The 72,089-nt window shown below is 43.5% G+C and overlaps 1 protein-coding gene across 1 annotated transcript; it reads right to left on the bottom strand.

The window, feature by feature from the left end:
* Positions 1-13,889: 13,889 nt before the first annotated feature.
* On the bottom strand, positions 13,890-20,636 carry irx4a (iroquois homeobox 4a). The gene is made up of 5 exons (XM_064960351.1): positions 20,520-20,636; positions 19,714-19,965; positions 17,620-17,731; positions 15,826-16,137; positions 13,890-14,739 (listed from the first exon to the last, which is right to left on the bottom strand). Exons 1-5 carry the CDS (start codon positions 20,562-20,564, stop codon positions 14,075-14,077), a joined length of 1,386 nt encoding a protein of 461 aa, XP_064816423.1. The 5' UTR covers positions 20,565-20,636; the 3' UTR covers positions 13,890-14,074.
* Between the last annotated feature and the right edge of the window lie 51,453 nt (positions 20,637-72,089).

Here is a 72,089-nt window from a genome sequence, read left to right on the forward strand (position 1 = left end):
TCAGCTGATGTACAAAGAGCTATAGAAATACATTTGATTTGATTGAGAGGATTTTTAATGAATTTATTTGCAAATTATGGTGGAAAATAAGTAGTTGGTCAATAACAAAAGTTTATCTCAATGTTTATTATTTCTTACATTTGTTATTTCTTACATTAGTACCCCAGGTCATCTTAGGTTTCATTACATACAGTCGAGAAGAACTACTGTATATAAGATCAGTGTCAACTCACCATCAGTACGACCAAGAATATGTTTTCGCGACGCGGATCCTATGTTCTGCCTTACAAACAGGACAACGAAATGGATCGCATGCAGCCACCCAAAAACGACTCCGAAAAAGAGGGAAACGAGGCGGTCTTCTGGTCAGACTACGGAGACGGGCACATCGTGCCCCACTTCCTAGCATTCTCCTTGCCAATGTCCAGTCTCTTGACAACAAGGTTGATGAAATCCGAGCAAGGGTAGCATTCCAGAGGGACATCATAGACTGTAACGTTCTGTGCTTCACGGAAACATGGCTCACTGGAGAGACGCTATCCGAAGCGGTGCAGCCAACTGGTTTCTCCACGCATCGCGCCGACAGAAACAAACACCTTTCTGGTAAGAAGAGGGGTGGGGGTGTATGCCTTATGGCTAACGAGGCATGGTGCGATGAAAGAAACATACAGGAACTCAAATCCTTCTGTTCACCTGTTTTAGAATTCCTCACAATCAAATGTAGACTGCATTATCTACCAAGAGAATTCTCTTCGATTATACTCACAGCCGTATATATCCCCCCCAAGCAGACACATCGATGGCTCTGAACGAACTTTATTTAACTGTTTGCAAACTGGAAACCATTTATCCGGAGGCTGCATTCATTGTTGCTGGGGATTTTAACAAGGCTAATCTGAAAACAAGACTCCCTAAATTGCGCAACCAGGGGTGGAAAAACCTTGGATCACTCTAACTTCCGCGACGCATATAAGGCCCTGCCCCGCCCCCCTTTCGGAAAAGCTGACCACGACTCCATTTTGCTGATACCTGCCTACAGACAAAAACTAAAAAAAGAAGCTCTCACGCTGAGGTCTGTCCAACGCTGGTCCGACCAAGCTGACTCCACACTCCAAGACTGCTTCCATCACGTGGACTGGGACATGTTTCGTATTGCGTCAGATAACAACATTGACGAATACGCTGATTCGGTGTGCGAGTTCATTAGAACGTGCGTTGAAGATGTCGTTCCCATAGCAACGATTAAAACATTCCCTAACCAGAAACCGTGGATTGATGGCAGCATTCGCGTGAAACTGAAAGCGCGAACCACTGCTTTCAATCAGGGCAAAGTGTCTGGTAACATGACTGAATACAAACAGTGCAGCTATTCCCTCCGTAAGGCTATCAAACAAGCTAAGCGTCAGTACAGAGACAAAGTAGAATCTCAATTCAACGGCTCAGACACAAGAGGCATGTGGCAGGGTCTACAGTCAATCACGGACTACAGGAAGAAATCCAGCCCAGTCACGGACCAGGATGTCTTGCTCCCAGGCAGACTAAATAACTTTTTTGCCCGCTTTGAGGACAATACAGTGCCACTGACACGGCCTGCAACGGAAACATGCGGTCTCTCCTTCACTGCAGCCGAGGTGAGTAAAACATTTAAACGTGTTAACCCTCGCAAGGCTGCAGGCCCAGACGGCATCCCCAGCCGCGCCCTCAGAGCATGCGCAGACCAGCTGGCTGGTGTGTTAACGGACATATTCAATCAATCCCTATACCAGTCTGCTGTTCCCACATGCTTCAAGAGGGCCACCATTGTTCCTGTTCCCAAGAAAGCTAAGGTAACTGAGCTAAACGAATACCGCCCCATAGCACTCACTTCCGTCATCATGAAGTGCTTTGAGATATTTACTAGTCGAGGACCATATCACCTCCACCCTACCTGACACCCTAGACAAGTTTGCGGATGACACAACAGTGGTAGGCTTCATTACCAACAACGACGAGACGGCCTACAGGGAGGAGGTGAGGGCCCTCGGAGTGTGGTGTCAGGAAAATAACCTCACACTCAACGTCAACAAAACTAAGGAGATGATTGTGGACTTCAGGAAACAGCAGAGGGAACACCCCCCTATCCACATCGATGGAACAGTAGTGGAGAGAGTAGCAAGTTTTAAGTTCCTCGGCATACACATCACAGACAAGCTGAATTGGTCCACTCACACAGACAGCATCGTGAAGAAGGCGCAGCAGTGCCTCTTCAACCTCAGGAGGCTGAAGAAATTTGGCTTGTCACCAAAAGCACTCACAAACTTCTACAGATGCACAATCGAGAGCATCCTGGCGGGCTGTATCACCGCCTGGTACGGCAACTGCTCCGCCCTCAACCGTAAGGCTCTCCAGAGGTTAGTGAGGTCTGCACAATGCATCACCGGGGGCAAACTACCTGCCCTCCATGACACCTACACCACCCGATGTTACAGGAAGGCCATAAAGATCATCAAGGACATCAACCACCCGAGCCACTGCCTGTTCACCCCGCTATCATCCAGAAGGCGAGGTCAGTACAGGTGCATCAAAGCTGGGACCGAGAGACTGAAAAACAGCTTCTATCTCAAGGCCATAAGACTGTTAAACAGCAACCACTAACATTGAGTGGCTGCTGCCAACACACTGACTCTGACTCAACTCCAGCCACTTTAATAATGGGAATTGATGGGAAATTATGTAAATATATCACTAGCCACTTTAAACAATACTACCTTATATAATGTTACTTACCCTACATTATTCATCTCATATGCATACGTATATACTGTACTCTATATCATCGACTGCATCCTTATGTAATACGTGTATCACTAGCCACTTTAACTATGCCACTTTGTTTACATACTCATCTCATATGTATATACTGTATTCGATACCATCTACTGTATCTTGCCTATGCTGCTCTGTACCATCACTCATTCATATATCCTTATGTACATATTCTTTATCCCCTTACACTGTGTATAAGACAGTAGATTAGGAATTGTTAGTTAGATTACTTGTTGGTTATTACTGCATTGACGGAACTAGAAGCACAAGCATTTCGCTACACTCGCATTAACATCTGCTAACCATGTGTATGTGACAAATAAAATTTGATTTGATTTGTTATATACCCTTTGTTGGCAATGACAGAGGTCAAACGTTTTCTGTAAGTCTTCACAACGTTTTCACACACTTTTGCTGGTATTTTGGCCCATTCCTCCATGCAGATCTCCTCCAGAGCAGTGATGTTTTGGGGCTGTTGCTGGGCAACACGGACTTTCAACTCCCTGCAAAGATTTTCTATGGGGTTGAGATCTGGAGACTGGCTAGGACACTCCAGGACCTTGAAATGCTTCTTACGAAGCCACTCCTTAGATGCACGGGCGGTGTGTTTGGGATCATTGTCATGATGAAAGACCCAGCCACGTTTCAAACAAGCAAGATTTCTGGCTCTCACAGACCTGTAACTTCTTCTTTAACCTCTCTGCGCACAGAATCTGCTGGCGGGCTGAAATTCGCAACATACAGTGCTCGCTACATAAATAGTCATATTAAACATTCATGAAAATACAAGTGTCTCACATGTATCAAAAGCCTAGAATCTTGCTAATCCAACTGCGTTGTCAGATTTAAAAAAGGATTTACTGCGAAAGAATGCGATGTGATTATCTGAGCATAGAGCCACATATATATATATTTTTTAACCAGCACAGGGGTAACATAATCACAAACTGCATTAAAATAAATCGGTTACTTTTGACGATCTTCGTCTGTTTGCAATTCCAATGCTCATTGTTACACAATGAATGATCTTTTGTTTGATAAAATCTGTTTTTATAGCCTAACACGAAACATTTTGTGAACCGTTTGTGTAGTGAATTCCGTCTCATTCCATTTTCGACGACACATTCCAGGTAAATCACCCACACAGAACGTGACTTTTCCAGTCATGTTGGGTTTCACTGCAATCAACTGGTTTGTTTGTAACACAATCAAACCTGATGGGCCATTTCGCGGGACGTATTGACTGAAAGAAACCGATTTGTCTCCGATTGGGAGTCTTATCCGGTGTCCTGTGTGAATAAGTTATAAATCCTGATTTGATAGGGGACTGAGGGTCATCCAAATATTGAAGTTTTTTCAGTTTTTTGAAAAAATTTTTTTCACGTTTTTTTTTAATCAAAATTATTATTTTTTCCATTTATTTTTGTTCATTTACTCATCCCAGGAATATAGTATATTTTGCATATGATTAGTATGTTTCAAAATGTATAGAAACACTGAAGTTTCTGAAACTGGTTGTGATCATGTCTGTGACTATTTTAATAGAACTTGTCTGTTGCATCTGAAAATCCATGTTTGAAATCTGTTCATTTTAAAAATGATACAAAAAGAAAAAGTAAAGGAAGTTTTTTTATTGTTTATCAAAACCAAATTGTGTGTCATTCTTACATTCAATTCACATTTTGTAATGATTCCGTCTGTAGAAGGAGAAGTGGACCCAGTGTTGGTTATTCAGTTTAAATTAAATGAACTAGACATGGAATAACTAAACAATACAAAACAACAAAGGCACTTCCTGTCATCTGGTGACAAAAAAGACAGTTATGGAAGGAAAATCACTCCATGATTTGTTGACTTGCTGCTAAATTGTTCCCAATCAGAGACAATGACTAACACCTGCCTCTGATTCAATTTGATCGAAATTACAAACAAGACATCCAACATAGAATACCTCAGAAAGTTGGATTACAAAACATAGTTTGAAGTGTTTTGTCAAACTTCAGAGTGTTTTTTTCAAATGGTACCAATAATATATCAGAGTTTTTTTTCCTGGATCTATATCTGGTTCTGTGACTGAGCTACAGGCTGTTAGATTTGGATCTGACGGTCTTCATAAATTGACAAATTTTGGGTATACATGGACCATGATGTTTTGGGACATAACCAGCTGATATCTAACCCTTTAACCATCTCATATCTAACCCTATAAATTAACCACCTCATTTCTAACCCTTTAACAATCTCATATCTAACCCTATAAAGAAGCTTATCAAAGTAATGAATGTTTTATATTTTATTTCAGCTGATATCTAACCCTGTAACCATCTCATATCTAACCCTATAACCATTTATCAAACCCTATAACCAGTTGATATCGGGGTGCAACCATCATGCTATCAGATAACCATCTCATATCTAACCCTATAACAAGCTGATATCTAACCCTGTAAACATCTCATATCTAAACCATTAACAGTTGATATCTAACCCTATAACCAGTTGATATCAAACCCTATAACCAGTTGATATCTAACCCTATAACCAGTTTATATCTAACCCTATAACCAGTTTATATCTAACCCTATAACCAGTTGACATCTAACCCTATAACCATCTCATATCTAACCCTATAACCAGCTGATATCTAACCCTATAACCAGTGGATATCTAACCCTATAACCAGTGATATCTAACCCTGTAATCTCATATCTAACCCTATAACCATCTCGGAGGATCAAACCCTATAACCAGTTGATATCTAACATGCAACCTGGCATGATCTAACCCTATAACCATCTCATATCTAACCCATAACAACCTGATATCTTGCCCTGTAAACATCCAGTATCTCATTAACAGTTGTTCTGCCTAACCAGTTGATATCAAACCCTATAACAGTTGATATCTAACCCTATCTTGAGGTAACCCTATAACCAGTTTATATCTAACCCTATAACCAGTTGACATCTAACCCTATAACCATCTCATATCTAACCCTATAACCAGCTGATATCTAACCCTATAACCAGCTGATATCTAACCCTGTAACCATCTCATATCTAACCCTATAACCATCTCATATCAAACCCTATAACCAGTTGATATCTAACCATGCAACCATCTCATATCTAACCCTATAACCATCTCATATCTAACCCTATAACAAGCTGATATCTAACCCTGTAAACATCTCATATCTAAACCATTAACAGTTGATATCTAACCCTATAACCAGTTTTCAAACCCTATAACCAGTTGATATCTAACCCTGCATATATCTGCTGTTTGGGGTTTTAAGGTTGGGGCTAATATAACCATATATTTAATATAACCAGTTGATACTAAGGTTCATCCAAATAATTAAAGTTTATATTAACCCTATAACCAGTTTATATCTAATATAACCAGTTGATATCTAATTTTTAACCAGCTGATATCTTTGTAACCATCTCATATTTAACCCTATAACCAGTTGATATCTAACCCTGTAACCATTTCATATCTAACCCTATAACCAGTTTATTCTAACCCTATAACCAGTTTATATCTAACCCTATAACCAGTTGACATCTAACCCTATAACCATCTCATATCTAACCCTATAACCAGTTGATATCTAACCCATAACCATCTGATATCTTATAACCAGTTGATATTCTGTAAATTTCATATGTAACCCTATCAGTTTATATCTAACCCTATAACCAGTTTATATCTAACCCTATAACCAGTTGACATCTAACCCTATAACCATCTCATATTTATAAAGCTGATATAATGTAAACAAGATCTAAACCATTAAAGTTGATATCTAACCCTATTTTTCAAACCCTATAACCAGTTGATATCTAAATAACCAGTTTATATCTAATATAACCAGTTTATATCTAACCCTATAACCAGTTGACATCTAACCCTATACATCATCTCATATCTAACCCTATAACCAGTTGATATCTAACCCTGTTACCATTTCATAACTAACCCTATAACCAGTTTATATCTAACCCTATAACCATCTCATATCTAAATAGAAGTGGACATCTAACCCTGTAACCATCTCATATCTAATATCAGTTGTTCTTAAATTAAATGAACCCTATAACCAGTTGATATCTAACTATAACAATACTAAAACAACAGTTGAATCTAACCCTATAACCATCTATATCTAACCCTATAACCAGTTGATACTAAATAACCAGTTTATATCTAAGATAACCAGTTGAATCTAACCCTATAACCATCTCATATCTAACCCTATAACAGTGATATCTAACCCTGTAAACATCTCATTCTAAATCATTAACAGTTGATATCTAACACCTGCCAGTCTGATTCAAACCCTATAACCAGTTGATATCTAACCCTATAACCAGTTTATATCTAACCCTATAACCAGTTTATATCTAACCCTATAACCAGTTTATATCTAACCCATAACCAGTTGTAACCATTTATCTAACCCTATAACCAGTTGATATCTAACCCTATAACCATCTATATCTAATATAACCAGTTGATATCTGTAACTGAACCATTTCATATCTGTATAACCATTTATATCTAACCCTATAACCAGTTTATATCTAACCCTATAACCAGTTGACATCTAACCCTATAACCATCTTATCTAACCCTATAACCAGTTGATATCTAACCCTTTATCATTTCATAACTAACCCTATCAGTTTATATCTAACCCTATAACAGTTTATATCTAACCCTATAACCAGTTGATATCTAACCCTATAACAAGCTGATATCTAACCCTGTAAACATCTCATATCTAAACCATTAACAGTTGATATCTAACCCTATAACCAGTTGATATCTAACCCTATAACCAGTTGATATCTAACCCTATAACCATCTCATATCTAACCCTATAACCAGTTGATATCTAACCCTATAACCAGCTGATATCTAACCCTATAACCAGTTGATATCTAACCCTATAACCATCTCATATCTAACCCTATAACCAGTTGATATCTAACCCTGTAACCATTTCATATCTAACCCTATAACCAGTTTATATCTAACCCTGTAACTGGCTCATATCTAACCCTATAACCATCTCATATCTAACCCTATAACCATCTCATATCTAACCCTATAACAAGCTGATATCTAACCCTGTAAACATCTCATATCTAAACCATTAACAGTTGATATCTAACCCTATAACCAGTTGATATCAAACCCTATAACCAGTTGATATCTAACCCTATAACCAGCTGATATCTAACCCTGTAACCATCTCATATCTAACCCTATAACCAGTTGATATCTAACCCTGTAACCATTTCATATCTAACCCTATAACCAGTTTATATCTAACCCTATAACCAGTTTATATCTAACCCTATAACCAGTTGACATCTAACCCTATAACCATCTCATATCTAACCCTATAACCAGTTGATATCTAACCCTGTTACCATTTCATAACTAACCCTATAACCAGTTTATATCTAACCCTATAACCAGTTTATATCTAACCCTATAACCAGTTGATATCTAACCCTATAACCAGTTGATATCTAACCCTGTAACCAGCTGATATCTAACCTTGTAACCATCTCATATCTAATCCAGTAACCATCTCATATCTAAACCTATAACCAGTTGATATCTAACCCTATAACCATCTCATATCTAACCCTATAACCAGTTGATATCTAACCCTGTAACTGGCTCATATCTAACCCTATAACCATCTCATATCTAACCCTATAACTTTTGCTATCTAACCCTATAACCATCTCATATCTAACCCTATAACCATCTCATATCTAACCCTATAACCAGTTGATATCTAACCCTGTAACCATTTCATATCTAACCCTATAACCAGTTTATATATAACCCTATAACCAGTTGATATCTAACCCTATAACCATCTCATATCTAACCCTATAACCATCTCATATCTAACCCTATAACCATCTCATATCTAACCCTATAACCATCTCATATCTAACCCTATAACCAGTTGATATCTAACCCTATAACCACCTGATATCTAACCCTATAACCAGTTGATATCTAACCCTATAACCATTTCATATCTAACCCTATAACCATCTCATATCTAACCCTATAACCAGTTGATATCTAATCCTATAACCATCTCATATCTAACCCTATAACCAGTTGATATCTAATCCTATAACCATCTCATATCTAACCCTATAACCACCTGATATCTAACCCTATAACCATTTCATATCTAACCCTATAACCATCTCATATCTAACCCTATAACCAGTTGATATCTAATCCTATAACCATCTCATACCTAACCCTATAACCAGTTGATATCTAACCCTATAACCATCTCATATCTAACCCTATAACTTTTGCTATCTAACCCTATAACCATCTCATATATAACCCTATAACCTGTTGATGTCTCACCCTATAACCAGTTGATATCTAACCCTATAACCATCTCATATCTAACCCTATAACCATCTAATATCTAACCCTGTAACCATCTCATATCTAACCCTATAACCATCTCATATCTAACCCTATAACAAGCTGATATCTAACCCTGTAAACATCTCATATCTAAACCATTAACAGTTGATATCTAACCCTATAACCAGTTGATATCAAACCCTATAACCAGTTGATATCTAACCCTATAACCAGCTGATATCTAACCCTGTAACCATCTCATATCTAACCCTATAACCAGTTGATATCTAACCCTGTAACCATTTCATATCTAACCCTATAACCAGTTTATATCTAACCCTATAACCAGTTTATATCTAACCCTATAACCAGTTGACATCTAACCCTATAACCATCTCATATCTAACCCTATAACCAGTTGATATCTAACCCTGTTACCATTTCATAACTAACCCTATAACCAGTTTATATCTAACCCTATAACCAGTTGATATCTAACCCTATAACCAGTTGATATCTAACCCTGTAACCAGCTGATATCTAACCTTGTAACCATCTCATATCTAATCCAGTAACCATCTCATATCTAAACCTATAACCAGTTGATATCTAACCCTATAACCATCTCATATCTAACCCTATAACCAGTTGATATCTAACCCTATAACCAGTTGATATCTAACCCTGTAACTGGCTCATATCTAACCCTATAACCATCTCATATCTAACCCTATAACTTTTGCTATCTAACCCTATAACCATCTCATATATAACCCTATAACCTGTTGATGTCTCACCCTATAACCAGTTGATATCTAACCCTATAACCATCTCATATCTAACCCTATAACCATCTAATATCTAACCCTGTAACCATCTAATATCTAACCCTATAACCATCTCATATCTAACCCTATAACCATCTAATATCTAACCCTGTAACCATCTCATATCTAACCCTATAACCATCTAATATCTAACCCTGTAACCATCTCATACCTAACCCTATAACCAGTTGATATCTAACCCTATAACCATCTCATATCTAACCCTATAACCATCTCATATCTAACCCTATAACCAGTTGATGTCTAACCCTATAACCATCTCATATCTAACCCTATAAGCAGTTGATATCTAACCCTGTAACCATCTCATATCTAACCCTATAACCAGTTGATATCTAACCCTGTAACTGGCTCATATCTCTTTCCAGTTCACTCTGTAGCCATCTTCACATCTCTAAATAAGGAAATGATTGACCAACTCATGGAGGACAGTGGAAGTGGACTAAGTATTTGGGGGCTGTGATTCTATACCTTTGGGCCTTTGGAATGTGTTTATTGAGATTTCTGTGTGTTTGTTGGAGCAGTTGAAAAAAAGACCTATTTCAGGTGAACATACATTGAACAAAAAAGTCTCGCAGTCTTCCTTCCTCTTCATTACATTTTTTTCTCAAACCCCTTTTTGTACATTTAATACCTGAAAATCGAATTAATAGATTAAAATGTCAATTAAAGTAGCAATCAATCAATCAATCAATAAATCAATCAATGGGGTGGCAGTGTAGCCTAGTGGTTAGAGCGTTGAACTAGTAACCGGAAGGTTGCGAGTTCAAACCCCCGAGCTGACAAGGTACAAATCTGTCGTTCTGCCCCTGAACAGGCAGTTAACCCACTGTTCCCAGGCCTTCATTGAAAATAAGAATTTGTTCTTAACTGACTTGCCTGGTTAAATAAAGGTAAAAAAAATGAAATGTATTTTTACAACAGCCGATGTCACAAAGTGCTATACAGAAACCCACTCATTATTCCGAGTGTAATGATGTGTAAATATATTTATGACTGTAGTATTAATGTGATCTGTGTTCTCTGGGGAGACATTGTGTTGGCGCAAACACTTCTGGACAAAATGTCCTGAATCCTGAGAATATTTTTGAAACATTTTCATCATTTATACATCGTCCGAGCTGTTTTTATTTTTACTCTTCATACACATACAGCATATTATACAGCTATAAGAAACAGACTAGTCCGATTTGTTTCAGTTATAGACCACAGCGTCAGGGAATCAGTTGATCCTCAAATTAAGTGAATAAATCTCCTGGTCAGTAATTTATGTTGTCTACAAATTATCCTTGACATTGTGGTCTCAACTGCAGTTACACGATAGATAAGAAATAGATTATTTCAAACATCCACAATATAATAATTTCAAAAAGGACCGTTTGCTTACTTGTGTACCTCAGACGTTAGATAGACCTATGGTATATGTCTGCTCTTATTCGTCCCTAATCATTTCTACATTCGATGATGAGCTATTTTATTATAATGTCTGTCTGGAGGCACCTTGGGCTTACATCTTATTTAAGTTTTAAACCTCTAATAGGTAACGTTTAAGTGTCGTTTAACTGGGGCTGCTCTTCTCCTCCGTCTTATTTCCCAGTTAATGTGTTGTGTCAAAGTCTATTACCTCTGCTGGACGGCGACGTCCCTTAAGTTGAAAAAACCCTCTCGGAACCATCAGCAGAGGGCTGCAGGTCGATAAAGCTTTTAGATTTGGAGATGTTTTCTGGGAGCCCGTTTCCTGCGGCTAAGAGTTGTTAATGGAGCTGAAGGAATTATCTTATGACTCTGAGTCTGACAGTAGTTTATTTCCTGGGTCCTGCTCCCCTGTCGAAGCGGAATATGCTCCTGTCAAACCCGCTTAATGAAAAGCAACGCGTCGCTGATTACACTTTTATTTGGTCTCTATGTAGAAAGAAGGCAGCGCTGCTAATTTACCCTCCGCTCCTCTGTGTGTTTGAATTCGCTACGGATGAATGATTTGGTCTGCCTGTTAAAAAACACTTCTCTCTCTCGCTCTCTTTTTCTGCTGAAATAGAAAAGGGTAATCGCCCCTTTGGTGAAAAAGTTCAATAGAATTGTCCTCAATGTTATTCTCTTACAAATATGAATTGATCTTTCAGTTTATCGGTGACCAATTGTAAAATATGTAGTCTATTTTTGTATGTTTATATTTGACACAAATCTCGAAAGCATCTTGCTTCCCGTGTGCTCATTGAAAGGAAGACATACCTGTTTTAGTCCCTAAAATAAAAGGAACGACATGCTTGTTAAATGTTCCCACCAAGTCATATTGCCGTCTCTTGTATTTCAGTTGCTATTGAATTGTAAATGCCTGTTATGTTTCGGTATAAACGGAAGGTTGCAAGTTCAAACATCCGAGCTGACAAGGTACAAATCTGTCGTTCTGCCCTGAACAGGCAGTTAACCCACAGTTCCTAGGCCGTCATTGAAAATAAGAATTTGTTCTTAACTGACTTGCCTAGTAAAATTAAGGTAAAATAAAATGTCAAAAAATAACGTCAACTTCTCTATCCTCCTACAATGTCAATATGGTGCTGAAGGTAAAACTGGTCCGGCAGAACAAATAAAAACATCCAGACAGGATAAATACTTTGTCCAGCCGGCAGCTCTGTTTTACTTGTTCCAGGGAAGATCTCAATCGTTTGGCTTCACATTAAAACGCCTCATCTCTCTCAGAACAGCTTTCACACTGAGGAGCTCTCTTTCCCTCTCAGGCCCGCTGTCCCCCAGGAGCTCACACAGGCCATTACTGTCAAGTACCCTCCACTCTTTATTTTTGCCCTTTTATCTGGAACAACTAATTCAGGTTCCGTTGCCCTTTTCACTCCAAGACGTGTCTTCTGGTAAAGCCCTTCAGCAGGCGGCTGGAGAGCACTCAGAATTGAGGGGTTAGTGTCTGGATGAAAACTTGACTCCAGATGATCTCGGCTGTTGCCAATATTAGCGGCCACATGGAATAAGTGAGCCCTCTTCCAGTTGGATCAGAGATCAAAGATCAGGTTTAGATGTCTCCATCGTATTATCAGGAGGAGTGGAGATCGATAGTCTGACAGAGCTATGAAGGAATATATCCCAATTATAGGCTATTTATGGCGGAGTAATAAGCCACATCTCCCGCCAGCTGCTATTATTGTTGAAGGCTCTTTCTCTCTCTCTCTCTCTCTCTCTCTCTCTCTCTCTCTCATCCCCCTGTCACTGTGAGAGAGGAGACGTTGACTGACTCAAAAACTACATTTATGATTATAGATTTAACAGCTTTAAAAAACATAACGTTTTATGTACTGTCAGTCATTATTGGCTTGAATTCTGCGTGTTTGAAGAAATAGATCCTTGTGAATAGACCTATAAAGCAACACTTGCCAGAACGATATGGTAAACATTGTATTTCTCTACTTCGGACGATCTCTTAGCGGCGACAAAAGCAAATAGAAAGATAGGAAAAGCTAAAGACAAGGCGATGAAGACTCATATATAATTTTGTTATCGCAAATTCTTAAACGTTATAGGCTATAATTTCAGCACATTGGACAGCGACCAGCATTGACGCAATCTGAACACGATCTCATCAGAAACCGACGTTTTATTTGTGAACAAACTTGAAACATAATTCTTCAATTTTAGGAGAACTGGTTATTTGTGACTTTTTTCTTTCATCGGTGATACTCACAAACCATCGATTAATGACGGCTGTTTTTTTAAAGAATGTTTAATAGAAATGATTAACATCTGCATGCTATATGAAAAAGAATAGTGTAAAAAAACATATTTCTAATGTTAACTGTCAGTTATACATTTAGATACAGTAGATTTGTAGGCGGGCCTACGTGCTTTTTAACGAAATAGCAATAAGCTCAAACGAATCCTGTTTGGAAGTTTTACCAGTGAAATGCCAATATGATTACATAAATATATCCTTGCAACAACAACAAAGTAACCCCCACAGAATAATAAACTAAAGCAGGTTTGGTGTGTTAAGAGCAGAAGTGTTTGTTAACAGTTTTAGGGAAATTCATATTGTCCTTCGTGGAGTCTTGGTGCTGTAGAGACGGAAGTCCTTTGACGCTCCCAACAGAACGTTCCAGAATACCGGTCTCTAGTATCGAACCCTTGGTGGTCGTGGTCCACGAGACCGTGGTGTTGGTCAGGGCCTGGTTCAAAGTACTGTGTCTGAACAACGGGTCGTGGAAAACCCCATCCACCCAGTTTCTGAGAGTTGTAACGGGAGAGTCCTGCCGTCTGTCTAGAACCGTGATAGGGGAGGAGGCGGCCGGAGAGGCGGGCAGGCCCGGCTGAGGCTGACACCTCAACATACAGGACGGGTACTCCGGCTGGTTCAGAGACGTGGCCGTCTGGGCCAACGACCAAATCCGTGGTTTGCCGTCCAGTATCTGTTGTTGGTAGAAAGCTTTCCCCTGCCGGCTGTCGCAGCCCTCTGGTGAGGTTTTACTGTGCTGCTGCTCCCCGCCCAGGGACACGGGTATGCTGATCTTTAAAGATGTGTCCTTCAGATGGTCGTTCGAACAGTCAGTTGTCGTCATGTGAGTGTTCATGAGGTACTGGTGTTTGAGCTCGCACTCCGAGCTCTCTGATTCGATCATGTCGAAGTCATCCAGGTCACTCAGCGCGAGATCCTTATCTTTCTCTGGAAATTAACGGATATGAGACATCAGCGATAAGAGGGGAATCAAACTGTAATACAAAGTATCACTGTCAAATATCATTGAAGCATTCAGCATCACATCATTGAAACGAGCTTAGGCCTGGCAGATATGCCTATTCAAAGAAGTTGAGGTAGATGTCCATGCAGTTTCATAGCACTTTGCACTACAGCAGAATAAATGGGTCATAACATGGTAACATTGTGGTAACTAGATGTATGTGTATCTTGTGCATACAAGCTTTTCAGTTCACTTTTTAACGTATCTAAAAAACATCCTAAAGCAGCCCAAAGTGTTTTCATTTCCATTAGGCCATTAAGCCATTTCCATGATACATTTAGGGTCATACTTCCTCTGGTAAAGGTCTATTCCACTGTCAATGTGTTACATAAAGGGCAGCAGGTAGCCTAGTGGACAAGGAACCGAAAGGTTGCTGGGTCAAATCCCGAGCTGACAAGGTAAACATCTGTCGTTCCGCCCCTGAACAAGGCAGTTAACCCACTGTTCCTAGGCCATTATTATATATAATAATTTGTTCTTAACTGACTTGCCTAGTTAAAAATAAATGAAGAACCAGGACTATTCACCTGTTAGTGTTTTACATAAAGAACCAGGACTAGACACTGTTAATTTGTTACATAAAGAATCATCACTAGAACACTGTTAATTTGTTACAAGACGAACCAGGACTAGAACACTGTTAATTTGTTGTATAAAGAACCAAGACTAGAACACTGTTAATTTGTTGTATAAAGAACCAAGACTAGAACACTGTTATTTTTTTACATAAAGAACCAGGACTAGAACACTGTTAATTTGTTGTATAAAGAACCAGGAGTAGAACACCGTTATTTTTTTACATAAAGAACCAAGACTAGAACACTGTTAATTTGTTGTATAAAGAACCAGGAGTAGAACACCGTTATTTTTTTACATAAAGAAACAGGACTAGAACACTGTTAATTTGTTGTATAAAGAACCAGGAGTAGAACACTGTTATTTTTTTACATAAAGAACCAAGACTAGAACACTGTTAAATGGTTGTATAAAGAAACAGGACTGACCATCATCGTTGTTCTCACTGTTGATGTTCTCCTCCTGAGACGCCTCATCATCCTCATCATATCTCTTCTCATCAGAACACTTGTTCCTCGGAGGCCACGTCATCTTGTTCTCCTTCTTCAGCCTCCTCCTGGCGTTTGCAAACCAGGTGGACACCTGCGTCAGGGTCATCTTAGTAATGATGGCCAACATGATCTTCTCTCCCTTGGTGGGGTAGGGGTTCTTCCTGTGCTCCTGTAGCCAGGCCTTCAGTGTGCTGGTTGTCTCCCGGGTGGCGTTCTTCCTCCTGGTCCCTCCATCCATACAGCCATATCTAGTAGTGAAGATGAGTTACAACAATGTCTCTATGTAACAGTAGGCCTATATATCTATATATATAGGGTCCTGTAGCAGAAGAGAGGCAAGATAACAACTCCTTGTGTCCTGTCCATTAGAAATGCATAGTTTTGATTCATCTAGCAGTACACTGCAGCCCAACATACCCCCGGGGAATTTTTACAAAAGATAATGTCCCTATATGAGTGTGCTCAAGCCCTGTTAGGTGAGTAAACACAGGGCACCCATAGGCTAGCTGTCTCTCCATCCAGAAGACTGACTGTTAGGTGAGTAAACACAGGGCACCCATAGGCTAGCTGTCTCTCCATCCTGAAGACTGACTGTTAGGTGAGTAAACACAGGGCACCCATAGGCTAGATGTCTCTCCATCCTGAAGACTGACTGCTAGGTGAATAAACACAGGGCACCCATAGGCTAGATGTCTCTCCATCCTGAAGACTGACTGCTAGGTGAATAAACACAGAGCACCGCTAAGCTAGCTGTCTCTCCATCCAGAAGACTGACTGTTAGGTGAGTAAACACAGGGCACCGCTAAGCTAGCTGTCTCTCCATCCAGAAGACTGACTGTTAGGTGAGTAAACACAGGGCACCCATAGGCTAGCTCAGAAGACTGACTGCTAGATGGGTAAACACAGGGCACCGCTAAGCTAGCTGTCTCTCCATCCAGAAGACTGGGGCAAACAGACTGGAGAATTGTCTGATTGAGTGTAATGATGCAGCCCCAGGTGAAAGGGCCTAAAGCATTAGTGTAATATTCAGCACTTTGGGTCCTCCTGGAGGCTAAGCCCAGGGATATAACTATGTCCGACTTCTCTAGTGGAGTTCATGTAAGCCTATTATACACTTCAATAAGAACAGTTTCAAGTTTGGCAACTCATCAACTAATCCTATGAATTTGATCAGGCATGATATTCCCAGACCATTTGGAAGCCAGTACTCTAACAGACAGGGGGTTTTCTAATAGTTGTTAACTTAGAGGTAAGCTGACTTATGTCAGTGAACACACATATGAAGGATTGAGAAATGGGCTACCATTTGACAGAACATAATTATGTGTGTAATGTTGCTAACTCATATTGGCACTGAGCAGGATCACACAGATAGTACATTATATTACCATTATTATTATTATTATAGTAACCATACCTGGCATACTGGTACTGAGCAGGATTACACACATAGTAAATTATATTAACATTATTATTGTTAGGAATATTATTACAATCATCATTATTGTTTGTTTTATTATTAATAATAATAATAATTTGATGATGATTATTATCATTGTTATTATTATTATCATTATTGGTATTATTATGATTATTATGGTGAATCTTATGATTATTATGATTATTATGAATATTATTATGTTAACCATAGCTTTCATATTAGTACTGTGGAAGAGTAAGGTCATATAGGTAGTACACAATTCTTCTTCTTATTATTATTATTATAGTAACCATACCTGTCATACTGATAATGTCCCAGAGTGGGGTCAATGGGGTAGTACGCTGTAGCCTGGGTTATCCCTGCATGCGCGGGCGCTGTTGCATCTTTGGTATCGAATGTCCCCTGCAACAAGACAGACTATCAGTCAGGAAAATGTGACACTATTGACATTAATAGACTGTTATACTTAAATATATAATAACATGTATACTGTTTCTTAATAACATGTATAATGTTTCTTAATAACATGTATACTGTTACTTATTAACATGTATACTGTTTCTTAATAACATGTATACTGTTACTTATTAACATGCATACTGTTTCTTAATAACATGTATACTGTTTCTTAATAACATGTATACTGTTACTTATTAACATGTATACTGTGTGGCTCAGTCGGTAGAGCATGGCGCTTGCAACGCCAAGCGTCGTGGGTTCGATTCCCGCTGGGGCCACCCATATGCAAAAGTAGTGGCCCCAGCCGACTTGTAAGTCGCTTTGGACAAAAGCGTCTGCTAAATGGGATATATATTACTGTTACTTATTAACATGTATACTGTTTCTTAATAACATGTATACTGTTACTTATTAACATGTATACTGTTTCTTAATAACATGTATACTGTTACTTATTAACATGCATACTGTTTCTTAATAACATGTATACTGTTACTTATTAACATGTATACTGTTTCTTATTAACATGTATACTGTTTCTTATTAACATGTATACTGTTTCTTATTAACATGTATACTGTTTCTTATTAACATGTATACTGTTTCTTAATAACATGTATACTGTTACTTATTAACATGTATACTGTTTCTTAATAACATGTATACTGTTTCTTATTAACATGTATACTGTTTCTTATTAACATGTATACTGTTTCTTAATAACATGTATACTGTTACTTATTAACATGTATACTGTTTCTTAATAACATGTATACTGTTACTTATTAACATGCATACTGTTTCTTAATAACATGTATACTGTTACTTATTAACATGTATACTGTTTCTTAATAACAGGTATACTGTTTCTTAATAACAGGTATACTGTTTCTTAATTATTTCTGTTTTTTAATAATTTCACTCATAAAGTCTTGTGTTCCCATTTCAATACACACACACACACAAACACAATAACAGTAACTAAACATGTTGTTCAATAGCAAAGTCAAGTTATATCTGCGTTATTGTAGGCATTGTAACTAATGAATACAGGGAAACAATGACAGAGACATAATCGAGCACACTGTAGTATAAGTTGTAGTTAAAGAATTAAAGAAATCCATTCTTAACATAGGTGGCATATTGCAGATTACAGTACATATTTTCACATGACACTATCACTTGCCAAACTCAACTTTTTCATTAAAAGTTGCACTTGGCTATTCAGTCATAGCCTGCAGTTGTTTCACTGTGAAGACAGGTTTTGTGCATCAAGAACAGTCAGAAGGTGTGTGTAAAGCGGCGTCCTGTGACTTTAGACTGTGACTTTAGATTTACAGATACATCTCTGTGACTAGACTATAGGCTAGACTATAGGCTATATAGATACAGCTCTGTGACTATAGGCTATATAGATACAGCTCTGTGACTATAGGCTATATAGATAAAGCTCTGTGACTAGGCTATAGGCTATATAGAAACAGCTCTATGACTATATGCTATATAGATACAGCTCTGTGACTAGACTATAGGCGATGTAGATACAGCTCGATGACTATATGTTATATAGATACAGCTCTGTGACTAGACTATAGGCTATATAGATACAGCTCTGTGACTAGACTAAAGGCTATATAGATACAGCTCTGTGACTGTAGGCTATATAGATACAGCTCTGTGACTATAGGCTACATAGATACAGCTCTGTGACGAGACTATAGGCTATATAGATACAGCTCTGTGACTAGGCTAAAGGCTATATAGATACAGCTCTGTGACTGTAGGCTATATAGATACAGCTCTGTGACTATAGGATATATAGATACAGCTCTGTGACTGAGGCTACATGCTATAGATACAGCGTCACTGCCATGGAGAGATGAGTAGAATTATTATGATATCATACTATATTATAGTAACCATACCAGCGAGTAGAAAGCAGACGCGTCGGTTCCATAAGTAACGTAATTTCCATAGCCTTGACTCCCGGTGTACGGGTTCCCATACACCCCCAGAGCAGCTGCGGAGCTCAGCTCGTGTCTGGCGGTGGCCAACAACCGGCTCTCGTACACTGGGCAGTAGACCGGCGTCTGGGCGGAGGCTGTCACCCTGGAGTCAGCGATGCTTCTGCCGCTTGACTCGCAGCAAGTTGTCAACGAGTTGGTTGTCATGAGGAACTGAAATGCAAGAACATAACAACTTATTTACAACGTACAGTGGGTAATTTAAAAAAATAGAATACAGTGAATTAGTGGTATTAATGCTTAGGCTAATTGCAAAACAACCCTTATAATTAAAATATGTCAAATGTTTCCAGAATCCCCATATGCGTTTTCCCAAAAGACATGTTCTGGATGATTGCCAAAAAGACACCAGTTGTGTTAACTATCCAGCCCCCGACATAACAGCACCGCATGTCCACAAAACAGGTCGGCATGTGGGATATCAGATGAAAAACACACGTATCGAGGCTATTATCTGGTAGAAATCAGTTGACGATAGGTCGGACTGCGCCTGGTTCTGGTTACCCTCCTTACCTTTACCGTTCAAAGAGCAGGTATCATGAGCCATTTACGGTAACATAATACAATTCCGATACAGTGCATTAATATACAATGCTGTCTCCTTTCTTGTTGAAAGTGAATCACATGTTCAACATTTAATGAATATAAGAATCAATAGTGATGAAATCTGACCGAATATTCAGTTGATAAGCGAGAAGGTAACTTACTTGTGGTGCAGACGAGTAGGGATATCCGAATTGTGGATATGACATTGTAGAGAGGTCCCAATATCCGGAGATAAAGCGAGCCTGCAGGTCTCCTCGCTATAGTAACGTAGCCTTGCACTGTTTCAATGTACCATTTGATTGGTAAGCACAGGCAGTTGGCTGGAGGCTTATAGGGCGAACCACACTACCATGTTTAATTTGTTAAAATGCCCCCAAAACGCCTTTCCAAAATGCGCCCTCTCTTTTCCACGTGTCTTTTTAACTCGTATAATGTGCAAATGAATTTAGACAATGAAATATATTTGTCCAGACTGATGACTTTGATGTCAGAAATACATATTTTGCTTTATAAAAAAACACTAGTATAAAACACCTCAGCCTTGATGCAGGTTGTTTTAAACACCAGTGCCTCTGACGTCAGAAGAACCTTACTCAGTGTCTAGACTGTAACTTCAATATGCATTTCTGGGGATAAACATCGGACAAGTCATAGGGAGCGGGACAAAGACTTTGAGACTTTTAACTGGATTGAAATTCAATGGATCAATGAACCCATGATTTTAATATACCATTCCTTATCTCGATGTAGATCTCATAGGTGCAATTAAACATGTGAAGCAGGAGGAAGGTGTTTGATTGTAATTATAATTACTCCCGTTAGTAATTCTAGAGTCCATTAATGAACATATACACATGGAGACTATTTCAATGTGGATATAGTTCACAAAACAAACGCGGGAGATTTGTAGTATTTTACCAGCTTTGCCAATAATACACATTTACTGAACATTGACGTGATTGACGTATTCGATCTCATCATGGCCCCATCTTCACTTGGTTCCCTTGAGATTTGGTCATTATTTGTTTAACCCCAATTAACATTGATATCGATAAATGCCACTGCAATTAAGTGTAACTTCATCTTCATAAAACGTTTAAATCTCTGAAGAAAAAAATTATGTTGTATCACATTTTCAGAATTTCCCTCTCGTGTTATTCTCCTCTTGGCAAAATGACAGAGTCGGAGTTTGCTCTCGGTTAATTTCCCAGCCTAAAGCTGGAAGTCATTCCTCCAATAACTTTAATGTGTGGAGTGTCAGAGGGCTGGGGGTGTGATGTGGGTCTGGGTCTACTTTAAGGACGGGCTGGGTCTGCTCTGGGGCCGGGGTGGGTCTGGGTCTCAGCTGGGTGGGGCAGCGGGCAGAGACGGGTTCCACGGTGTGCTGACTTGCTTAGAGAAGCCTGGGTTCAGACATGTGAATAGCCCGGGGGTCACACTCAAATTAATGATGATGTTCTCCTCTGTTCCCAGCTGGAACGCCAAGCCCTGGGTGACAGCTCGAAGAGGGTGATGGATGGCTACCTCGACACCCGCCAACACAATATCATAGGCTACCCACAGCATAATTACCGGAAATCTACAGATGAAATAACCTGTGCTCAAATTAAGTTAAGACTGTATGAGGCAAGTTTCTTGTAGAGTTTATAAACAGAGTGTTCTGTCGATCAATTGAATTAGTGTGACACCTCAGACCAAAACAGTCACATTTAACATTTACCGGGAACATGAGCGCCAGGTCAGAGGACGAGACCGACCTGACAGGACTTTTCATTTGTATTAAACTGTAAATGACACCAGAAGCCACACTTAATTATCCAAACTTAATTATTCAAACTTAATTATTCAAACATAATTATTCAAACATAATTATTCAAACTTTTTGGGGGCGTTTAATAAAAAAACAAAGTCATTGTTGAAATTCATTGCAAAATATATTTTAATCTCAACGAAATCAATTGGATAAACAAGCCAAGGCTAAATACATTTTAAACAAAATATTGGGCTGTAGGTTGTTCTGGTTTTGGGGCAAATTTTACATCACTTGGTTTAGACAAGATGTTTCCTTTGATTTGAGAAACTGGTGGTATTTGGACACACACGCACACACACGATTGGGGGTTCTTTCAAGTTAATCTACATTTGCCCTCATTGATAGTTTTGTTTTCCATTTTTTTATTACGAATAATGACATCTAAAACTGACCTCATGTTTTTGATTTCATAACACATAATGTTTGCTTGGTTATTACAGTAAAATCTATTTAACCACTTTAGATCATCTAAAACTTGGGCTTTGCTGTACTCATGTGTTCCACAATGGAAAAGACAGGGACGTTTGATGGACGTGTGCAGTAAACTGTATTGTCCAGGCGGCCTCTCCGTATCCATTTTCATTATCCTGCTTGTGTTATCACGTCCCTATGAAATATTTAGATTACCCAGTGTATGCTTTTAGATCGAAATGAAGGCTGCTCGGAGGTTCATTCTGGTTTAGCGTTTCAAAAAGAGAGCGCTCTTCTGTGACAGACGGCGTCCATTTAATGTAGAGCGGTATATGATTGTTATGAAGTGCACTTTAATGTACAACAATATGGCAACAGGCCTACTGGATGTACTGTATGGGAGGTTGGTTGGCAGTAGTTCATTGGAGTTTAAATGTAAATGATAACAGATCATTATCTATCAGTCTTATCATAAAGTGAATAATGGCTTTAATCTTACTATATAAATGAAGACAGATGCACGTATCTTATTTAGACAGCATCATCACTCATGACTCGTATTAATCACCTGAACTGCACACTGGAATTAATGGATTAGCTTTTATACAGTTTGTCATATCTGTTTTACTTTGAAATAAAACCATGCTTATAAATAACACGTCAGAATATTTATCTGCATGTTTGCGATGTTTCTGAGGGGGAAAACGTTTATTTTTTGTCAACTTTGACTCAATGCTCTTATAAAGGTATGCATTTGAGTGGATAGGTCTGTATATCCCGAGAGAGTGGACCTATCGTTGCACTACTGTAATAATTGTTGAGTCTTGTTAAATGCATCGTTAACTTGAGTTTCCAGTTTCTATAACATTCAATTCATTAACCTGTCACTTCATAATTTCTCTGGTTGATTAATGACGCAGCCAGAACACTGGGAGAGCAGCGCAGTGCAGGATAACCTCGCATCAACATCACTTCCCACTACTGAGACTGACTGTGAAACAATTTACAAAATGTTCATCTCGCCATGACCGTGTCTGTATCATGGAATTATTATACATATTGAAAAAAAATATACCAAGATGCTCCTTTTATGAGGATAGATTGCAATTTACAGTAACATTCGTATATTCTTCGGACCAATAAAGGTTAAACATTTAATTGGATCTCAATATGTCAATTAAACCAGACAGGCCACCGGTGGTACAAGTCAGTATTCGTTAGCCATCCATGTTTTGAAGACATCGGGAGATGACGTGGAAAACCGGTAACTTGGGGCAACAGTTAGTGCTATTACTCTTAAAATGTGTTTGTGGACGCAATGGTGAATCTGTGTCACGCATCTGCTTCTGGTTCCAGCTGAAGGTCGCTTAACCCTAACCTTTTAACTATTGAGTTAATGCCTAACCTTAAGAATTCGGAGTTAATGCCTAAACGTATCATTGGAATGACACAGAGAAGTAACCATACACTTCGCAATTTGATGTTTAGAACAACTTCGACATTTTATTAACATCTAATTCTGAAGTGAGACTGAGAGCTTGTTGAATGAATCATACATTGAAATGCAATACATGTATTCAACACTTAATCATAAAGTATTTCACTTGTATTGGTCTTGTACATGCATACACGTTTGAACAAGGGTATGTTATGACTGCTTTGTGTAGAAACAACTGTAGGACTCCTATTCAGTCCTATTGAGTTTGGAGCTGTGCTGCCTGAAGTAGCTATAGGTGTTGAGGAACATCATACACATTCATTTAGCCAGGTTTAGTGGCTTGAGACCTAACCCTACTGTAAAGCTAAATGACGATTCTGAGATCTAACCCTACTGTAAAGCTAATTTACTATTCTGAGACCTAAGCCTAATGTAAAGCTAAATTACTATTCTGAGACCTAAGCCTACTGTAAAGCTAATTTACTATTCTGAGACCTAAGCCTAATGTAAAGCTAAATGACTATTCTGAGACCTAATCCTAATGTAAAGCTAAATGACTATTCTGAGACCTAATCCTAATGTAAAGATAAATGACTATTCTGAGACCTAAGCCTAATGTAAAGCTAAATGATTATTCTGAGACCTAATCCTAATGTAAAGCTAAATTACTATTCTGAGACCTAAGCCTAATGTAAAGCTAAATTACTATTCTGAGACCTAACCCTAATGTAAAGCTAAATGATTATTCTGAGACCTAATCCTAATGTAAAGATAAATGACTATTCTGAGACCTAAGCCTAATGTAAAGCTAAATGACTATTCTGAGACCTAATCCTAATGTAAAGCTAAATTACTATTCTGAGACCTAAGCCTAATGTAAAGCTAAATGACTATTCTGAGACCTAATCCTAATGTACAGCTAAATGACTATTCTGAGACCTAATCCTAATGTAAAGCTAAATGACTATTCTGAGACCTAATCCTAATGTAAAGCTAAATGACTATTCTGAGACCTAATCCTAATGTAAAGCTAAATGACTATTCTGAGACCTAATCCCAATGTAAGCTAAATGACTATTCTGAGACCTAACTCAAACATATGACTATTCTGAGACCTAATCCAGAGCTGAATGTTAGAGGACTAACCCTAGTGGAAGGTTTGTACTATTCTGACCTAACTAAGTGTTAGTATTCTGAGACCTAACCTAATGTAAAGCTAAATGACTAGCTGGTTCCTAAAGACTATTCTGGACCTAATCCTAATGTAGGGCTAAATGTCTATTCTGACCTGTCTCAGTGCTGACCTCTGTTGTCTCATGGTCTAAGGTCTATTCAGACCTAACAGAACAGAACAGGCTATCCAAGGTTAGAAATTCTGACCTTGTAATGGCTAAAACATTAGCCTAATCCTAATGAAGCTCTCTATGACCAAATGGAATAATTGATGGAATATTGATCTAAAAGCTAAATTATATTTTACCCTGTCACTAAATGCAGGTGTTAATGATGCAGTTTTGACCTAATAGAGCTAAAGTTTCTGATGGATTTCCTAAAGCTAAATGTATTCTCAATCTGTAGATACAGTATAGATAAATATACAATGTGCTAATGCATCAATGGAGATTCTTCAGAAGCTAAATATACCAATGGATCTTTCTCCTCTTCACACAGCCCAGCTAATTTACTATTCTGAGAGGCATGTTGTCTGATTAGGACCACTCAATGAGACCCCCCAGGCTTACTGGTAAACTGGTCCCAAGCCTCAGCCCCACAGGCCTAATGGTAATTTACTATTCTGAGACCCCAAGCCTCAGACCCCACAGGCTGACTGGTAAATTCTGGTCCCAACCCCTCAGCTAAATGACCCCCAGGCCTAATGGTAAACTGAGACCCCAAGCTAAATGACTATTCAGTCCTAACCTAATGACTGACTGGACCTAAACTGTCCTAAAGCCTCAGACCCCCCCAGGCCGACTGGTAAACTGGTCCCAAGCCTCAACCCCCCAGGCTGACTGGTAAAATGGTCCCAAGCCTAACCCAACCCCCCAGACTGACTGGTAAACTGTCCCCAAGCCTCAACCCCCCCAGGCTGACTGGTAAACTGGTCCCAAGCCTCAACCCCCCAGACTGACTGGTAAACTGTCCCCAAGCCTCAATCCCCCAGGCTGACTGGTAAAACTGGTCCCAAGCCTCAGCCTCACAGGCCGAATGGTGCAAAACGGTCCCCAAGCCTCAGCGAATGGTAAACGGTCCCCAAGGTCCCCTGAGGCTGACTGGTAAACTGGTCCCAAGCCTCAGAACAGAACCCCCAGGCCGAATGGTAAACTAGCCCCAAGCCTCAGCCCCTGATGGAATATTGACTAAACGTTAAACTGGTCCCAAGCCTCAGCCCCCCAGGCCGAATGGTAAAGTATAGCCCCAAGCCTCAGCCCCTGAGGCTGAATAAATATAAACTGCTCCCAAGCCTCAGACCACTCAATCCCCCGAGGCTGACTGGTAAACTGGTCCCAAGCCTCAGCCCCACAGGCCGAATGGTAAACGGTCCACAAGCCTCAGCCCCTGAGGCTGACTGGTAAACTGGTCCCCAAGCCTCAGCCCCGAGGCCCAAAGATAAACTGTCCCCAAGCCTCAGCCCCCCAGGCTGACTGGTAAACTGGGGTCAAGCCTCAGCCCCACAGGCCAAATGGTAAACTGGTCCCAAGCCTCAGCCCCTCAGGCTGACTGGTAAACTGGTCCCAAGCCTCAGCCCCCCAGGCTGACTGGTAAACTGGGGTCAAGCCTCAGCCCCACAGGCCAAATGGTAAACTGGTCCCAAGCCTCAGCCCCACAGGCCGAATGGTAAACGGTCCAAAAGCCTCAGCCCCCCAGGCCAAATGGTAAACTGTCCCCAAGCCTCAGCCCCCAGGCCAAATGGTAAACTGTCCCAGAGCCTCAGCCCCAGGGAAGAGGGGGGTTGAAGCCTAGTGAGGCTAGTGATGGGGGGTTGAATTAGTGAGAGCTAGTGAGGGGAAGAGGGGGAGTTGAATTAGTCCCAGAGCTTGTGAGGGAATGGGGGGTTGAATTAGTGAGAGCTAGTCAGGGGAAGCCTCAGGGGCTTGAATTAGTGAAAGCTAGTGAGGGAAGTAAGGGGGGTTGAATTAGCCTCAGCTTTGAGGGAAGAGGGGGGTTGAATTAGTGAGAGCTACTGAGGGAAGAGCCCCCAGGGGTTAAACTAGTGAGAGCTAGTGAGGGGAGATGGGGGGTTGAATTAGTGAGAGCTAGTGAGGGAAGATGGGGGGTTGAATTAAAGTGAGAGCTAGTGAGGGGAAGACTGGGGAGGTTGAATTTGTGAGAGCTGGTGAGGGAAAGGGGGTTTGAATTAGTGAGAGCTAGTGAGGGAAGAGGGGGGTTGAATTAGTGAGAGCTAGTGAGGGAAAGGGGGGTTTAATTAGTGAGAGCTAGTGAGGGAAGAGGGGGGTTGAATTAGTGAGAGCTAGTGAGGGGAAGAGGGGAGGTTGAATTAGTGAGAGCTGGTGAGGGAAGAGGGGGTTTGAATTAGTGAGAGCTAGTGAGGGAAGAGGGGGGTTGAATTAGTGAGAGCTAGTGAATGGGGAAGAGGGGGTTGAATTACTGAGAGCTAGTGAGGGTAGAGGGGGGTTGAATTAGTGAGAGCTAGTGGGGGAAGCCTCAGAGGGAGGTTGAATTAGTGAGAGCTGGTGAGGGAAGAGGCCGGGGGTTTGAATTAGTGAGAGCTAGTGAGGGAAGAGGGGGGTTGAATTAGTGAGAGCTAGTGAGGGAAGAGCCCCCAGGGGGTTGAATTAGTGAGAGCTAGTGAGGGAAGGGGGGTTGAATTAGTGAGAGCTAGTGAGGGGAGGGGGGTTGAATTAGTGAGAGCTAGTGAGGGGAGATGGGGGTTGAATTAGTGAGAGCTAGTGAGGGAAGAGGGGGGTTGAATTAGTGAGAGCTACTGAGGGAAGAGGGGGCTTGAAGTAGTGAGAGCTAGTGAGGGAAGAGGGGGGTTGAATTAGTGAGAGCTAGTGAGGGGAAGAGGGGGGTTGAATTAGTGAGAGCTACTGAGGGAAGAGGGGGCTTGAAGTAGTGAGAGCTAGTGAGGGAAGAGGGGGGTTGAATTAGTGAGAGCTAGTGAGGGGAAGAGGGGGGTTGAATTAGTGAGAGCTAGTGAGGGGAAGAGGGGGGTTGAATTAGTGAGACTAGTGAGGGGAAGAGGGGGGTTGAATTAGTGAGAGCTAGTGAGGGGAAGAGGGGAGGTTGAATTAGTGAGAGCTAGTGAGGGAAGAGGGGGTTTGAATTAGTGAGAGCTAGTGAGGGAAGAGGGGGGTTGAATTAGTGAGAGCTAGTGAGGGGAAGAGGGGGTTGAATTAGTGAGATCTAGTGAGGGGAAGAGGGGGGTTGAATTAGTGAGAGCTAGTGAGGGAAGAGGGGGGTTGAATTAGTGAGAGCTAGTGAGGGAAGAGGGGGGTTGAATTAGTGAGAGCTAGTGGGGGAAGATGGGGTGTTGAATTAGTGAGAGCTTTTGAGGGGAAGAGGGAGGTTGAATTAGTGAGAGCTAGTGAGGGGAAGAGGGGGGTTGAATTAGTGAGACTAGTGAGGGAAGAGGGGGGTTTAATTAGTGAGAGCTAGTGAGGGGAAGAGGGGGGTTGAATTAGTGAGAGCTAGTGAGGGGAAGAGGGGGGTTGAATTAGTGAGAGCTAGTGAGTGGAAGAGGGGGGTTGAATTAGTGAGACTAGTGAGGGGATGACGGGGGTTGAATTACTGAGACTATTGAGGGGAAGAGGGGGGTTGAATTAGTGAGAGCTAGTGAGGGGAAGAGGGGGGTTGAATTAGTGAGACTAGTGAGGGAAGAGGGGGGTTGAATTAGTGAGACTAGTGAGGGGAAGAGGGGGGTTGAATTAGTGAGAGCTAGTGAGGGGAAGAGGGGGGTTGAATTAGTGAGACTAGTGAGGGAAGAGGGGGGTTGAATTAGTGAGAGCTAATGAGGGAAGAGGGGGTTGAATTAGTGAGAGCTAGTGAGTGGAAGAGTGGGGGTTGAATTGGTGAGATTAGTGAGGGGAAGAGGGGGGATGGAATTAGTGAGACTAGTGAGGGGAAGAGGGGGGTTGAATTAGTGAGACTAGTGAGGGGAAGAGGGGGGTTGAATTAGTGAGAGCTAGTGAGGGGAAGAGGAGGGGGTTGAATTAGTGAGAGCTAGTGAGGGGAAGAGGGCGGGTTGAATTAGTGAGACTAGTGAGGGGAAGAGGGGGGGTTGAATTAGTGAGACTAGTGAGGTGGAAGAGGGGGGTTGAATTAGTGAGAGCTAGTGAGGGGAAGAGGGGGGTTGAATTAGTGAGACTAGTGAGGGGAAGAGGGGGGTTGAATTAGTGAGAGCTAGTGAGGGGAAGAGGGCGGGTTGAATTAGTGAGACTAGTGAGGGGAAGAGGGGGGTTGAATTAGTGAGACTAGTGAGGTGGAAGAGGGGGGTTGAATTAGTGAGAGCTAGTGAGGGGAAGAGGGGGGTTGAATTAGTGAGACTAGTGAGGGGAAGAGGGGGGTTGAATTAGTGAGAGCTAGTGAGGGGAAGAGGGGGGTTGCAGGTCTGTGTCTGGCCTGCGCTGAAAGCATCTATATCATCTTTTAATACAGGACCAGTAAAAGCCCAGTGTACAACTTTTGTGAAAAGTTTTAAACTAAATGTACTTGAGTCTTTACTCAACAACTTTAGTATCACATGTGCCGTGCTCTAACAACTGAGCCACATCATCACAAACCACTTGAAGTTTCAATGTACTCAGTTACTGTATTGGTCATTGTTGTTCTTCAAGGTGATGAAGTCAACAGCAGGGATCATCAATCGATCCAGCTGTGGGCCCATTGTTTCCTGAGCGTCTGGTTGGGTGTAATGAATACTCAGAGAGGAAAAAGGTGTAGATTCACGTGCATACAATCACGTGTCTCTCTGATATACGTGGGAATACTTGTGAACCAAATTCATAAATAAACATCACTTGGAGCTGTTTCCTGTTGTTTTTACAGCCTTTTATGTAACAACAATAAAATACCTAGAGACCAACCTATGTACAATACATCCATTTATTTTTACATTAGGTGGTTTGTAAGGATGGTAAATCAACACTGCACAAAAAGGGATTGTTTTTAAGTTATTTGATTAAGAGAAATATTTCATTTAATGAGGTAGTTTTGTGTCTTAGCCCATAATTTTGCACCTTTTGATGTACATGTTTGACACAGGGTTCTGGTATAATGCAGAGGAGAGGTAGGGAAGTAGGAACAATGTAGAGGAAAAGGGGTAGAGACGCAGGAATAATGTAGAAGAGTAGAGGTAGGGAGGCAGGTGTAGTATAATGTAGAGGAGTAGAGTTAGGGAAGCAGGTATAATGAGACTAGTACATTACATTACATTACATTTAAGTCATTTAGGGGCAGACGCTCTTATCCAGAGCGACTTACAAATTGGTGAATTCACCTTCTGACATCCAGTGGAACAGCCACTTTACAATAGTGCATCTAAGTCATTAAGGGGAAGGGGGGGGTTGAAGGATTACTGATCCTATCCTAGGTATTCCTTGAAGAGGTGGGGTTTCAGGTGTCTAGGAAGGTGGTGATTGACTCCGCTGTCCTGGCGTCGTGAGGGAGTTTGTTCCACCATTGGGGGGCCAGAGGGGTTGAACAGTTTGACTGGGCTGAGCGGGAACTGTACTTCCTCAGTGGTAGGGAGGCGAGCAGGCCAGAGGTGGATGAACGCAGTGCCCTTGCTGAGGTGTAGGGCCTGATCAGAGCCTGGAGGTACTGCGGTGCCGTTGAATCACAGCTCCGTAGGCAAGCACCATGGTCTGTGAGCGGATGCGGGGTTCAACTGGAAGCCAGTGGAGAGGCGGAGGGCGGGGTGACGTGAGAGAACTAGGGAAGGTTGAACACCAGACGGGCTGAATTAGTGAGTTCTGGATGAGTTGTAGGGGTTTAATGGCACAGGCAGGGGCCCAGCCAACAGCGGGTTGCAGTAATCCAGACGGGAGATGACAAGTGCCTGGATTAGGACCTAGCGCCGCTTCCTGTGTGAGGCAGGGTCGACTTAGTGGATGTTGAAGAGCATGAACCTACAGGACGGGCCACCGCCATGATGTTGGTTGAGAACGACAGGGTGTTGTCCAGGATCACGCCAAGGTTCTTAGCGCTCTGGGAGGAGGACACAATGGAGTTGTCAGACCGTGATGGCGAGATCATGGAACGGGCAGTCCTTCCCCGGGAGGAAGAGCAGCTCCGTCTTGCCGAGGGGTTCAGGTCTGTGGTGGTGATCCGTCATCCACACTGATATGTCTGCCAGACATGCAGAGATGCCAGTGCCACCTGGTCATCAAAAGTTTTAAAGGAGAAGATTAATTGTGTGTCGTCTGCATAGCAATGATAGGAGAGACCATGTGAGGTTATGACAGAGCCAAGTGACTTGGTGTATATCGAGAAAGGAGAGGGCCTAGAACAGAGCCCTGGGGGACACCAGTGGTCATTGTTGTTCTGGCAAGGAGACAGATTCTCGCCACGCCACCTGGTAGGAGCGACCTGTCAGGTTGGCCCAATCTGAGCGTGGCCGCGTGTAATGAGATGCCCAACTCGGAGAGGGTGGAGAGGAGGATCTGATGGTTCACAGTATCAAGGCAGCCGATAGGTCTAGAAGGATGAGAGCAGAGGATAAAGTAAACATTAGCAGTGCGGTGTTTTTACAGGAGGGAAGCAGGTATAATGTATAGGAGTAGAGGTAGGGAAGCAGGTATAATGTAGATTCATTTAGAGGTAGGGATTAGGTGTAGTATAATGTAGAGGAGTAGAGTTAGGGAAGCAGGTATAATGTAGAAAGAGTTAGGGAAGTTTATAATTATTTGATTAGAGGGAGGGAAGCAGGTATAATGTAATGAGGTAGAGTTAGGGAAGCAGGAATAATGTTGCAGATGGAAAAGAGACAGGGAAGCAGGTATAATGTAGAGGAGTAGAGGTAGGGAAGCAGGTATAATGTAGAGGAGTAGAGGTAGGGAAGCAGGTATAATGTAGAAGAGTAGAGGTAGGGAAGCAGGTATAATGTAGAGGAGTAGAGGTAGGGAGGCAGGTGTAGTATAATGTAGAGGAGTAGAGTTAGGGAAGCAGGTATAATGTAGAGGAGTAGAGGGAGGGAAGCAGGTATAATGTATAGGAGTAGAGGTAGGGAAGCAGGTATAATGTAGAGGAGTAGAGGTAGGGAGGCAGGTGTAGTATAATGTAGAGGAGTAGAGTTAGGGAAGCAGGTATAATGTAGAGGAGTAGAGGTAGGGAAGCAGGTATAATGTAGAGGAAAAGAGGGAGGGAAGCAGGTATAATGTATAGGAGTAGAGGTAGGGAAGCAGGTATAATGTATAGGAGTAGAGGTAGGGAAGCAGGTATAATGTAGAGGAGTAGAGGTAGGGAAGCAGGTATAATGTATAGGAAAAGAGGTAGGGAAGCTGGTATAATGTAAAGGAGTAGATGTAGGTAAGCAGGTATAATGTATAGGAGTAGAGGTAGGGAAGCAGGCATCATGTAGAGGAAAAATATATAGAAGTAGGGATAATATAGAGGGAAGGATATAGGAAAGCAGGCATTATGTAGAAGAAAATAGATAGGGAAGCAGGCATAATGTAGATATGAATATTTAGGGCAGTATGTGTAATGTAGTGGAGAGGTATGGAAGAGGCATAATTTAGAGGAGAATAGATAGTGAAGCAGGCCTAATGTTGAGGAGAAGAGGATGGAAGCATGCATTGTTAAGAGGAGAAGCGATAGGGAAGCAGGCATAATGTAGAGGTGAAGAGGTAGGGAAGCAGGTATAATGTAGAGGAGTAGAGGTAGGGAAGCAGGTATAATGTAGAGGAGTAGAGGTAGGGAAGCAGGTATAATGTATAGGAAAAGAGGTAGGGAAGCAGGTATAATGTATAGGAGTAGAGGTAGGGAAGCAGGTATAATGTAGAGGAGTAGAGGTAGGGAAGCAGGCATCATGTATAGGAGTAGAGGTAGGGAAGCAGGTATAATGTATAGGAAAAGAGATAGGGAAGCTGGTATAATGTAGAGGAGACGATATAGGGAAGCAGGCATCATGTAGAGGAGAAGAGGTAGGGAAGCAGGCATAATGTATAGGAAAAGAGGTAGGGAAGCAGGCATGATGTAACCTCTATTGACAGACTGTAAAGGGGAGATGGCCGGTTGGATAATTATATTCTGTTTATAACGGGGTACTGACTCATTCCCTGGCTGCTTTTAGCCAGAAATTACCAAATGAAGAGCTACAAAAAGAAACTACATGTTAATAGATTAACATTTTACATTTGTTATACTTTCAGGTCAAAATATTAAAATGCTTGGTTGTTCTCTGTCTCTGTGATTGAAGGAACTGGTGATTGGGTTTCCACATCATGCCTCCATCTCATCCCCAGGCCTATCCACTGTCATATTAACATGGCTCTGTCATTAAAGCAGACATTCTCCTGGTTTAGCGCTAAAATAAGATGCAGAATGAGACAATAAAGTGCATTTGTGTTCAGTAGGTGCATTATGAATAAATAATTGTAAGTGCCTGGGCTACATCTTCTGGATAATCACAAACTCACCCACTCACAGTGTATCTCCACATTATGGGGATGAATATGGAATCAGGACTTTATAATGCAGCTGATGGAAGGAGAAACATGCTGTCTGTCTGCAGCTCTATTTCTAGACAAAGGAAAGAGAGGGAGACAGAGACTTTGTGTTCAGTCAGAGAGGCAAGGTTTAAAGTTGGACTGTACTGTAGATAGGAAGGTTTTAGATCTGTCCTGTCCTGTCCTGTACTGTCCTGTACTGTAGATAGGAAGGTTTTAGATCTGTCCTGTCATGTCCTGTACTGTAGATAGGAATGTTTTAGGTCGATCCTGTCCCATACTGTACTGTAGATAGGATTGTTTTAGGTCGATCCTGTCCCATACTGTACTGTAGATAGGAATGTTTTAGGTCTATCCTGTCCTGTCCCGTACTGTACTGTAGATAGGAATGTTTTAGGTCGATCCTGTCCCATACTGTACTGTAGATAGGATTGTTTTAGGTCTATCCTGTCCCATACTGTACTGTAGATAGGAATGTTTTAGGTCTATCCTGTCCCGTACTGTACTGTAGATAGGAATGTTTTAGGTCGATCCTGTCCCATACTGTACTGTAGATAGGATTGTTTTAGGTCGATCCTGTCCCATACTGTACTGTAGATAGGATTGTTTTAGGTCGATCCTGTCCCATACTGTACTGTAGATAGGATTGTTTTAGGTCGATCCTGTCCCATACTGTACTGTAGATAGGAATGTTTTAGGTCTATCCTGTTCCGTACTGTACTGTAGATAGGAATGTTTTAGGTCTATCCTGTCTTGTACTGTACTGTAGATAGGAATGTTTTAGGTCTATCCTGTCTTGTACTGTACTGTAGATAGGAATGTTTTAGGTCTATCCTGCCCTGTCCTGTACTGTCCTGTACTGTAGATAGGAATGTTTTAGTTCTGTCCTGTTCAGTCCTGTCCTGCCCTGGACATTCCTGTACTGTCCTGTACTGTAGATAGGATTGTTTTAGGTCTATCCTGTCTTGTACTGTACTGTAGATAGGATTGTTTTAGGTCTATCCTGTCTTGTGCTGTACTGTAGATAGGATTGTTTTAGGTCTATCCTGTCCCGTACTGTACTGTAGATAGGAATGTTTTAGGTCTATCCTGTCTTGTACTGTACTGTAGATAGGAATGTTTTAGGTTCTATCCTGTCTTGTACTGTACTGTAGATAGGATTGTTTTAGGTCTATCCTGTCTTGTACTGTACTGTAGATAGGATTGTTTTAGGTCTATCCTGTCTTGTACTGTAATGTAGATAGGAATGTTTTAGGTCTATCCTGTCCCGTACTGTACTGTAGATAGGAATGTTTTAGGTCTATCCTGTCCTGTCCCGGACTGTACTGTAGATAGGAATGATTTAGTTCTGTCCTGTCTTATTTTGTCCTTTACTGTACTGTACTATACTGTAGATAGGAAGGTCTATCCTGTCCGGTCTTGGAAGGTTTGGGGCTGGGGATTACAGGCCCTGCATGGCACCCAGCTGGTCTGTGTATGTGGCTCTACTGCATGGCTGCTCATGGCTGGGGTTAGTTTTGATACATGGTGGATTTTATCTAACAAAACGACACTACATGTTATAGCTGGGACCCTTTGGATGACAAATCAGAGGAAGATTTTCAAAAATTTAGTGAATATTTAATCGCTATTTGTGAATTTATGAAACCTGTGCCGGTGGATCAATATTTTGATATGGGGCGCCGTCCTTCACTGTAATGGCTACTGTAAATCTGTCAGTGCAGTTAGACTGACAAGAATTTAAGCTTTCAACCGATATATGACACTTGTATGTACCTAAATGTTTAATATCCATAATGTTTTGATTATTTATTTTAATTGCGCGTCCTCCAGTTTCACCGGAAGTTGTCCCGCTAACGGGATGCCGAGCCTTAATTTTAAGTTAATGGCTTGTAAGTCAGCATTTCACGGTAAGCTCTACAGCTGTGGTATTCGGCGCATGTGACAATTCTTATTTAATTTGATTCTATAGTAATGTATTTTATTGTATATATGAACATGAGGTTTAATGTGTTTATTGCATTTTGATGTGAATTGCGGTGCTATACAGGGCTCATCTGGAAAAGAGCTTGGTCTCAGCATTGACTCCCTGTCTAAATAAATAGACCATGGTCTCAGCATTGACTCCCTGTCTAAATAAAGAGACCTTGGTCTCAGCATTGACTCCTGTCTAAATTGTAGCGCCCTGTCTAAATCTAAATCCACATTCATGGAAGAGACTCTCTCCATGCAGACACCATTGTAGATTGTGTTGTGGTTCTTGGTGGCCTTTTGTTTGTTTGCATTGGCACCTTTCAATACCCTGCATTATCACATTCATGCATGCAAAACACTCACTTACACTACTGATTATTGATTACACACACCATTGTATATTTTCCTTAGTTGCTTTAGTTAATAAATATATATTTTGTTACTCCTTATCTCCAAGTTGTCTCCCTTTGTTACGGGCTTTGAGCCGGTTCGTGACAAGTGGGGGCTCATCCGGGATCTGAACCCGGGACCTCTCGCACCCCAGCGAGAATCATACCCCTAGACAAGTGTGACACCCTCCCACTCTGTCTGCCGTATTCTGTCTTTGTTCTTGTTTCCTTATTAGGATGACGGTGGGCGGAGATGGGGAGGGTCGTCAGCTACATGGGAAACACCTGGGCCAGGTGTGTCCCAGGATAAATAGACCTCTTCCACATTCATGGAAGAGACTCTCTCCATGCAGACACCATTGTAGATTGTGTTGTGGTTCTTGGTGGCCTTTTGTTTGTTTGCATTGGCACCTTTCAATACCCTGCATTATCACATTCATGCATGCAAAACACTCACTTACACTACTGATTATTGATTACACACACCATTGTATATTTTCCTTAGTTGCTTTAGTTAATAAATATATATTTTGTTACTCCTTATCTCCACGTTGTCTCCCTTTGTTACGGGCTTTGAGCCGGTTCGTGACAAGTGGGGGCTCGTCCGGGATCTTTGAACTATTGGTTGGGAGACCGTGGAGATACGTGTTTGGTTTGCAGTGTTTGGTTTGCATATTGTGTTTGAGTTTGATAGGCCCAGTATTGGTTGCCTTTGTTGCTTGGTTTGTGTGCTGCGTTGGAGAGAGATAATGGTTAGTTTCAGGCCATGCCTAGCCTGAACTCTTGTTCTGCTTTCTGTTGGGAAGTCAGTCTGAGGAGGTGAGTAAATCGGCTAAATAAACCTTGGTCTGTACCTCGGTAGGAGATGTGTAGGGTAGTGGAACTTGCTACCTGGAGCTATAGCCTTTTACCCCTGATAGGCTTAGCGATGTGTTTCATTTTTGGACATGTTTGGCATGGTTAAATGTTTATTATTTTTGTGTGGTGTCTGTGGACTGAGCAGTTGTCTCGGGGCACATCCGTGGCTTGGTGGAATTTGCCAGCATGCTGGGGAGTTCTATTTCCTTGCCAGCGGGCTACAGTGCGTAAATACCCACCGCAAATCTGCACGAAGACTAGGGTTGAGTTATTGTAGGTTTGGGAAGCTCCATATCTCATCTCTCTTCTGTGGTGCTCAGGGTGATTGTCATTTCTCTGGTTGTGGTCTGATGTGCTCAGCAGAGGGGTTGAGCAAGATTATTTACTTTACTTATGACTATGGTGTCTCATTTACACAAGTTCATTCGCTTTCCATCAGAGGACCTGTTAGAATTATGTACTAAAGAACAGCTGTTGAAGATGGCTGAACACTACAAGGTTAAATGATTGAAATTAGTAAAATTCTGTTTCGTTGGAAGTGACTATGAATCGTTGGAAGTGACTATGAATCGTTGGAAGTGACTATGAATCATTGGAAGTGACTATGAATCGTTGGGAGTTGTAAAAATTAAGGACCCTGATGTTGTTTTCGTTGGAGTTTGTAGCTGTTGTGGTGTTTTGTGCCATGTTACTGAATGGTTACGTGACTGACCAGTGGTTGGGGTTGTCGTCTATCTTTCCTGTCTGTTCCCTCCTGGTCTTGTTTTCTTTCCTCTTAAATATTGCTTCCTATGCGCAAAGGTTGCTGAGGTCTGGGGAGGAGGTTGGTTGGTGCAGGAGGTGTGAATACATAACCCCTCGTCAATTTGGGACGCAGAGGCTGTGTCAATTTGGGACGCAGAGGCTGTGTCAATTTGGGACGCAGAGGCTGTGTCAATTTGGGACGCAGAGGCTGTGTCAATTTGGGACGCAGAGGCTGTGTCAATTTGGGACGCAGAGGCTGTGTCAATTTGGGACGGAGGCTGTCAATTTGGGACGCAGAGGCTGTGTCAATTTGGGACGCAGAGGCTGTGTCAATTTGGGACGCAGAGGCTGTGTCTATTTGGGACGCAGAGGCTGTGTCTATTTGGGACGCAGAGGCTGTGTCTATTTGGGACGCAGAGGCTGTCTATTTGGGACGCAGAGGCTGTGTCTATTTGGGACGCAGAGGCTGGTATGTTCCGGGGTCCTTGTTGTTCCCGGTTTTATGGGGGGGGAATGTGACGACCCTCCCACTCTGTCTGCCGTATTCTGTCTTTGTTCTTGTTTCCTTATTAGGATGACGGTGGGCGGAGATGGGGAGGGTCGTCAGCTACATGGGAAACACCTGGGCCAGGTGTGTCCCAGGATAAATCGACCTCTTCCACATTCATGGAAGAGACTCTCTCCATGCAGACACCATTGTAGATTGTGTTGTGGTTCTTGGTGGCCTTTTGTTTGTTTGCATTGGCACCTTTCAATACCCTGCATTATCACATTCATGCATGCAAAACACTCACTTACACTACTGATTATTGATTACACACACCATTGTATATTTTCCTTAGTTGCTTTAGTTAATAAATATATATTTTGTTACTCCTTATCTCCACGTTGTCTCCCTTTGTTACGGGCTTTGAGCCGGTTCGTGACAAAATACATAGACCTTGGTCTCAGCATTGACTCCCTGTCTAAATAAAGAGACCTTGGTCTCAGCATTGACTCCCTGTCTAAATAAATAGACCTTGGTCTCAGCATTGACTCCCTGTCTAAATAAAGAGACCTTGGTCTCAGCATTGACTCTCTGTCTAAATAAAGAGACCTTGGTCTCAGCATTGACTCTCTGTCTAAATAAAGAGACCTTGGTCTCAGCATTGACTCCCTGTCTAAATAAAGAGACCTTGGTCTCAGCATTGACTCTCTGTCTAAATAAAGAGACCTTGGTCTCAGCATTGACTCTCTGTCTAAATAAAGAGACCTTGGTCTCAGCATTGACTCCCTGTCTAAATAAATAGACCTTGGTCTCAGCATTGACTCCCTGTCTAAATAAAGAGACCTTGGTCTCAGCATTGACTTTCTGCCTAAATAAATAGATCTTGGTCTCAGCATTGACTCCCTGTCTAAATAAAGAGACCTTGGTCTCAGCATTGACTCTCTGTCTAAATAAAGAGACCTTGGTCTCAGCATTGACTCTCTGTCTAAATAAAGAGACCTTGGTCTCAGCATTGACTCCCTGTCTAAATAAAGAGACCTTGGTCTCAGCATTGACTCTCTGTCTAAATAAAGAGACCTTGGTCTCAGCATTGACTCTCTGTCTAAATAAAGAGACCTTGGCCTCAGCATTGACTCCCTGTCTAAATAAATACACCTTGGTCTCAGCATTGACTCTCTGTCTAAATAAATACACCTTGGTCTCAGCATTGACTCTCTGTCTAAATAAATACACCTTGGTCTCAGCATTGACTCCCTGTCTAAATAAATACACCTTGGTCTCAGCATTGACTCTCTGTCTAAATAAATACACCTTGGTCTCAGCATTGACTCTCTGTCTAAATAAATACACCTTGGTCTCAGCATTGACTCCCTGTCTAAATAAATAGACCTTGGTCTCAGCATTGACTCCCTGTCTAAATAAATACACCTTGGTCTCAGCATTGACTCTCTGTCTAAATAAAGAGACCTTGGTCTCAGCATTGACTCTCTGTCTAAATAAATACACCTTGGTCTCAGCATTGACTCTCTGTCTAAATAAATACACCTTGGTCTCAGCATTGACTCCCTGTCTAAATAAAGAGACCTTGGTCTCAGCATTGACTCTCTGTCTAAATAAAGAGACCTTGGTCTCAGCATTGACTCTCTGTCTAAATAAAGAGACCTTGGCCTCAGCATTGACTCCCTGTCTAAATAAATACACCTTGGTCTCAGCATTGACTCTCTGTCTAAATAAATACACCTTGGTCTCAGCATTGACTCTCTGTCTAAATAAATACACCTTGGTCTCAGCATTGACTCCCTGTCTAAATAAATACACCTTGGTCTCAGCATTGACTCTCTGTCTAAATAAATACACCTTGGTCTCAGCATTGACTCTCTGTCTAAATAAATACACCTTGGTCTCAGCATTGACTCCCTGTCTAAATAAATAGACCTTGGTCTCAGCATTGACTCCCTGTCTAAATAAATACACCTTGGTCTCAGCATTGACTCTCTGTCTAAATAAAGAGACCTTGGTCTCAGCATTGACTCTCTGTCTAAATAAATACACCTTGGTCTCAGCATTGACTCTCTGTCTAAATAAATACACCTTGGTCTCAGCATTGACTCCCTGTCTAAATAAATAGACCTTGGTCTCAGCATTGACTCTCTGTCTAAATAAAGAGACTCCAAACATTTGAACGGTAGAATATACATATACGCATACATACACACACACACACACACACACATATATATATATATTATGTGTGTGTGTATATATATATATACAGTATATCACAAAAGTGAGTACACCCCTCACATTTTTGGAAATATTTGAGTATATCTTTTCATGTGACAACACTGAAGAAATGACACTTTGCTACAATGTAAAGTAGTGAGTGTACAGCTTGTATAGCAGTGTAAATTTGCTGTCCCCTCAAAATAACTCAACACAGAGCCATTAATGTCTAAACCGCTGGCAACAAAAGTGAGTACACCCCTAAGTGAAAATGTCCAATTTGGGCCCAATTAGCCATTTTCCCTCCCCGGTGTCATGTGACTCGTTAGTGTTACAAGGTCTCAGGTGTGAATGGGGATCAGGTGTGTTAAATTTGGTGTCATCGCTCACACACTCCCTCATACTGACTGGTCACTGGAAGTTCAACATGGCACCTCATGGAGAGAGTAGCAAGTTTTAAGTTCCTTGGCATACACATTACAGACAAACTGAATTGGTCCACTCACACAGACAGCATCGTGAAGAAGGCGCAGCAGTGCCTCTTCAACCTGAAGAAATTCGGCTTGTCACCAAAAGCACTCACAAACTTCTACAGATGCACAATCGAGAGCATCCTGGCGGGCTGTATCACCGCCTGATACGGCAACTGCTCCGCCCACAACCGTAAGGCTCTCCAGAGGGTAGTGAGGTCTGCACAATGCATCACCGGGGGCAAACTACCTGCCCTCCAGGACACCTACACCACCCGATGTTACAGGAAGGCCATAAAGATCATCAAGGACAACAACCACCCGAGCCACTGCCTGTTCACCCCGCTATCATCCAGAAGGCGAGGTCAGTACAGGTGCATCAAAGCTGGGACCGAGAGACTGAAAAACAGCTTCTATCTCAAGGCCATCAGACTGTTAAACAGCCACCACTAACATTGAGTGGCTGCTGCCTACACACTGACACTGACTCAACTCCAGCCACTTTAATAATGGGAATTGATGGGAAATGATGTAAATATATCACTAGCCACTTTAAACAATGCTACCTTATATAATGTTACTTACCCTACATTATTCATCTCATATGCATACGTATATACTGTACTCTATATCATCGACTGCATCCTTATGTAATACATGTATCACTAGCCACTTTAACTATGCCACTTTGTTTACATACTCATCTCACATGTATATACTGTACTCGATACCATCTACTGTATCTTGCCTATGCTGCTCTGTACCATCACTCATTCATATATCCTTATGTACATATTCTTTATCCCCTTACACTGTGTATAAAACAGTAGATTAGGAATTGTTAGTTAGATTACTTGTTGGTTATTACTGCATTGTCGGAACTAGAAGCACAAGCATTTCGCTACACTCGCATTAACATCTGCTAACCATGTGTATGTGACAAATAAAATTTGATTTGATTTCATGGCAAAGAACTCTCTGAGGATCTGAAAAAAATAATTTTTGCTCTACATAAAGATGGCCTGGGCTATAAGAAGATTGCCAAGACCCTGAAACTGAGCTGCAGCCATACAGCGATTTAACTGGACAGGTTCCACTCAGAACAGGCCTCGCCATGGTCGACCAAAGAAGTTGAGTGCACGTGCTCAGAGTCATACCCATTTACATTTACATTTAAGTCATTTGGCAGACGCTCTTATCCAGAGCGACTTACAAATTGGTGAATTCACCTTATGACATCCAGTGGAACAGCCACTTTACAATAGTGCATCTAAATCATTTAAGGGGGGGTGAGAAGGATTACTTTATCCTATCCTAGGTATTCCTTAAAGAGGTGGGGTTTCAGGTGTCTCCGGAAGGTGGTGATTGACTCCGCTGTCCTGGCGTCGTGAGGGAGTTTGTTCCACCATTGGGGGACCAGAGCAGCGAACAGTTTTGACTGGGCTGAGCGGGAACTGTACTTCCTCAGTGGTAGGGAGGCGAGCAGGCCAGAGGTGGATGAACGCAGTGCCCTTGTTTGGGTGTAGGGCCTGATCAGAGCCTGGGGGTACTGCGGTGCCGTTCCCCTCACAGCTCCGTAGGCAAGCACCATGGTCTTGTAGCGGATGCGAGCTTCAACTGGAAGCCAGTGGAGAGAGCGGAGGAGCGGGGTGACGTGAGAGAACTTGGGAAGGTTGAACACCAGACGGGCTGCGGCGTTCTGGATGAGTTGTAGGGGTTTAATGGCACAGGCAGGGAGCCCAGCCAACAGCGAGTTGCAGTAATCCAGACGGGAGATGACAAGTGCCTGGATTAGGACCTGTGCCGCTTCCTGTGTGAGGCAGGGTCGTACTCTGCGGATGTTGTAGCGCATGAACCTACAGGAACGGGCCACCGCCTTGATGTTAGTTGATCATACCCAGAGGTTGTCTTTGGGAAATAGACGTATGAGTGCTGCCAGCATTGCTGCAGAGGTTGAAGGGTGGGGGTCAGCCTGTCCGTGCTCAGACCATACGCCGTACACTGCATCAAATTGGTCTGCATGGCTGTCGTCCGAGAAGGAAGCCTCTTCTAAAGATGATGCACAAGAAAGCCCGCAAACAGTTTGCTGAAGACAAGCAAACTAAGGACATGGATTACTGGAACCATGTCCTGTGGTCTGATGAGACCAAGATAAACTAATTTGGTTCAGATGGTGTCCAGCATGTGTGGCGGCAACCAGGTGAGGAGTACAAAGACAAGTGTGTCTTGCCTACAGTCAAGCATGGTGGTGGGAGTGTCATGGTCTGGGGCTGCATGAGTGCTGCCGGCACTGGGGAACTACAGTTCATTGAGGGAACCATGAATGCCAACATGTACTGTGACAAACTGAAGCAGAGCATGATCCCATCCCTTCGGAGACTGGGCCGCAGGGCAGTATTCCAACATGATAACGACCCCAAACACACATCCAAGACCACCACTGCCTTGCTAAAGAAGTTGAGGGTAAAGGTGATGGACTGGCCAAGCATGTCTCCAGACCTAAACCCTGTTGAGCATCTGTGGGGCATCTTCAAACAGAAGGTGGAGGAGTGCAAGGTCTCTAACATCCACCAGCTCCGTGATGTCGTCATGGAGGAGTGGAAGAGGACTCCAGTGGCAACCTGTGAAGCTCTGGTGAACTCCATGCCCAAGAGGGTTAAGGCAGTGCTGGAAAATGATGGTGGCCACACAAAATATTGACACTTTGGGCCCAATTTGGACATTTTCACTTAGGGGTGTACTCACTTTTGTTGCCAGCGGTTTAGACATTAATGGCTGTGTGTGGAGTTATTTTGAGGGGACAGCAAATTTACACTGTTATACAAGCTCACTCACTACTTTACATTGTAGCAAAGTGTAATTTCTTCAGTGTTGTCACATGAAAAGATAAACTTAAATATTTACAAAAATGTGAGGGGTGTACTCACTTTTGTGATATACTGTATATATATTTGTATATTTGTGTGTATGGATATATATATATATATATACCCATATATACCCATATATATATATATATATACCCATATATACCCATATATATATATATATATACCCATATATATATACCTATATATACCCATATATATATATATATACCCATATATATATACCTATATATATATACCCATATATATATATATCCATATGTACAGTTGAGGTCGGAAGTTTACATAAACCTTAACCAAATACATTTAAACTCCGTTTTTCACAATTCCTGACATTCAAATCATCGTAAAAATACCCTGTTTTAGGTCAGTTAGGATCACCACTTTTTAAAAAAAAAGGTGAAATGTCACAATAATAGTAGAGAGAATGATTTATTTCAGCTTTAATTTATTTCATCACATTCCCAGTGGGTCAGAAGTTTACATACACTCAATTAGTATTTTGTAGCATTGCTTTTAAATTGTTTAACTTGGGTCAAACGTTTCAGGTAGCTTTCCACAAGCTTCCCACAATAAGTTGGGTGAATTTTGGCCCATTCCTCCTAACAGAGCTGGTGTAACTGAGTCAGGTTTGCAGGCCTCCTTGCTCACACACACTTTTTCAGTTCTGCCCACAAATGTTCTATGGGATAGAGGTCAGGGCTTTGTGATGGCCTCTCCAATACCTTGACTTTGTTATCCTTAAGTCATTTTGCTACAAATTTGGAAGTATCCACATAATTTCCATCCACATAATTTCCAGCCTCATGATGGCATCTATTTTGTTGAAGTGCACCAGTCCCTCCTGCAGCAAAGCACCCCCACACCATGATGCTGCCACCCACGTGCTTCACGGTTGGGATGGTGTTCTTCGGCTTGCAAGCCTTCCCTTTTTCCCTTCAGCAAGCCTCCACCTTTTTCCTCCAAACATAGTGATGGTCATTATTGCCAAACAGTTATATTTTCGGTTCATCAGACCAGAGGACATTTCTCCAAAAAGTACGATCTTTGTCCGCTTGTGCAGTTGCAAACCGTAATCTGGCTTTTTTATGGCGGTTTTGGAGCAGTGGCTTCTTCCTTGCTGAGCGGCCTTTCAGGTTATGTTGACATAGGACTCGTTTTACTGTGGATATAGATACTTTTGTACCTGTTTCCTCCAGCATCTTCAAAAGGTCCTTTGCTGTTGTTCTGGGACTGATTTGCACACGTTCATCTCCAGGAGACAGAACACGTCTCCTTCCTGAGCGGTATGAGGGCTGTGTGGTCCCATGGTGTTTATACTTGCGTACGATTGTTTGTACAGATAAACATGGTACCTTCAGGTGTTTGGAAATTGCTCCCAAGGATGAACCAGACTTGTGGATGTCTACAATTATTTTTCTGAGGTCTTGGCTGATTTCTTTTGGTTTTCCTATGATGTCAAGCAAAGAGGCACTGAGTTTGAATGTAGACCTTGAATACATCCACTGGTACAACTCTAATTGACTCAAATTATGTAAATTAGCCTATCAGAAGCTTCTAAAGCCATGACATCATTTTATGGAATTTTCCAAGCTGTTTAAAGGCAAAGTCAACTTTGTGTATGCAAACTTCTGACCCACTGGAATTGTGATGCAGTGAAATATAAGTGAAATAATCTGTCTGTAAACAATTGTTAAAAAAATACTTTAGTCCTGCACAAAGTCCTCACCGACTGGCCACAACTATAGTCTGTTAACAAGAACTTTGTGGAGTGGTAGGAAAATGAGTTTTAATGACTCAAACCTAAGTGTATGTAAACTTCAGACTTCAACTGTACATACATATATATACACACACATCTTGTTTTAAAATATATTTTCCTTTATTACTTTCTAACCCTACCTCCCCTAATTGCAGTAAACTAGTGAACAACAACGCTTAGGCCTCTACTTCCATCTCATACATACTATATACATTTTATGGAAGCAGTCTATTTTACATGAGTTGTATTTTGTTTGTTTTTAATCCTTCCTCAACCTCTCCCATCTATTTCTGATGTCCATCTGGTTCTATTTTTGCCATATATTTTGAACCGTGCTATTTCACAAAGTTTTACAGACACAGTCTATTTAGCATTTGTTATCTTGTTATTAGTCCCACCCTTCAGCTTCATTCCACCCTCCCATCTATCTCTTAATACCATCCAGTCCCTTCAGCTTCCTTCCACCCCTCCCATCTATCTCTTAACACCATCCAGTCCCTTCAGCTTCATTCCACCCCTCCCATCTATCTCTTAATACCATCCAGTCCCTTCAGCTTCCTTCCACCCCTCCCATCTATCTCTTAACACCATCCAGTCCCTTCAGCTTCATTCCACCCCTCCCATCTATCTCTTAATACCATCCAGTCCCTTCAGCTTCCTTCCACCCCTCCCATCTATCTCTTAACACCATCCAGTCCCTTCAGCTTCATTCCACCCCTCCCATCTATCTCTTAACACCATCCAGTCCCTTCAGCTTCATTCCACCCCTCCCATCTATCTCTTAACACCATCCAGTCCCTTCAGCTTCATTCCACCCCTCCCATCTATCTCTTAACACCATCCAGTCCCTTCAGCTTCATTCCACCCTCCCATCTATCTCTTAATACCATCCAGTCCCTTCAGCTTCATTCAACCCCTCCCATCTATCTCTTAACACCATCCAGTCCCTTCAGCTTCATTCCACCCCTCCCATCTATCTCTTAACACCATCCAGTCCCTTCAGCTTCATTCCACCCCTCCCATCTATCTCTTAACACCATCCAGTCCCTTCAGCTTCATTCCACCCCTCCCATCTATCTCTTAACACCATCCAGTCCCTTCAGCTTCATTCCACCCCTCCCATCTATCTCTTAATACCATCCAGTCCCTTCAGCTTCATTCCACCCCTCCCATCTATCTCTTAATACCATCCATATTGGTTTTATATTTGCCATATATTCTTTCAACTGTGATGTTTCAGAAACAGCTGGGGTTCTGGGGTGGGACAAGGAGGGGACACTGCTGCCTGTGGGTCGGGGGTGAGACAGTGAGAGGACACTGCTGTCTGTGGGCCAGGGGTGGGACAGCGAGAGGACACTGCTGGGGGTCTGGGGTGGGACAAGGAGGAGACACTGCTGGGGGCCTGGAGTGAGACAGTGAGAGGACACTGCTGGGTGCCTGGAGTGGGACAGGGAGGGGACACTGCTGGGGGGGTGGGTGATGACGGTGGGACAGGCGAAACAGGAGTAGGGACACAGACACACAACCTGATTGGCAGGCCTCATTGTTATGCAGCAGGACAAGATGTCCTCTCTTTTTCTCTCTTCCCCCATCTCTCCCTCTCTCGTGTGTGTTAGGGAGCATTGCAATGACTCATTTCTTGACTGAGGAGGTTTTTTGTGATTATGTGTGATGGCCGGTTGACTGAGGAGGTTTATTGTGATTCTGTGTGACGATAGGTTGACTGAGGAGGTTTATTGTGATTCTGTGTGACGGTAGGTTGACTGAGGAGGTTTATTGTGATTATGTGTGATGGCCGGTTAACTGAGGAGGTTTATTGTGATTCTGTGTGACGGTAGGTTGTCTGAGGAGGTTTTTTGTGATTCTGTGTGACGATAGGTTGACTGAGGAGGTTTATTGTGATTCTGTGTGATGGCCGGTTGACTGAGGAGGTGTATTGTGATTCTGTGTGACTGTAGGTTGACTGAGGAGGTTTATTGTGATTATGTGTGATGGCCGGTTGACTGAGGAGGTTTATTGTGATTCTGTGTGATGGCCGGTTGACTGAGGAGGTTTTTTGTGATTCTGTGTGACGATAGGTTGACTGAGGAGGTTTATTGTGATTCTGTGTGATGGCCGGTTGACTGAGGAGGTTTATTGTGATTCTGTGTGATGGCCGGTTGACTGAGGAGGTTTATTGTGATTATGTGTGAAGATAGGTTGACTGAGGAGGTTTATAGTGATTCTGTGTGATGGCCGGTTGTCTGAGGAGGTTTATTGTGATTCTGTGTGACGATAGGCTGACTGAGGAGGTTTATTGTGATTCTGTGTGACGATAGGTTGACTGAGGAGGTTTATTGTGATTCTGTGTGACGGTAGGTTGACTGAGGAGGTTTATTGTGATTCTGTGTGACGGTAGGTTGACTGAGGAGGTTTATTGTGATTATGTGTGATGGCCGGTTAACTGAGGAGGTTTATTGTGATTCTGTGTGACGGTAGGTTGTCTGAGGAGGTTTTTTGTGATTCTGTGTGACGATAGGTTGACTGAGGAGGTTTATTGTGATTCTGTGTGATGGCCGGTTGACTGAGGAGGTGTATTGTGATTCTGTGTGACTGTAGGTTGACTGAGGAGGTTTATTGTGATTATGTGTGATGGCCGGTTGACTGAGGAGGTTTATTGTGATTCTGTGTGATGGCCGGTTGACTGAAGAGGTTTTTGTGATTCTGTGTGACGATAGGTTGACTGAGGAGGTTTATTGTGATTCTGTGTGATGGCCGGTTGACTGAGGAGGTGTATTGTGATTCTGTGTGACTGTAGGTTGACTGAGGAGGTTTATTGTGATTATGTGTGATGGCCGGTTGACTGAGGAGGTTTATTGTGATTCTGTGTGATGGCCGGTTGACTGAGGAGGTTTATTGTGATTCTGTGTGACGATAGGTTGACTGAGGAGGTTTATTGTGATTATGTGTGATGGCCGGTTGACTGAGGAGGTTTTTTGTGATTATGTGTGACGATAGGCTGACTGAGGAGGTTTATTGTGATTCTGTGTGACGATAGGTTGACTGAGGAGGTTTATTGTGATTCTGTGTGATGGTAGGTTGACTGAGGAGGTTTATTGTGATTATGTGTGATGGCCGGTTGACTGAGGAGGTTTATTGTGATTCTGTGTGACGATAGGTTGACTGAGGAGGTTTATTGTGATTATGTGTGATGGCCGGTTGACTGAGGAGGTTTATTGTGATTATGTGTGATGGCCGGTTGACTGAGGAGGTTTATTGTGATTCTGTGTGATGGCCGGTTGACTGAGGAGGTTTATTGTGATTCTGTGTGACGGTAGGTTGACTGAGGAGGTTTATTGTGATTATGTGTGATGGCCGGTTAACTGAGGAGGTTTATTGTGATTCTGTGTGACGGTAGGTTGACTGAGGAGGTTTATTGTGATTATTTGTGATGGCCGGTTGACTGAGGAGGTATATTGTGATTCTGTGTGATGGCCGGTTGACTGAGGAGGTTTATTGTGATTCTGTGTGACGATAGGTTGACTGAGGAGGTTTATTGTGATTATGTGTGACGATAGGCTGACTGAGGAGGTTTATTGTGATTCTGTGTGACGATAGGTTGACTGAGGAGGTTTATTGTGATTATGTGTGATGGCCGGTTGACTGAGGATGTTTATTGTGATTCTGTGTGATGGCCGGTTGACTGAGGAGGTTTATTGTGATTATGTGTGATGGCCGGTTGACTGAGGAGGTTTATTGTGATTCTGTGTGATGGCCGGTTGACTGAGGAGGTTTATTGTGATTATGTGTGATGGCCGGTTGACTGAGGAGGTTTATTGTGATTCTGTGTGACGATAGGTTGACTGAGGAGGTTTATTGTGATTATGTGTGATGGCCGGTTGACTGAGGAGGTTTATTGTGATTCTGTGTGATGGCCGGTTGACTGAGGAGGTTTATTGTGATTCTGTGTGACGGTAGGTTGACTGAGGAGGTTTATTGTGATTCTGTGTGACGGTAGGTTGACTGAGAAGGCCACTCTTTTAGTTCAGGGTTACTTTGAAAAGAAAGAGGAATGAGTGGAGCTATATTATGTTATTATATCATACTATAGAGAAGTAGAAGTTGTCCCCCTCTCCTCTCATCCTTATTTTCCACCTGACTGACCACATTAAGTTGTTTCTCAGGAGTGCTGATATACACATTATCATGCATTATTCTGAAACATTACCTGCCTGGCTTTCTCACAGTAATAACCACCGCCAAGACTCTATTCTAAAGCAAAATAATATTCACACCACAGAGGGAAAATACCTTGGTTTGACTTCATTATTCCTCTATAAATGTGCATATTGGGAGATGATTTTAGTGGGTTGTATTGTTCAGACTGTCTGTTCTTTAGATGTCAGAGAAAATTCTCAATGCAGGAGTGATCATGTCTATATGTGTTTTTCCTATGTATTCTCAGAATGTGTCATGGTGTGGTCTCAATCTGTCCATCTCTCAATGTAAAGACAGGGTGTTTACCATCTTATTGTCGAGACTCAATCTGTCCATCTCACAATGTAAAGACAGGGTGTTTACCAGACTATTGTCTAGACTCAATCTGTCCATCTCGCAATGTAAAGACAGGGTGTTTACCAGACTATTGTCTAGACTCAATCTGTCCATCTCTCAATGTAAAGACAGGGTGTTTACCAGACTATTGTCTAGACTCAATCTGTCCATCTCTCAATGTAAAGACAGGGTGTTTACCAGACAAGGGCAGGTAGTTTGCCCCCGGTGATGTGTTGTGCAGACCTCACTACCCTCTGGAGAGCCTTACGGTTGTGGGCGGAGCAGTTGCCGTACCAGGCGGTGATACTTTCCACTGGGATTCTCTGCCTCTAACCCTATTACAGGGGCTGAGTCCCTGGCTTACTGGGACTCTCTCATGACGTCCCTGGAAGGGGTGCGTCACCTGAGTGGGTTGATTCACTGATGTGGTCATCCTGTCTGGGTTGACGCCCCCCCTTGGGTTGTGCCATGGCGGAGATCTTTGCGGGCTATACTCAGCTTTGTCTCAGGATGGTAAGTTGGTGGTTGAAGATATCCCTCTGGTGGTGTGGGGGCTGTGCTTTGGCAAAGTGGGTGGGGTTATATACTTCCTGTTTGGCCCTGTCCGGGGGTGTCCTCGGATGGGGCCACAGTGTCTCCTAACCCCTCCTGTCTCAGCCTCCAGTATTTATGCTGCAGTAGTTTATGTGTCGGGGGGCTGGGGTCAGTTTGTTATATCTGGAGTACTTCTCCTGTCCAATTCGGTGTCCTGTGTGAATCTAAGTGTGCGTTCTCTAATTCTCTCCTTCTCTCTCTCGGAGGACCTGAGCCCTAGGACCATGCCCCAGGACTACCTGACATGATGACTCCTTGCTGTCCCCAGTCCACCTGGCCGTGCTGCTGCTCCAGTTTCAACTGTTCTGCCTTATTATTATTCGACCATGCTGGTCATTTATGAACATTTGAACATCTTGGCCATGTTCTGTTATAATCTCTACCCGGCACAGCCAGAAAAGGACTGGCCACCCCACATAGCCTGGTACCTCTCTAGGTTTCTTCCTAGGTTTTGGCCTTTCTAGGGAGTTTTTCCTATCCACCGTGCTTCTACACCTGCATTGCTTGCTGTTTGGGGTTTTAGGCTGGGTTTCTGTACAGCACTTTGAGATATCAGCTGATGTACGAAAGGCTATATAAATAAATTTGATTTGATACAGCCCGCCAGGATGCTCTCGATTGTGCATCTGTAGAAGTTTGTGAGTGCTTTTGGTGACAAGCCGAATTTCTTCAGCCTCCTGAGGTTGAAGAGGAGCTACTGCGCCTTCTTCACGATACTGTCTGTGTGGGTGGACCAATTCAGTTTGTCTGTGATGTGTACGCTGAGGAACTTAAAACTTACTACCCTCTCCACTACTGTTCCATTGATGTGGATAGGGGGTGTTCCCTCTGCTGTTTCCTGAAGTCCACAATCATCTCCTTAGTTTTGTTGATGTTGAGTGTGAGGTTATTTTCCTGACACCACACTCCGAGGGCCCTCACCTCCTCCCTGTAGGCCGCCTCGTTGTTGTTGGTAAACAAGCCTACCTCTGTTGTGTCGTCCGCAAACTTGATGATTGAGTTGGAGGCGTGCATGGCCATGCAGTCGTGGGTGAACAGGGAGTACAGGAGAGGGCTCAGAACGCACCCTTGTGGGGCCCCAGTGTTGAGGATCAGCGGGGTGGAGATGTTGTTGCCTACCCTCACCACCTGGGGGCGCCCCATCAGGAAGTCCAGTCCCCAGTTGCACAGGGCGGGGTCGAGACCCAGAGTCTCGAGCTTGATGACGAGCTTGGAGGGTACTATGGTGTTAAATGCCGAGCTGTAGTCGATGAACAGCATTCTCACATAGGTATTCCTCTTGTCCAGATGGGTTAGGGCAGTGTGCAGTGTGGTTGAGATTGCATCATCTGTGGACCTATTTGGGCGGTAAGCAAATTGGAGTGGGTCTAGGGTGTCAGGTAGGGTGGAGGTGATCTGGTCCTTGACTAGTCTCTCAAAGCACTTCATGATGACGGAAGTGAGTGCTACGGGGCGGTAGTCGTTTAGCTCAGTTACCTTAGCTTTCTTCGGAACAGGAACAATGGTGGCCCTCTTGAAGCATGTGGGAACAGCAGACTGGGATAGGGATTGATTGAATATGTCCGTAAACACACCAGCCAGCTGGTCTGCGCATGCTCTGAGGGCGCGGCTGGGGATGCCGTCTGGGCCTGCAGCCTTGCGAGGGTTAACATGTTTAAATGTTTTACTCACCTCGGCTGCAGTGAAGGAGAGGCCGCATGTTTTGTTTGCAGGCCGTGTCAGTGGCACTGTATTGTCCTCAAAGTGGGCAAAAAAGTTATTTAGTCTGCCTGGGAGCAAGACATCCTGGTCCGTGACGGGGCTGGTTTTCTTTTTGTAATCCGTGATTGACTGTAGACCCTGCCACATACCTCGTGTCTGAGCCGAATGAATTGAGATTCTACTTTGTCTCTATACTAACACTTAGCTTCTTTGATTGCCTTGCGGAGGGAATAGCTACACTTTTTGTATTCGGTCATGTTTCCGGTCACCTTGCCCTGATTAAAAGCAGTGGTTTGCGCTTTCAGTTTCACGTGAATGCTGTCATCAATCCACGGTTTCTGGGTTGGGAATGTTTTACTCGTTGCTATGGGAATGACATCTTCAACGCACGTTCTAATGAACTCGCACACCGAATCAGCGTATTCGTCAATGTTGTTGTCTGACGCAATACGAAACATATCCCAGTCCACGTGATGGAAGCAGTCATGGAGTGTGGAATCAGATTGGTCGGACCAGCGTTGGACAGACCTCAGCGTGGGAGCTTCTTGTTTTAGTTTCTGTCTGTAGGCAAGGATCAACAAAATGGAGTCGTGGTCAGCTTTTCCGAAAGGAGGGCGGGGCATGGCCTTATATGCGTCGCAGAAGTTAGAATAGCAATGATCCAAGGTTTTGCCAGCCCTGGTTGCGCAATCGATATGCTGATACAATTTAGGGAGTCTAGTTTTCAGATTAGCCTTGTTAAAATCCCCAGCTACAATGAATGCAGCCTCATGATGTATGGATTCCAGTTTGCAAAGAGTCAAATAAAGTTCGTACAGAGCCATCGATGTGTCTGCTTGGGGGGGGAATATATACGGCTGTGATTATAATCTAAGAGAATTCCCTTGGTAGATAATGCGGTCGACATTTGATTGTGAGGAATTCTCAATCAGGTGAACAGAAGGACTTGAGTTCCTGTATGTTTTTGTGACAACACCACGTCTCGTTAGCCATAAGGCATACGCCCCCGCCCCTCTTCTTACCAGAAAGATGTTTGTTTCTGTCGGCGCGATGCGTGGAGAAACCAGCTGGCTGCACCGACTCCGATAGCGTCTCTCCAGTGAGCCATGTTTCCGTGAAGCAAAGAACGTTAGTCTCTGATGTCCCTCTGGAATGCTACCCTTGCTCGGATTTCATCAACCTTGTTGTCAAGAGACTGGACATTGGCGAGAAGTATACTAGGGAGTTGTGCACGATGTGCCCGTCTCCGGAGTCTGACCAGAAGACCGCTTCGTTTCCCTCTTTTACGAAGTCGTTTTTTTGGGTCGCCGGCTCGGATCCATTCCGTTGTCCTGGGTGAAAGGCAGAACACAGGATCTGCTTCGCAAAAGTCATATTCTTGGTCGTACTGATGGTGAGTTGACGCTGCTCTTATATTCAGGAGTTCTTCTCGACTGTATGTAATGAAACCTAAGATGACCTGGGGTACTAATGTAAGAAATAACACGTAAAAAAACAAAAAACTGCATAGTTTCCTAGGAATGCGAAGCGGCCATCTCTGTCGGCGCCTCTGTCTTCACTATTATTCTACTATGTTGAAAATTATAAAACATTTAGAAAAACCCTTGAATGAGTAGGTGTGTCCAAACTTTTGACTGGTGCTGTATAGATAAATATATATATAATCAAATCAAATTGTATTGGTCACAATGCAAATAGTCCAGATAGTTTGCCCCCGGTGATGCGCTGTGCAGACCGCACCACCCTCTGGAGAGCCCTGCGGTTGCGGGCAATGCAGTTGCCATACCAGGTGGTGATACAGCCGACAGGATGCTCTCAATTGTGCATCTGTAAAAGTTTGTGGGTTTTAGGTGACAAGCTGAAATTCTTCAGTCTCCTGAGGTTGAAGAGACGCTGATGGGCCTTCTTCACCACACTGGGTGGGTGGGTGGACCAGCTGTTGGGCCTTCTTCACCACACTGGGTGTGTTGTTGGACCAGCTGTTGGGCCTTCTTCACATTTACATTTACATTTAAGTCATTTGGCAGACGCTCTTATCCAGAGCGACTTACAAATTGGTGAATTCACCTTATGACATCCAGTGGAACAGCCACTTTACAATAGTGCATCTAAATCATTTAAGGGGGGGGTGAGAAGGATTACTTTATCCTATCCTAGGTATTCCTTAAAGAGGTGGGGTTTCAGGTGTCTCCGGAAGGTGGTGATTGACTCCGCTGTCCTGGCGTCGTGAGGGAGTTTGTTCCACCATTGGGGGGCCAGAGCAGCGAACAGTTTTGACTGGGCTGAGCGGGAACTGTACTTCCTCAGTGGTAGGGAGGCGAGCAGGCCAGAGGTGGATGAACGCAGTGCCCTTGTTTGGGTGTAGGGCCTGATCAGAGCCTGGAGGTACTGCGGTGCCGTTCCCCTCACAGCTCCGTAGGCAAGCACCATGGTCTTGTAGCGGATGCGAGCTTCAACTGGAAGCCAGTGGAGAGAACGGAGGAGCGGGGTGACGTGAGAGAACTTGGGAAGGTTGAACACCAGACGGGCTGCGGCGTTCTGGATGAGTTGTAGGGGTTTAATGGCACAGGCAGGGAGCCCAGCCAACAGCGAGTTGCAGTAATCCAGACGGGAGATGACAAGTGCCTGGATTAGGACCTGCGCCGCTTCCTGTGTGAGGCAGGGTTGTACTCTGCGGATGTTGTAGAGCATGAACCTACAGGAACGGGCCACCGCCATGATGTTGGTTGAGAACGACAGGGTGTTGTCCAGGATCACGCCAAGGTTCTTAGCGCTCTGGGAGGAGGACACAATGGAGTTGTCAACCGTGATGGCGAGATCATGGAACGGGCAGTCCTTCCCCGGGAGGAAGAGCAGCTCCGTCTTGCCGAGGTTCAGCTTGAGGTGGTGATCCGTCATCCACACTGATATGTCTGCCAGACATGCAGAGATGCGATTCGCCACCTGGTCATCAGAAGGGGGAAAGGAGAAGATTAATTGTGTGTCGTCTGCATAGCAATGATAGGAGAGACCATGTGAGGTTATGACAGAGCCAAGTGACTTGGTGTATAGCGAGAATAGGAGAGGGCCTAGAACAGAGCCCTGGGGGACACCAGTGGTGAGAGCGCGTGGTCAGGAGACAGATTCTCGCCACGCCACCTGGTAGGAGCGACCTGTCAGGTAGGACGCAATCCAAGCGTGGGCCGCGCCGGAGATGCCCAACTCGGAGAGGGTGGAGAGGAGGATCTGATGGTTCACAGTATCGAAGGCAGCCGATAGGTCTAGAAGGATGAGAGCAGAGGAGAGAGAGTTAGCTTTAGCAGTGCGGAGCGCCTCCGTGATACAGAGAAGAGCAGTCTCAGTTGAATGACTAGTCTTGAAACCTGACTGATTTGGATCAAGAAGGTCATTCTGAGAGAGATAGCGGGAGAGCTGGCCAAGGACGGCACGTTCAAGAGTTTTGGAGAGAAAAGAAAGAAGGGATACTGGTCTGTAGTTGTTGACAGGGTAGGGCAGTGTGAGCAGAACCAGCGGTGTCGTTTGACTTAGCAAACGAGGATCGGATGTCGTCGACCTTCTTTTCAAAATGGTTGACGAAGTCATCTGCAGAGAGGGAGGAGGGGGGGGGAGGGGGAGGAGGATTCAGGAGGGAGGAGAAGGTGGCAAAGAGCTTCCTAGGGTTAGAGGCAGATGCTTGGAATTTAGAGTGGTAGAAAGTGGCTTTAGCAGCAGAGACAGAGGAGGAAAATGTAGAGAGGAGGGAGTGAAAGGATGCCAGGTCCGCAGGGAGGCGAGTTTTCCTCCATTTCCGCTCGGCTGCCCGGAGCTCTGTTCTGTGAGCTCGCAATGAGTCATCGAGCCACGGAGCGGGAGGGGAGGACCGAGCCGGCCTGGAGGATAGGGGACATAGAGAGTCAAAGGATGCAGAAAGGGAAGAGAGGAGGGTTGAGGAGGCAGAATCAGGAGATAGGTTGGAGAAGGTATGAGCAGAGGGAAGAGATGATAGGATGGAAGAGGAGAGAGTAGCGGGGGAGAGAGAGCGAAGGTTGGGACGGCGCGATACCATCCGAGTAGGGGCAGTGTGGGAAGTGTTGGATGAGAGCGAGAGGGAAAAGGATACAAGGTAGTGGTCGGAGACTTGGAGGGAGTTGCAATGAGGTTAGTGGAAGAACAGCATCTAGTAAAGATGAGGTCGAGCGTATTGCCTGCCTTGTGAGTAGGGGGGAAGGTGAGAGGGTGAGGTCAAAAGAGGAGAGGAGTGGAAAGAAGGAGGCAGAGAGGAATGAGTCAAAGGTAGACGTGGGGAGGTTAAAGTCGCCCAGGACTGTGAGAGGTGAGCCGTCCTCAGGAAAGGAGCTTATCAAGGCATCAAGCTCATTGATGAACTCTCCGAGGGAACCTGGAGGGCGATAAATGATAAGGATGTTAAGCTTGAAAGGGCTGGTAACTGTGACAGCATGGAATTCAAAGGAGGCGATAGACAGATGGGTAAGGGGAGAAAGAGAGAATGACCACTTGGGAGAGATGAGGATCCCGGTGCCACCACCCCGCTGACCAGAAGCTCTCGGGTGTGCGAGAACACGTGGGCGGACGAAGAGAGAGCAGTAGGAGTAGCAGTGTTATCTGTGGTGATCCATGTTTCCGTCAGTGCCAAGAAGTCGAGGGACTGGAGGGAGGCATAGGCTGAGATGAACTCTGCCTTGTTGGCCGCAGATCGGCAGTTCCAGAGGCTACCGGAGACCTGGAACTCCACGTGGGTCGTGCGCGCTGGGACCACCAGATTAGGTGGCCGCGGCCACGCGGTGTGGAGCGTTTGTATGGTCTGTGCAGAGAGGAGAGAACAGGGATAGATAGACACATAGTTGACAGGCTACAGAAGAGGCTACGCTAATGCAAAGGAGATTGGAATGACAAGTGGACTACACGTCTCGAATGTTCAGAAAGTTAAGCTTACGTAGCAAGAATCTTATTGACTAAAATGATTGAAATGATACAGTACTGCTGGAGTAGGCTAGCTGGCAGTGGCTGCGATGTTGACACTACACTAATCAAGTCGTTCCGTCGAGTGTAATAGTTTCTACAGTGCTGCTATTTGGGGCTAGCTAGCTAGCTAGCAGTGTTGATTGCGTTACGTTACGTTAAAAGAACGACAATAGCTGGCTAGCTAACCTAGAAACTCACTCTAGACTACACAATTGTCTTAGATACAAAGACGGCTATGTAGCTAGCTAGCTACGATCAAACAAATCAAACAGTTGTACTGTAATAGTTTCTACAGTGCTGCTATTCGGGGCTAGCTGGCTAGCTAGCAGTGTTGATTTGCGTTACGTTACGTTAAAAGAATGACAATAGCTGGCTAGCTAACCTAGAAAATCGCTCTAGACTACACAATTGTCTTAGACGTTAGCTAGTTGCTTAGCTAGTGCCGCTGCTAGCTGCTGGGCAGATAGCAGTGTAGATTACGTTAGGGACGACGAAATACGATAATTACGCAATTATCTTTGATACAAAGACGGCTATGTAGCTAGCTAAGAAGAAATTGCTAAGATTAGACAAATCAAACCGTTGTACTATAATGAAATGTAATGAAAATGTAATGAAAGGTTATACTACCTGCGGACCGAAGTGTAGATGCGACCGCTCGCTCCAACCCGGAACCGGACTCAAAAGAAGCTCGTCAAAGGTAAGGCATGATTATATTATATTTTATTTCTGCGTTTTGTGTGGTGCCTGCAGGGTTGAAATATGCTACGCTCTCTTTGTTTACTGTTTTGCTATCATCAGATAATAGCTTCTTATGCTTTTGACGAAAAGCCTTTTTGAAATCTAACATATTGGCTGGATTCACAACAAGTGTAGCTTTAATTTGGTATCTTCCATGTGTGATTTAATGAGAGTTTTTATAGTATTTTATTTGAATTTGGCGCTCTGAATTTTTTTGGGGGGGCCAAGTGAGCACTGTGTGATCATCAAATCAAATGAAAATCAAATTTATTTATATAGCCCTTCGTACATCAGTTGCTATCTCAAAGTGCTGTACAGAAACTCAGCCTAAAACCCCAAACAGCAAGCAATGCAGGTGTAGAAGCACGGTGACTAGGAAAAACTCCCTAGAAAGGCCAGAACCTAGGAAGCAACCTAGAGAGGAACCAGACTACGAGGGGTGGCCAGTCCTCTTCTGGCTGTGCCGGGTGGAGATTATAACAGAACATGGCCAAGATGTTAACATTTTCATAAATTACCAGCATGGTCAAATAATAGGTCTGGGACAGGTAGCACATCAAGTGAATAGGTCAGGGTTCCATAGCTGCAGGCAGAACAGTTGAAACTGGAGCAGCAGCACGGCCAGTTGGACTGGGGACAGCAAGGAGTCATCATGTCAGGTAGTCCTGAGGTATGGTTCTAGGGTTCAGATCCTCCGAGAGAGAGAAAGAAACAGAGAATTAGAGAGAGCATACTTAAATTCACACAGGACACCAAATAAGACAGGAGAAGTACTCCAGATATAACAAACTGACCCTAGCCCCTCGATACATGAAAAACTGCAGCATAAATACTGGAGGCTGAGACAGAAGTATGGCCCCTGATGATACCCCGGACAGGACCAAACAGGAAGGATATAACCCCACCCACCCACTTTGCCAAAGCACAGCCCCCACACCACTACAGTGATATCTTCAACCACCAATTTACCATCCTGAGACAAGGCCGAGCATAGCTCACAAAGATCTCCGCCCCGGCACAACCCAAGGGGGGGCGCCAACCCAGACAGGAAGATCACATCAATGAATCAACCCACTCAAGTGATGCACCCCTCCTAGGGCTGGCATGAAAGAGCACCAGTAAGCCAGTGACTCAACCCCAGTAATAGGGTTAGAGGCAGAGAATCCCAGTGGAAAGAGGGGAACCGGCCAGGCAGAGACAGCAAGGGTGGTTCGTTGCTCCAGAGCGTTTCCGTTCACCTTCACACTCCTGGGCCAGACTACACTCAATCATATGACCCACTGAAGACATGAGTCTTCAGTAAAGACAGGTTGAGTTTGCGTCTTCATGGGTAGGCAAGACCATACTAAAAACGGAGCTCTATAGGAGAAAGCCCTGCCTCCACTAGAAATTCTAGGGAGAGTAGCATGATCAGAGGAGCAAGCCCATATAATACTGGAGTAAAAATATGAAATATTTTGAACAATTTTGGGGTTCTAGTCAGGATTCTAGCAGCCATATTTAGCACTAACTGAAATGTATTTAGTGCTTTATCCGGGTAGCCGGAAAGTAGAGCATTGCAGTAGTCTAACCTAGAAGTAACAAAAGCATGGATACATTTTTCTGCATCATTTTTGGACAGAAAGTTTCTGATTTTTGCAATGTTATGTAGATGGAAAAAAGCTGTCCTTGAAACAGTCTTGATATGTTCGTCAAAAGAGAGATCAGGGAGTAACCACAAATTAGAATATTATCTGCTATGACTACAAGGTCCGATAGGAATTCAGGGAACTCAATGAGGAACGCTGTATATGGCCCAGGAGATCTGTAAACAGTAGCTATAAAAAGTGATTGAGAAGGCAGCATCGATTTCATGACTAGAAGCTCAAAAGACGAAATATGGTATATGGTCACGAGTGGTCACTAGCATCCCGGAGTCGCCTCTTCACTGTTGACGTTGAGACTGGTGTTTCTAAGTGACCTCAAACTTTTGAACGGTAGTGTGTATAAATATACAGTACAAGTCAAAAGTTTGGACACACCTATACATTCCAGTGTTTTTCATTATTTTTTACTGTTTTCTACATTGTAGAATAATAATGAAGACATCAAAATGATGAAATAACACATGGAATCACGTGGTAACCAGAAAAGAGTTAAACGAATCAAAATGTATTTTATATTTGAGATTTTTCAAAGTAGCCACCCTTTGCCTTGATAACAGCTTTGCACACACTTGGCATTCTCTCAACCAGCTTCATGAGGTAGTCACCTGGAATGCTTTCAATTAACAGTTGTGCCTTGTTAATTTGTGGAATGTATTTCCTTCTTAATACATTTGAGCCAATCAGTTTTGTTGTGATAAGGTAGGGGTGGAGTACAGAAGAAAACCCGATTTGTTAAAAGACCAAGTCCATATGGAAAGAACAGCTCAAATAAGCAGAGAGAAATGACAGTCCATCATTTCTTTAAGACAAGAATGTCAGTCAATCCGGAAAATGTCAAACTTTCCAGCCCAAGTAAATGCTTCGCAGTGTTCAAGTAACAGACACATCTCAACATCAACTGTTAAGAGCAGACTGTGTGATTCAGGCCTTAATGGTCGAATTGCTGCAGGGAAACCACTACTAAAGGACACCAATAAGAAGAAGAGACTTATTGGGGCAAGAAACATGAGCAATGGACATTAAACCAGTGGAAATCTTTCCTTTGGTCTGACAAATTCAAATTTGAGAATTTTGGTACCAACCGCTGCGTCTTTGTGAGATGCAGTGTAGGTGAATGGATGATCTCCGCATGTGTGGTTCCCACCATGAAGCATGAAGGAGGAGATGTGATGGTGCTTTGCTGGTGACACTGTCAGTGAATTATTTAGAATTCAAGGCACACTTAGCCATGCTGGTTATCACAGCATTCTGCAGCGATACGCCATCCCATCCGGTTTGTGCTTAGTGGGACTATCATTGGTTTTTCAGCAGGACAATGACCCAACACCCCTCCAGGCTGAGTAAAGGGCTATTTGACCAAGAAGGAAAGTGATGTGGTGCTGCATCAGATGACCTGGCCTCCACAATCCCCTGATCTCAACCCAACTAGAGGGTTTGGGATGAGTTGGACTGCAGAGTGAATGAAAAGCAGCCAACAAGTGCTTAACATATGTGGGAACTACTTGAAGACTGTTGGAAAAGCATTACTCATGATGCTGGTTGAGAGAATGCCAAGAGTGTTTTGCGTTGTAACTGTTCACCGGACGTGCTACCTTGTTTTCGACAATCTCTCTCTCTCTCTCTACTGCACCTGCTGTCTCAACTTCTTAATGATCGGCTATGAAAAGACAACTGACATTTACTCCTGAGGTACTGACCTGTTGCACCCTCTACAACCACTGTGATTATTATTATTTGACCCTGCTGCTCATCTATGAATATTTGAACATCTTGAAGAACAATCTGGCCTTAAATGACCATGTACTCTTATAATCTCCACCCAGCACAGCCAGAAGAGGATTGGCCACCCCTCAGAGCCTGGTTCCTCTCTAGGTTTCTGCCTATGAAGTTTTCCTAGCCACCGTGCTTCTACATCTGCATTGCTTGCTATTTGGGGTTTTAGGCTGGGTTGCTGTGTAGCATTTTGTGGCATCTGCTCATGTAGAAAGAGCTTTATAAATAAATGTGATTAATTGATTGAGTGTGCAAAACTGTCATCAAGGCAAAAGGTGGGTACTTTGAAAAATCTAAAATATATTTTGATATGTTTAACACTTTTTTGGTTACTACTTGATTCTATATGTGGTACTTCATAGATTTGATGTCTTCACTATTATTCTACAATGGAGAAAATCTAAAATAATTAAGAAAAACCCTTGAATGAGTAGGTGTCCAAACATTTGACTGGAGTTGTGATACAGTGAATTATAAGTGAAATAATCTGTCAGTAAACAATTGTTGGAAAAATGACTTGTGTTATGCACAAAGTAGATGTCCTAACCGACTTGCCAAAACTATAGTTTGTTAACAAGAAATTTGTGGAGTGGTTGAAAAACAAGTTTTAATGACTCCAACCTAAGTGTATGTAAACTTCTGTCTCCAACTGTATATAATAGGCGTTGTCTGAGGAAAGCCCATAAAATTGTCAGAGACTCCAGTCACGCAACTTCTAGACTGTTTTCTCTGCTACTGCACGGCCAGCGGTACCGAAGCGCCAAGTCTAGGACCAAAAGGCTCATCAACAGTTTCTAACCCCAACCCATTAGCCTGCTGAACAATTCATAAAAATCGCCACCGCAACCATCTTACCATGCAGCATATATAATATCTTACCATGCAGCATATATCATATCTTACCATGCAGCATATATCATATCTTACCATGCAGCATATATCATATCTTACCATGCAGCATATATCATATCTTACCATGCAGCATATATCATATCTTACCATGCAGCATATATCATATCTTACCATGCAGCATATATCATATCTTACCATGCAGCATATATAATATTTTACCATGCAGCATATATAATATTTTACCATGCAGCATATATAATATACCATGCAGCATATATATCTTACCATGCAGCATATATCACATCTTACCATGCAGCATATATCACATCTTACCATGCAGCATATATATCTTACCATGCAGCATATATCACATCTTACCATGCAGCATATATCACATCTTACCATGCAGCATATATCACATCTTACCATGCAGCATATATCACATCTTACCATGCAGCATATAACATATCTTACCATGCAGCATATATAATATCTTACCATGCAGCAAATGTCATATCTTACCATGCAGCATGCAGCATATATAATATCTTACCATGTAGCATATATCATATCTTACCATGCAGCATATATCATATCTTACCATGCAGCATATATCATATCTTACCACTGTCTTTTCCAATACATATTCAGAGGTTGTCCGAGGTTGACTGCTCCCCTCGACACATTTTGACACCGTTTTCCCTGTGAAAAACACACACTTGGCACGCACGCACACACACACACACACACACACACATGCATAGTCAGCCTCAGGCTGGTAAATGATTTCCTTATCTTTGTCCATTCATTAGGTAGAGCAGTTTCTATGGAGCAGGTAACACATGTATTTGGCAAACATGATAAAAGTGAATTCTGGTATCTTGACAAGTTCTGAAACATAATCCTCCCTAGGACTCCGGAGCATGTCTGAGTGGCACACAGAGACAAGTTGTCCTGGTCACGTTGCTCTCTCTGTTGCCTTCATGGAACAGTCTGGAATATACTGTATAGTTTATGTCATCTGTCAAATAGGCTAGTTTCTACACCTTGAATCTCAATTAGGGACATTTAGAATGATAATCAACTGGAACATGGCTCTATCGGTATTGATTAACGGTTAAAGTGAATTGAATACAGCCATATCGCTGTGTTAGTGCATTGACTGGTCTTAGGGTCTGAGGGCTATGGCAACCAACTGCTGCAGTACAGGGAGGAAGGAAAGAAGGACAGAAAGAAGGAAGGAGAGGAGGGTTTGTGATAAATACTGATGGAGGTTAAATCCTCTGAGCTTTACACCTTTATACCTTTCAGTCCTGAAGAAAAAGCTTTCAACACACTGCCTGCCCTAAAACCATGAATAGAAATGCATGTCCTTGGGCCTCCCGAGTGGGGCAGCAGTCTAAGGCACTGCATCGCAGTGTTGCGGCGTCACTACAGCCTGGGGTTCGATCCCAGGCTGTGTCATTACCAGCCGTGACCAGGAGTACCATAGGGCGGTGCACAATTGGCCCAGCGTCGTCCGGTTTAGAGGAGGGCCTGGCTGTGGGGGGATTTACTTGGCTCATCACGCTGGGGGCGGCTGGACCCCTGAAGGTTGCGGTTGGCTTCCAGGTTAATTGGGTGGGTGTTAATCTCTACAGGATTGATGGGTCCCCTGTGGGATGTTTGAGCTAACATAGGCTAATGAGGTTGTAAGTAACAAGAACAGTTCCCAGGACATAGACATATCTGATATTGGTAGAAAGCTTAAATTCTTGTTAATCTAACTGCACTTTCCAATGTACAGTAGCTATTACAGTGAAAGAAAACCATGCTATTGTTTGAGGAGAGTGCAGAGTTATGAACATGATAATTTATTAATAAACCAATTAGGCACATTTGGGCAGTCTTGATACAACAGTTTGAACATAAATACAATGGTTCATTAGATCAGTCTAAAACGTTGCACATACAGAGTGATGCCATCTAGTGGCCAAAATCTAAATTGTGGCTAGGCTGGAATAATACATTATGGCCTTTCTCTTACGTTTCAAAGAAGATCTTACAAACTACATGGTTTTTATATGTATTATCTTTTACCAGATCTAATGTGTTATATTCTCCTACATTCATTTCACATTTCCACAAACTTCAAAGTTTTGTTTCAAATGATATCAAGAATATGCATATCCTTGCTTTAGGTCCTGAGCAACAGGCTGGGTATGTCATTTTAGGCAATAAAAAAAAAAGGGATCCAATCCATTTTAAGAAGCGAGGTTTGGCAGGTCATGTTTCAGAGGACGCATGACTTGACCTTCACCGCCCGTTGGTGAGTTGTAGCGATGAGACAAGCTCGTAATCAAGAAATTGGGGAGAAAAAAGAGGGTCAAAAAAATGTATGTCTTTACTTTCTCAACATCCACCCACTACACCCACATCTACTCCAGTCTGCCTCCACCCCATCTCTATCCCAGCCCCACCAACCTCTATCCCAGCCCACCCACCTCTATCCCAGCCCCACCCCATCTCTATCCCAGCCCCACCCCATCTCTATCCCAGCCCCACCCACCTCTATCCCAGCCCCACCAACCTCTATCCCAGCCCCACCCACCTCTATCCCAGCCCCACCCCATCTCTATCCCAGCCCCACCCCACCTCTATCCCAGCCCCACCAACCCTATCCCATCTATCCCATCCCCACCCCATCTCTATCCCAGCCCCACCCCATCTCTATCCCAGCCCCATCAACCTCTATCCCAGCCCCATCACCTCTATCCCAGCCCCATCAACCTCTATCCCAGCCCCACCCCATCTCTATCCCAGCCCCACCAACCTCTATCCCAGCCCCACCCCATCTCTATCCCAGCCCCACCCCATCTCTATCCCAGCCCCACCCCATCTCTATCCCAGCCCCACCCCATCTCTATCCCAGCCCCACCCCATCTCTATCCCAGCCCCATCCCCACCCCGCCCCATCAACCTCTATCCCAGCCCCACCAATCTCTATCCCAGCCCCACCAACCTCTATCCCAGCCCCAGCAAACTCTATCCCAGCCCCATCAACCTCTATCCCAGCCCCAACCCATCTCTAACCCAGCCCCATCAACCTCTATCCCAGCCCCACCCCATCTCTATCCAAGCTCCACCAAATCCCAGCCCCAGCCCCATCAACCTCTATCCCAGCCCCATCAACCTCTATCCCAGCCCCATCAACCTCTATCCCAGCCCCATCCATCTCTATCCCAGCCCCACCCCATCTCTATCCCAGCCCACAGCCCCATCAACCTCTATCCCAGCCCCACCCCATCTCTATCCCAGCCCCACCCAACCTCTATCCCAGCCCCATCAACCTCTATCCCAGCCCCATCAACCTCTATCCCAGCCCCACCCCATCTCCATCCCAGCCCCACCAACCTCTATCCCAGCCCCACCCATCTCTATCCCAGCCCCACCCAATCTCTATCCCAGCCCCACCCCATCTCTATCCCAGCCCCACCCATCCCAGCCCCACCCCATCTCTATCCCAGTCCCAGCCCCCAACCTCTATCCCAGCCCCATCAACCTCTATCCCAGCCCCACCAACCTCTATCCCAGCCCCACCAACCTCTATCCCAGCCCCACCAACCTCTATCCCAGCCCCATCCATCTCTATCCCAGCCCCACCCCATCTCTATCCCAGCCCCACCCAATCTCTATCCCAGCCCCATCAACCTCTATCCCAGCCCCCAACACCAGCTCCACCCCACCTCTACCCACCCCACAACTACCACAGTCCAACTCAACCAACCTCTACCCCAGTACCACTCCACCATCTCTATCCCAGCCCCACCAACCTCTATCCCAGCCCCACCAACATCTATCCCAGACCCACCAACCTCTATCCCAGCCCCACCAACCTATCCCAGCCCCACCAACCTCTATCCCAGCCCCACCAACCTCTATCCCAGCCCCACCAACCTCTATCCCAGCCCCACCAACCTCTATCCCAGCCCCACCAATCTCTATCCCAGCCCCATCAACCTCCATCCCAGCCCCAGCACCACCCCATCTCTATCCCACCCCACCAACTACCCCAGTCCAACTCACCAACCTCTATCCCAGACCCACCCCATCTCTATCCCAGCTCCACCAACCTCTATCCCAGACCCACCAACCTCCACCCACCATCAACCCCAGTCCCACTCCACCAACCTCTACCCCAGTCCACCTCTACCAGCCCCATCAACCCCTATCCCAGCCCCACCCACATCTCTATTCCAGCCCCACCAATCTCTATCCCAGCCCCACCAACCCCAGTCCCAGCCCCATCAACCTCTATCCCAGTCCCATCTCTAACCCAGCCCCACCAACCTCTATCCCAGCCCCCCCCATCTCTATCCAAGCCCCAGTCCCTATCCCAGCCCCACCAACCTCCATCCCAGCCCCACCAACCTCTATCCCAGCCCCACCAACTTCTATCCCAGCCCCATCAATCTCTACCCCAGTACCACTCCACCATCTCTATCCCAGCCCCACCAACCTCTATCAGCCCCACCAACCTCTATCCCAGACCCACCAACCTCTATCCCAGCCCCATCAACCTCTAACCCAGCCCCATCAACCTCTATCCCAGTACCCCTCCCCATCTCTATCCCAGCCCCTCCACCTCTATCCCAGCCCCCCAATCTCTATCCCAGACCCATTAACATCATGTGTCCCAGCCCCATCAACCTCTATCCCAGCCCCATCAACCTCTATCCCAGCCCCAGAACCTCTATCCCAGCCCCACCCAATCTCTATCCCAGGCCCCACCCCATCTGAATCAAAGCCCCACCCCATCTCATCCCAGCCCCACTCCATCTTAGCCCAGCCCCACCCCATCTCTATCCCAGCCCCACTCCCATCTCTGTCCCAGCCCCATCCCTCTATCTGTCATCTTTTTCTTTCCCAGCCCCTCTGTCTCCCTATCCCAGCCCCACCAACCTCTTTCCCAGCCCCTGCAAACTCTATCCCAGCCCCATCAACCTCTATCCCAGCCCCAACCCATCTCTAACCCAGCCCATCAACCTGTATCCCAGCCCCACCCCATCTCTATCCAAGCTCCACCAAACTCTACCCCAGCCCCATCATTTGATCCCAGCCCCATCAACCTCTATCCCAGCCCCATCAACCTCTATCCCAGCCCCATCAACCTCTATCCCAGCCCCACCCCATCTGTTTCCCAGCCCCACCAACCTCTATGGACAGCCCCATCAACCTCTATCCCAGCCCCACCCCATCTCTATCCCAGCCCCATCTCTATCCCAGCCCCATCTCTATCCCAGCCCCACCAACCTCTATCCCAAACACCCCATCTCTCCCAGCCCCAGGAATCTCTATCCCAGCCCCACCCCATCCCATCCCAGCCCCACCCCATCTCTATCCCAGCCCCACCCCATCTCTATCCCAGCCCCAGATATGAATAGCCCCATTCCATTCTATCCCAGCCCCAGCCCACCTATATCCCAGCCCCATACAACACCTTTCCCAGCCCCCAACCTCTATCCCATTTTTCAACATCTAATAGAAAATCTTTATCCCAGCCCCACCCCATCTCTAGATCCCAGCCCCATCAACCTCTAAGAATGTGTTCACCAGCCCCACCCCACCTCTACCCAGCCCCAGCGACTCTAAACTCCCAGTGTCTTCATCCATTTTGACATTGTACCACTCCACCATATAAAGTTTCCCACCAACTTTTATCAATATAAACATAGATATTCCCAACTTATCTGGTAACCAACCTCTATCCCAGCCCCACCAACCTCTATCCCAGCCCCACCAAGTTTAAATACACCTTCCCAGCCCAACCAAATTTAAACCCAGTTTTCTCAATTCATGCCCCACAATTTTATCCCAGCCCCATCAACCCTATCCCAGCACCAGTTACCTCTTACCCCACTTTATTTTAAGAATGTGAAATCTCAGAATAATCTCTAAAGATAACCTCTATCCCAGACCCACCATCATAGCCCCATCAACCTCTAACCCAGCCCCATCAATCTCATACACCCAATCAACCTCTATCCCAGCCATTGCCCCATCTTTATTCAAGGTCAAACATTATCAGCCCCACCAACCTCTATCCCAGCCCCATCAACCTCTATCCCAGTTGGGTGAATCTCTAACCCAGCCCCATCAAGCTGGTGTCCCAACCCACCCCATCTTTCCAAGCCCCACCAACCTGTATCCCAGCCCCACCAACCTCATCCCAGCCCCACCAACCTCTATCCCAGCCCCAAATTTAATAAAGCCCCATCAAGGTTCCCAGGTACCTTGTACTTATATGAAGAATTAATCCCAGCCCCACCAACCTCTATCCCAGCCCCACCAAGGACTTAATCCCAGACCCACCAATACATCCCAGCCCCATCAATTCTCTATCCCAGAATCTACCTTTATCCCAGTGCCAATCTATCCCAGCCCCTGAATATCCCAGCCCCAGCACCCAGTACTTATGGTCAACCTGAATGGCTAGCTTACTTTATTCCCAGTACCTATTGTCAAGCTGAATGGCTATCTTACTTTACCAGTACCTATTGTCAAGCTGAATGGCTAGCTTACTTTATTTTCAGTACTCTATCCCAGTCAACCTGAACCAACCTCTATCCCAGACCCACCAATTGTCCAAGCTGAAACCTAGCTTATCTTTAGACCCACCAACCTCTATCCCAGACCCACCAACCTCTATCCCAGACCCACCCCATTTATCCCAGCCCCATGGTCAAGCTGAATCCCAGCCCCACCAACTTTATTCCCAGCCACATCAACCTGAATCCCAGACCCACATTTATTCCCAGTACCAACCTTATCCCAGCTGAATCTAGCTTTCCCAGCCCCACCAACCTATTCCCAGCCCCTGAATATCCCAGACCCACCCCATTTTCCCAGCCATTGCCTCAAGCTGAATACACCTCCACCCACCTCTACCCCAGTCCTATTGTCACCCACCTCTACCCCAGTTACCCCTTTCCACCCACCTTACCCCAGTGCCCATTGTCAAGATGAATCTACCCCAGCCCACCTTTACCCCAGTCCCACTCCACCCACCCTCCCTGAATGGCTAGCTTTATCTTCAGTGCCTATTCCAACCTGAATGGCTAGCTACTTTATTTTCAGTACTTATGGTCAAGCTGAATCCCACTCCACTTTATTTTCAGTACCTATTGTCAAGCTGAATGGCTAGCTTACTTTATTTTCAGTACCTATTGTCAAGCTGAATGGCTAGCTTACCCTTTATTTCACAACCCCACCTATTGTCAAGCTGAATGGCTAGCCCCTTTATTTCCAGTACCTATTGTCAACCCCAATCTAGCTTCCCCTGTCCATTAACATCATGTGTCCATTGAGGGTCAACACTGAAATCTCATTTACTTTATTTTCAGTACCTATTGTCAAGCTGAAGCTAGCTTACTTTATTTTCAGTACCTATTGTCAAGCTGAATGGAGCTTACTTTATTTTCAGTACCTATTGTCAAGCTGAATGGCTATGTCTCTCTCCCTCTATCTTCTTTTTCTTTTACTTATGTCTCCCTCTCTTTGTCAAGCTGAATTTCTCTGTCTCTTACTTTATTTTCCCCGGGCTGAGTTACCTATTGCCGCCACGGCAGCGAATGTGTGAGAGGCCTACATTTGATGCCTGACTGACCAAATCTCAAGCTGAAACGCTAGCTTACTTTATTTTCAGTACCTATTGTCAAGCTGAATGGCTAGCTTACTTTATTTTCAGTACTTATGGTCAAGCTGAATGGCTAGCTTACTTTATTTTCAGTACCTATTGTCAAGCTGAATGGCTAGCTTACTTTATGAGGTCTGTACCGGTGTCAAGGGGGCTGAATGGCTACGAGAGACAAGATGGAGAGAGGAAGGTTCAGTAACTTATGGTCAAGCTGAGATTTTCTCAAACGGCTTCGGTAAAATTTGGGGTCCTATGGTCAGGAAGCAACTCCTGCAGAATAACCCCAAAACACTGTGCACTTTGAATAATATTCCATTTACACATGAAAGTCATATATTGAATACAACACCTTTACTGTCCCCAACTCCATCTATTTTCAACATGAATAGAAAATCTGTTTATTTTCGTGTTTAGATTGATTTCAAGCTAAGAATGTGTTGTTTTATGGTGTTTATGGTGTCCAGTTTTATTGACTCTAAACTTGGAGTGTCTTCATCCATTTTGACATTGTTACATATAAAGGTTTCTTTGTCCTTTTATTATCAATATATAAATGGCTAGCTTAACGGAAGTTTATACACCTTAGCCAACTAAATTTAAACTCTGTTTTCTCAATTCATGACATTTTATCCTAGTACCTATTGTCAAGTTGAATGGCTAGCTTTATCTTCAGTGCCTATTGTCAAGCTGAATGGCTAGCTTACATTTTAAGTACCTATTGTCAAGCTGAATGGCTAGCTTACTTTATTTTCAGAACCTATTGTCAAGCTGAAAGATAATTATTTCTTTCATCATATGTGGGTCTGAATATTACATACACTCAATTAGTATTTGATAGCATTACTTTAAATTCTTTAACTTGGGTCAAACATTTCAGGTAGCCTTCCACAAGCTTCCCACAATAAGTTTGAATTTTGGCCCATTCCTCCTGACAGAGCTGGTGTAATGAGGCAGGTTTGTAGGCCTTTGTTTGCAGTGAAGTGCACCAGTCTCTATGTCAAGGATTTAATAAAGGGTTGGTTTAGGTACCTTTACTTATATGAAGAATTAATAAAGGGTTAGGTACCTATATGTAATAAAGCATACATGCCACATGCATTTATTATTCTCTATCAAGCAGAATGGCTAGCTTTATTTCAGTACCTATTGTCAAGCTGAATGGCTATCTTACTTTATTTTCAGTACCTATTGTCAAGCTGAATGGCTAGCTTACTTTATTTTCAGTACCTATTGTCAAGCTGAATGGCTAGCTTTATTTTCAGTACCTATTGTCAAGCTGAATGGCTAGCTTACTTTATTTTCAGTACCTATTGTCAAGCTGAATGGCTAGCTTACTTTATTTTCAGTACTTATTGTCAAGCTGAATGGCTAGCTTACTTTATTTTCAGTACCTATTGTCAAGCTGAATGGCTAGCTTACTTTATTTTCAGTACCTATTGTCAAGCTGAATGGCTAGCTTACTTTATTTTCAGTACCTATTGTCAAGCTGAATGGCTAGCTTACTTTATTTTCAGTACCTATTGTCAAGCTGAATGGCTAGCTTACTTTATTTTCAGTACCTTGTTACGTTCCCCAGTTTGTGTGTTATTTCAGGAAATGGCTTCCTGAAATCCATCAAGCAGCTGATTGGTCGACTCCATGGCTAATTGGAGAGCTGACCCCGCCCCCTCGTCAAGACACAGCTGTCTCCAGTTACACATTCATTCTGAAGCTATATAAAAGCCAGTGTTCTGTTCAGGAGGTTAATTGCTGGGAGGTCATTGCAGAGAGATTGAATGTGATAGAGAATCATTGCTGAGAGATCTTCATATATACAGTCATTGGGTGGACACAGTTGATTGATTTGATACAATGTTGCACTTCACTAGCGATAGCTCAAGTCGAGACAAATAGAAAGGGAGGCAGGCAGATGGAGTAGAGACATGAATGCAATTGAAAGAACCAGCATTTTCATCAGGATATATATATATATATATATTTGTCGGCTTTATATATTGTCGTTCTTTTAACGTAACGTAACGCAATCAACACTGCTAGCTAGCCAGCTAGCCCCCGACTAGCAGCACTGTAGAAACTATTACAATACAACGGTTTGATTTGTTTGATCGTAGCTAGCTAGCTACATAGCCGTCTTTGTATCTAAGACAATTGTGTAGTCTAGAGCG

The sequence above is a fragment of the Oncorhynchus masou genome, unplaced genomic scaffold, assembly GCF_036934945.1.
Source record: "Oncorhynchus masou masou isolate Uvic2021 unplaced genomic scaffold, UVic_Omas_1.1 unplaced_scaffold_2114, whole genome shotgun sequence".
In the NCBI taxonomy this organism is placed as follows: Eukaryota; Metazoa; Chordata; class Actinopteri; order Salmoniformes; family Salmonidae; genus Oncorhynchus; species Oncorhynchus masou.

Coding starts and splice junctions, on each gene's coding strand:
- irx4a (XM_064960351.1), bottom strand. CDS start 20,564: ATGTCATATCCACAATTCGGATATCCCTACTCGTCTGCACCACAA. Junction 19,966..20,519: donor CCTACTCGTCTGCACCACAA/GTAAGTTACCTT, acceptor CTTGCATTTCAG/TTCCTCATGACAACCAACTC. Junction 16,138..17,619: donor TTATCAGTATGACAGGTATG/GTTACTATAATA, acceptor TCTTCACTACTA/GATATGGCTGTATGGATGGA.